The 71685-nt window shown below is 38.0% G+C and overlaps 4 protein-coding genes across 5 annotated transcripts; 3 read left to right on the forward strand and 1 right to left on the reverse strand.

Moving 5' to 3' along the window:
* The first annotated feature begins 9802 nt into the window (after positions 1–9802).
* On the forward strand, positions 9803–29048 carry parn (poly(A)-specific ribonuclease (deadenylation nuclease)). Of its 2 annotated transcripts, none has more exons than XM_041785719.1 (26): positions 9803–9911; positions 10161–10238; positions 10318–10397; positions 10533–10600; positions 12516–12597; positions 12775–12835; positions 14436–14604; positions 14918–14980; positions 15082–15120; positions 15213–15255; positions 15359–15439; positions 15577–15633; positions 17336–17413; positions 17535–17578; positions 17701–17743; positions 18042–18117; positions 18210–18320; positions 18415–18484; positions 18566–18621; positions 20866–20952; positions 21040–21114; positions 21199–21376; positions 21472–21599; positions 24017–24083; positions 24165–24319; positions 28107–29048. In XM_041785719.1, the coding sequence occupies exons 1-26, from the start codon at positions 9893–9895 to the stop codon at positions 28151–28153; spliced, it is 2055 nt and encodes a 684-aa protein (XP_041641653.1). In that variant the 5' UTR covers positions 9803–9892; the 3' UTR covers positions 28154–29048. The 2 variants fall into 2 exon arrangements, with proteins under 2 accessions (XP_041641653.1, XP_041641654.1); XM_041785720.1 differs by having other exon boundaries at positions 28110–29048.
* Positions 29049–30086: 1038 nt separating this feature from the next.
* On the reverse strand, positions 30087–48178 carry LOC121507896 (RNA exonuclease 5-like). Its single transcript, XM_041784277.1, has 20 exons — positions 48088–48178; positions 45743–46018; positions 45477–45603; positions 45261–45387; positions 44169–44276; positions 42718–42806; positions 42042–42157; positions 41813–41951; positions 39950–40044; positions 39762–39864; positions 39594–39682; positions 37609–37717; positions 35442–35558; positions 35218–35355; positions 35035–35127; positions 34642–34963; positions 34362–34555; positions 32679–32788; positions 32508–32604; positions 30087–32272 (listed from the first exon to the last, which is right to left on the reverse strand). The coding sequence occupies exons 1-19, from the start codon at positions 48108–48110 to the stop codon at positions 32550–32552; spliced, it is 2430 nt and encodes an 809-aa protein (XP_041640211.1). The 5' UTR covers positions 48111–48178; the 3' UTR covers positions 30087–32272; positions 32508–32549.
* A 327-nt stretch (positions 48179–48505) lies between these two features.
* Positions 48506–54732, forward strand: eri2 (ERI1 exoribonuclease family member 2). Its single transcript, XM_041785683.1, has 9 exons — positions 48506–48662; positions 48920–48984; positions 49100–49180; positions 49634–49761; positions 49929–50091; positions 50322–50422; positions 50740–50821; positions 50897–50985; positions 52910–54732. Exons 1-9 carry the CDS (start codon positions 48640–48642, stop codon positions 54365–54367), a joined length of 2190 nt encoding a protein of 729 aa, XP_041641617.1. The 5' UTR covers positions 48506–48639; the 3' UTR covers positions 54368–54732.
* Positions 54733–56867: 2135 nt separating this feature from the next.
* Positions 56868–60101, forward strand: thumpd1 (THUMP domain containing 1). The gene is made up of 5 exons (XM_041784345.1): positions 56868–57388; positions 58044–58221; positions 58315–58400; positions 59042–59204; positions 59313–60101. The coding sequence occupies exons 1-5, from the start codon at positions 57185–57187 to the stop codon at positions 59624–59626; spliced, it is 945 nt and encodes a 314-aa protein (XP_041640279.1). The 5' UTR covers positions 56868–57184; the 3' UTR covers positions 59627–60101.
* Positions 60102–71685: the final 11584 nt, after the last annotated feature.

The raw sequence follows: 71685 nt of genomic DNA on the forward strand, positions 1-71685 counted from the left end.
CATTATCCACAAATGGAGAAAACTGGGAACAGTGGTGAACCTTCCCAGGAGTGGTCAGCCAACCAAAATTATTCCAAGAGTGCAACAACGACTCATCCAGGAGGTCACAAAAGAACCCAGAACGGCTTTATTTTATGTAACTTTTTTTATTTAACCTCTGCTGTCCAAATGTGCATGAGTGCACCGCTGCTCTCTTAGTACCACTTCTGCTCTGCTTCCTACAGTTTCTCTTTGCAAGTGCCTGATCTGTTATCAGTATTATTTAGCCATCAATTCAGGCAGAACACAATTTACGATTCAAAATGTGTGGCTTAACATCAAGTGGTTTGACTACATCAGCTGACCCACACGAGGAGAGTTGTTGTGGACGAGTAAGGATCCCAAATTTATAGAGTGCAGAATAATATCCACAGCATTAACTGCATAAAAACAGTTAAAAATAATAATATTTAACATTAGGCGTCTCTCTTTCTCAAGCATTACATGTCATGTCACATCACTGACATATGTCAGTGATGTGACATGTAACTCACACCAGCTTCACTAAGGCAGGTCTTAACAGGGCTAATTTCAGCATGTACCCATCATATCTGTTTGCTAATTTTAATGTGCCATTGTATGTCACCATGTACTGAAAATAGACACTTGAAGTGCGTGCACAACGTAGCATTTTAATTACCAGGTACTTCTTGAGGAAAGCACTGACATTTTTTATGCATGACAGCTATCTGACATTATGCAGCAGGTCCTGTCAGCACATTGAGATTCCTTGACATGGACACATCAGTTGTGACGTGTGGTACATTAGCTATGTTTTTCTCTTGGTTAGATAGCAACAGTCTGGACAACTAAATTGATTGACAGATATATTTACAAACAGAGAAAGTGTTGCAGGCATGGCTCATTGTTTTGGTATTTAGATTGGCTAAAATTAGGACAGGGATCGTTAAAGACCCTGTAAAGTAAAATCTAAAATTTTTGTCTTAACACACTAGGTATGTTGGAATAAGTTTTCTGATTTAGACCATAAAAAAGTTTTCCACCTGTTTCCTGGCTGGGTTTAATTTAGGCGGGGTAACTAACCTCATCAGCCAACATTAGGGAATTACCGCACCCCCTCTAACAGTACAATATAAAATCACAGAGAGCAGTTCATATCAGTTCAGTCTGTTGTTAGCTGATGTCACTGCCTTTATTGAAAGTTAACAGTCAGTAACGTGCTGTTTTCTGTTCATGATATAAATTTTCAAAATCTATCAGCTACAGTGGCCTGTGGATCATTTCAGGTGGCTGTCACACTAGGGGCCCGGTCCCTGATCTGAGTGTGAATGCAAACAAACCATGCCCAGGCACTGGCCCCGGGCCAAATTAGGGAGGTGGTCTCAGGCGTGATTCAAGTGGACTCTGGCATGGTTTGGATGAGATGTGAATGCAACCGCGCCCAGATATGGGACAGAGCGTCGTATCAACTTTATGATGTCATCATAAAAACCAAACTTCTTTCCACAGAGCAGCAGTTTTTCCCCCCTTAATAAAGAGTGGAAATCATCAGAATCCAGTCAATAAACGGTCTGTTGTGACTCACCTTACGGATGAACACAAGTTGGAGTCAGAGTGAGATGAAATGCAAAGGCAATAAAAGTCTCCTGTCACCTCAAAAAACGCTGTATCCACGCAGCCCGAGCCCATTTAATCCTCTGAGCTGCACATAGAAGTGCAGATACGAAGATCGAAGTTGCTGGCAAATTGAAAAGTGATTCTAAATAATCCATGGCTGCCGGATGGACTTTTTTGCTGGGTTAAAACAAAAACAATCTTCGCTCAGGTCATGACCCGAGTGGTTGCCATGGTAGCTTCTTCTTCGTTCTCCTCCTTGGCAGGGTTGCAAACCAGTTACATGCATACCACCACCTGCTGTGGTTCAAAACAACTGGGCCTAATGTGAAAGCACCTTTAAGCGTCATAACAGAGATTTGAGCGAGAAAACAGACTTTGTCTCCTCTCTAGCACAGAGCTAGGCAGCTGCTCTCTGATCATGAGGTCAACATAAAGTCAGGGGGCCGGCTAATAGCAACAGTGCTCGTCAATTTTTCACTTGAACCAGATGCAGCAAGAACAAACATCTTTCCTGCTGTAGGGGTGTTTTAATCCATATTTCAACTGCCTGTAGTCCTGGATGATTAAAAGAAGCAGACTGTGGCTTTCTCTCTACAAGCTGCAACAGTTTAATCCCTAATGTCTGTCAGCGTTGCAATGCTAAAGTTTAGCACAAAGACTGTAGAAAGAATTGGAATACCTTGTGTGACATCAGCCGTCTGCTTACAATAGGTGGACTCAAACTGCTCTTGAAGCCAGTCCGCGGCAGCTTCCATATTGAAATCGCAGTCTCAGCCGAACATTGGATCAACCTAACAGCCCGCCCACTAAGCTGGACTTCCTGTCGGCTAGCTAGCATTCTGGTAGACAGAAATGTAGCTTCTGCCTGTTGAGCTATCTGTCAATCAGATGAGACGTGACAATCAGTCCACAATGAGGTTTTTCCTACATATTATCAAAACCATTGTGGTACAAAAAAAATCATCCCCGTACAGTGAGAGCACATGAAGACTTTAGCTGATGAGACAATCAGGCTGTAAACCAGTTTATTTCTAGTGTAAAAACCAGCTTTTCAACATGTGTTCAGATGGGACTTCCGATGTTCCTGCAGCCAGCCTCAAGTGGACACTCACTGTATAGCAATTTTTTGCACCTCCGCATTAGCTTCATTTTTCAGGACCAGAAGCTGCTCCATGGTTTTGAACAATGATAGACACATTCTGTTCCAGCCATGTCTGGCACAATAAAGGCCTCCAATGTTAATCATACTTGAAGACTTTTATTTTGAAGAGCAACTTTAGGATATGGAGTGTTTTTAGCAGCAACTTTACAACAAAGATCTTATAAACAGGAGAGAGGCTTGACTTCACATGACTCAGAAAATAATTTATAAGGAATACCTGAAGAACTAAATACAGGATGAGAAATGAGCTCTAAACTGTCATGACATCAGTGTGATTGTCTCTCTTGTGGCTTGCATTTAGGTACAGCAGAGCAAAAAGAAGTTTCCTCCATTCAGGTTGAAGAATTTTTCAAAATCTGGGAGGATTGTATTTCTCATGAGTGGGCGTGGCTTCAGCTCATTCAACAACACGCCCACACCATCCTGGCACATATTTTACTGCCTAATTTTTCATGATTTTGAAGCTTAATTTTACAAATATTTTATTTGACTGAAATTTTACCTGGTGGTCCACAGCACACTGGCCTGTCATAAAACAAAACCTAGAATACTCTTTTGTTTTTTCCCCCACTTTACAAGGACTTTAAAAAACAGGGTATCTTAGCGTTTTACAGATGTTTGTTAGGTCACAGCACAGGCCCGGTTAAATCAAGACGTACCGTCATTGTATGTCAATGCATTCTATACACAGGGTTTATATAATACAGATCCACCACAGTCCAACCTGCTCAAGGGCTTCAGGTTTCATATGGCCCTCAGCTGGAGGGAGTCAGGGTTTCATAAAGGAATGGAAAGGAGCAGACACAAATATCATGTAATTTCTTAAAGTAGCTTGTTGATGGTGAAGAGGTTATGGGCTTAGATCCACAGTAGCTTTGGCCTGGTTGAATCACACAAAGCTGTCAGACAATGAAGCAGAATCAACAGCAGTACTTTAGTTACAAGTCAATGCAGGGTATGCTGGCATTTTTCTGACTCAGAGAAGTGGTAAAACATGCTGCAGAGTTTATGGTTGGTATTACAACCATTTCGAGTGATATATAGTAAAATAATTGCTGGCCTTGGACCATCTAGCCCAGGAGCAACACAGTGCCTTACTTAGACAAAGATAGAGATGACAGTAAAAATATGACAGAGGATGTAGGGAAAACACATTAGAGGATGTTTTGTTGTAAGGATGATAAACGCCAGGCCTTGGTCCCTTCCCTGGTCACTATTTGACATTTCATCTTACTCAGTCTGGCCCTATGTGTCCCCGACTAAAGCAGAGGAACAGCAACACTATTACATTTGTATAAAAAATACCTTCGCTCTGTCCTGGAACATTATATGGGCTTCAGCTGAACTTTGAAAATAATTTTTGCACAGTCAGGTTGGTTTATTTATAAATGTAATTTCGCCTCAAGGGGGATACCGTCTGTACCACATACACCCTCTATCTGCAGACTCAATTCACAGTGGAAAATAACTCCACACTATGAACTTTTAACAGCAAGAATGTATTAGACACTTTATTATGGGAATGGAGGGATCCCTCTTCCCGGACAGACATGTTAAAATGAGTTTGTTGAACAGCAGCAACCACAGGATCACAGATATAACACATTGATCAAATACATAAGGTCACATTTTATATCGAGTTATTAAAAGGGCAGTTAGCAGCAGGGACATCTTTAAAACTGTCCAGAACTGGACCGCTTTGTTAAATGGTGCACTTGCATTGGTTTTTGTTCAGACTGACCGGTTGCTGCACCAACATTCAGGTGTCTGGGTTTGCCTTAGGATTTTTTAAGACTATACTCTATGACTTCAACTGCACAATAACTAAAGATACTCTTCTGTTTTACTGTGGCGGTGTGCATAGTTATGAATACATTGTGCCTCATGATTTCAACTTTATGTTAGGCGTGCTGTATGTGAAAAAATTGTAACACCTCTGGTCTAGAGCATTTAAAAACACACTGAGATTGCTTGTATTTGCACATACAGTGCCGTGAAAAAGTATTTGCCCCCTTTCTGATTCCTGAGATTTTTGCAAATTTATCACACTTAAATGTTTCGGATCATCAAACCTATTTTTATATCTCACAAAGACAACCCGAGTAAATAGAAAATGCAGTGTTTGAATGATTATTTAAGTTTTCAAAAAATCCAAACCTCTCTGGCCCTATGTGAAAAAGTAATTGCCCACCTTGTTAAATCATGCATTAACTGTGATTGACCACAGTTCTTGGAAAGCTGAGTCCAATTTCACTGGCCACACCCAGGCCTGATTACCACCAGATTTATTAAATCAAGAACTCCCTTGAATAAGAGCTGTCAGACAAAATGAAGTAGGCTACAAGATCTCAAGAAGGAACGCATCATGCCACAATCCAAAGAAATTCAAGAACAAGTGAAAAAACAAAGTGATTGAAACCTATCACTCTGGAATAGGTTACAAAGCCATTTCCAAGGCTTTGGGACTCCGGTGAACCATGGTCAGAGCCATTATCCACAAATGGAGAAAACTGGGAACAGTGATGAACCTTCCAGGGGTGGTCAGCCAACTAAAATAACACTAAGGGTGCAACGACGACTCATCCAGGAGGTCACATGAGAACCCAGAACAACATCCAAAGAACTGTAGGCCACACTGGCCAAAGTTAAGGTCAGAGTTCATGACTCAACCATAAGAAAGACACTGTGCAAAGAGAGAGAGGCCAAAACCACTGCTAACCAAAAAAGAACACAAAGGCTCATCTCGCATTTGCCAACAAACATCCTGATGATCACCAAGACTTTTGAAGAAATATCCTGTGGACTGACGAGACAAAAGTTGAACTTTTTGGAAGGTATGCGGCCCGTTACATCAGGAGTGAAAATAACACCTCATTTGATAAAAAGAACATCATGCCAAAAGTCAAACATGGTGGTGGCAGTGTGATGGTCTGAGGTTGCTTTCTGCTTCAGGACCTGGACCACCTCCTGTGATTGATGGAACAATGACTTCTGCTGTCTACCAGAAAATCCTGAAGGCGAACGTCCAGCCATCAGTTTGTGCCCTCAAGCTCAAGCACTCTTGGGTTATGCAGCAGGACAACGACATGAAATATACCAGCAAGTCCACCTCTGAATGGCTCAAAATATACAAAATTAAGGTTTTGAAGTGGCCCAGTCAGCGTCTCGTCTTAAATCCAACTGAGATGCTTTGGTGTAACCTTAAATGGCAGTTCATGCTAGAAAACCCTCCAATATGGCTGAGTCAAAACAATTCTGCAAAGAAGAGTGGATCAAAATTCTTCCACAGCGATGCAAAAGACTTATCACCAGTTATCGCAAACACTTGATTTCAGTTTTTGCTGCCAAGGGGGGCACAACCACTTATTAGGTTCAGGGGCAATTACTTTTTCAAACAGGGTCAGATAAGTTTTGATTTTTTTAACCCCCTTAAAAACTTAAATAATCATTCAAACACTGCATTTTCTATTTATTTGGGTTGTCTTTGTGAAATATAAAAATTGGTTTGATGATCCGAAACATTTAAGTGTGATAAAATGTGCAAAAATCTCTGGAACCAGAAAGGGGGCAAATGCTTTTTCACAGCACTGTACGCAAAAAAGGGAACAGCTCTTCAGAGATTATGGAACAAGGTCCATAATCAACCAAACAAAAGTAAGCAGTCTGGAGAAGGCACCCTTCAAACCTGAGACAGCTGCTCATGAGGAGTGGGCCAAAATACAGGAGTCTCATTGAGAGTTACAGAAATCACTTGACTGCAGTGATTGCCTCAAAAGATTGTGCAACAAAATATTATGTTGTGTTTTTTCTTTCTTTAATGGAAGGGTAACAATTTTGTCCACGTGTGCACATACAAAAACAAGGTCTTATGGACATGCAGTAACCGAGAGATGTCAGAGTGTTGGTCTACTGGCTGCAGTGGTTGGGTTTTTTGTCTTGCTTAAGGGGACCTTGGCAGAACTCAGTGTGTGAACTGGCACCTCTCCAGTCCACACCAAGACTAATTAATTTCAGAACCCTCAATTTCCCAAACAAGCCCCTATACTCACTGAGCTTCTGCCGCCCCAAACACTGACAATATTCAAAATTAAAAACCATATTTTACAGACAGGCCTATCTCCTCTGAAGGCATCACCCCCACTGAATAAAGCGTAAACACACTTCAGTCTTTATCAGTAAGGAAAAGTAATTTGGGGAGATTGATAGCAGATGTGTGGAGTGGAGTCAGAGTGAGTGTCTCATCTCTGACTCACTCCCTAGAAAAACAGGCTGATGATGAGAGGAGAAGGAAAACCTTTTAAGGGATATTTTTCTACAGAAATGATGAAGTCACTCAGGTTTAGCCCAGCTTTCACATCATTTCCCTACACCCGAGTATCAGACCTGAAAACTACATTATGATAATCATTTCTTTAAGCTGGGGAAAGTCGACCGAGTCTTGTTTTTTTGCAGGTTTCACCATCAGTGAGTGTGTGGGTGCATGGAGGGAACCTTAAAGGCTATATAACTGAAATGACACCTTAAAGGTCACTCAAAAACAAAAGTATCCCAAAGATCACTCATGATTCACCTTCCCACACACAAACACATAAAGTATACACTCCCATGCTCCATTCATCAGCCATTTTTAATTAAATCTTTCTAATTTAGCTTGTCATTCATAAGCATTAGTCTCTGTTATGTACTCTGCTGTAATTTTTATTCAGGCCATCCCAGTGGAGGTTTTGTTTTCTCCTTCTTTCTTACTTTACTGCTTTTTAGGATGATTTTTAATCCCAGTTCTACATACTTATAATTATTTTCTCCTCAGATTGTTGACATAAAAAATATAATAGTTTTGTCTAGAAGAGGGACTATCAAGCTTGTCTACAGCCGAGCCAGTAATAATTAAACTATGTAAACAAAGGCACAAAAAACAGCCTGTGTCATGCGTACTGGAATCATAAAGAGTTGTTATAGTATTATGTTGTTTATCTGAAGGCCTTTAATCCAAAAAGGAAGGCCTTAATGCACATTGCACTTGTCCAAAATAGTATAATCCTACTGCTTTACACCCCTGGAGAAATATTAGACGAAGCTAAAGCCTTTTTCTACACGACTTCAATTAAGAAATAAATAAAAAAAACTCCTGCTGTCCATACTTTTTGAAATGTCAGCTTTGCATTTCAATATGTCTCCCTTGCTTTTATGGTGCAGACATTTCCCTGTGATATGGACCTTTGATTGTAGAATGCATAATATAGGCAGGAATTACTTTCTTTCTAGACGACTCCTTGGCAGCCCATTCTGACCTCAGAGACCCCACCTGAAATCATGTCAGGAAATATACTCATTTATGAGGGTTTATCAAACTATGAGCCACAGAATGAGCAAGAGATCCGGTTCATCGAGGTCAAGCAAATTCTGTACATGCATAAAAAAAAATTTTTTTCTACTCTTCTTCTCAAGTTTGATGCCTCATACCCTGTAGGATATGAAAGGATAAGAAACTATTAATTGAATGAAAAGCCATGATAAAATGTGACATTTTGTACTGATGAAAAAAAGGACTGCAGTCAAAAGCAATATGTGGGACTGTGTGCAACATTTTAAAAGGTTAAAAGAAGGGCTGTCAGCACTAATGCATCAATTTCGATGTGAATAAGGTCCATAATTTGTTCATTATTTTTATTATTGCTTTCATGCTTTATTGATCCTTCCAGGTCACTTTAGTTTAGCCACTGCATCATCTCCTTGCAACCACAGTGATGTTATATAAGTAGTCCACATTGCTTCTTGATGTCTCATTTCACGCCAGAAGTCTTCTGCACCTTGTGATATCAAACATGTACCTTTTTACTGTTCTCTTATTTCCTTTTCAATCCATAACAAGCTCCTTTTTACATGGTTAATGGTGGTTTCCAATTGACCTGGGAAAATCAAGCCTATATCCAAACAATAGTAGGAAACCCTTAGTGTAGACAATACAAAATTTCAAAATGAAACATAAACAGTACTGAATGCAAAATAGTGGAATTCCAAAGTGCTATAAGCCCTAGTTAAAAATAGTTCGTGTAGCCTTTACCTGGAGTGAAAAGATGAAAAGATGCATTAACAGCAGCCTAGATAGATAGATAGATAGATAGATAGATAGATAGATAGATAGATAGATAGATAGAAAGTAGGGATCAAAGTGATGCCCACAGTGTGGCCCTAGGCCCCTAGGTGGAGCCCAAAGTTATGATAGAGGGGTTCAGCAAGACTAAATAAAGTCCATTGACTTTAAGCACTTCTACCAAAGCCCGATGCATTTTGTGTGAGGCCATTTCAAGTAAACGAAGAGATAATGAATGTTCACCAGACATCCTAATTACTAAAACAAAGACATGAAAATATATGATGAGTCATCTCTCTATGAGCTTAAGCTGTGTAATGCTGAGTAATGAAAAGAGCCAGCTCATCCCTTAGCAACATCCTACCAGTTTGAAATAGTTTTTTTCTGATGTTTCCTCAGTATATCAAAACAAATCAAAGTTGGACACTGAGCATGGGCAAAAAGTGGCAGGTACTTTTGCAGACAGCATTTGAAATTAATTCTAATAATCTAAAAATCTGGTTTAAATTTAAATGGTCTTTACTTATATGACCTCAGCAGCATGCTTTATTCTCTGACTTGCTCAAAAGCACCTAGAGTTCCAGTTGTGAGACCAGGGTCACTGGTGTCACTGTTTTGTGACAGAAAAGGTTAAACTAGTAGTGGACAGAAGATCATAAAAGCCTGCACATGTGCAGCAGGCTACGTTAAAGTCAATAAAAGGCCTACTCCAATGGTGAAACAAAAACTATTCCGTGTTGGGATTTAATCACCGAAAAACGCCAAGTATTTTAGGTATAAAAGTCTGCATGAACGAATGCATAACCTTAACAGTATTAACATGTAATCTCACCCTATACAAATTTATCTTAAATATATCTAAAATATTTATCTCTCAAAGCGTTTCGCCACATTTGAGCTTTTTCTGACACTGTGGAGCGCGTGCGGCAGCGGCCCCGGAAGTGTTTGTTAACGGTTAAAAGCCAGTTGACGCTGCTAGCAAACGTTAGCTGTCAGCCGGGTTCAGTCATTGTGCAGGGATGGAGGTGACACGCAGGAGTAAGTTGCCAGTCATGTTTTGCTCACTGAATTAATAGCTCATTATACACATTACGACAACTAACAAAAGAGCATTGACTCGAAATAACTGCAAAATGGACACGACTGCATTCTGGTGTTTGCGCTTCTCTGCTAGCTAGCCTGTTAGCTGTGTAGCTAGCTGTGCAGCTGCGGGATTCTGTGTGTAGCTGCTGGCTGCTAGCACGCTCTCGTCACGCTAACATACTGATGTTTGTGCACTTTTCTCAGATTTTAAAGACTGTCTGAATGCGGTGTACAGCGCTATAAATGAAGCTGACTTCCTTGCCATCGATGGGGAGTTTTCAGGTAACCCATGGTGTTAGACTTTTCACAGATATTAAGATCTAAGAGCAACATAATTTCTGACATGTTTTTCTGCCTATAGGGATAAGCGACGGCCCCAATGTCAGTGCACTTACAAATGGGCTGGACACACCGGAGGAGAGATACACAAAGCTCAAAAAGGTTTGCAGAATTAATGGATAAAAAATGCTCATCTCTTATACATTCTGTTTTTCAATTCACAGGCCTGCTTGCCCTAATATAAACGACTCCAATGTGTTTATTGTGCCATTTTAACTCTTACGGTCTGTCCACCAGCACTCCATGGACTTTCTGCTTTTCCAGTTTGGATTATGCACATTCAAGTACGACCAGGCAAAGTCAAAGTGAGTGAAATGTGTTTATCACATACAAAACTATACATATGTGTTGATATTGGGACAAATTAAATACAGTGGGCAAGGGATCATATTGTTCTTCTGCTTTTATTAAGATCCTTTTTTGTGCACTGTGACAATATAAATGTTTCAAACCAAATTGGTCTCTCACCCTCTAAGGAGATAAGATACAGTAATACGGTTCCCTCCACTAGGAGCTGGGGATGCACAATATTTGCATGATATCTGTATCATCAGATAGAAGCTTAATAAGTGAAATATTCGTATCGACAGAAAGGAAAATTAATACCTGTACTGGCCGTACATATCAGCAGTATTATTCATATATCAGGTCAGGTTTGGAAGCATATACTGGTTCAGTATTTTGCTGTGTAAACCTTGGTCCTGTACTCCTCTAGCCTCCTGATGGTCATCATCAAGGCCTGCACAAGGCCTATGCCCCATCTTTCCAGGTATCCTCCAGAACACACACGGCTACCTCTGTGGTCCTGTCTAACCCCCTTGGGTACCAGGCACCTAGTATGAGGTGAGCTGGATCAGGCCCTGGAAAGCGGGCCAGATGTCTGTAGAAGTGCAGCTCGTGCTCCCGTATCCAGTAGCTGACCCTGACCTAATCAGGTATAGGTGGTTTCCTAAGGGTGTCGCATACTCAAGGATTTCCACTGTCAGACCCTAGACATTTTGAATGAAGCCTCAAACTTAAATCATCTACCAGACTGCCTTTTTTTGATCAAATTTTCTACTGGCATCTTTGAAAGCTATTTTTCTGAATCATATTCAACACCAAGACAACTCTTTTCTACCACCAACTACTTTCAACACACTTTTTCTCTTAAAAGTATTGATTCATGCGCTGTTTTGCTCTGACACGGATTTAAAAAGTATTTTTTTAGCACTGTTATAAAAACCTGAATGATACCTTTTCCTGACTAGGAACAGATTGGCTTACACTCTTGATTTACTTGTTAATGCACAATTTTATTGATCTTTTGTGAATCAGTTTATGTTGTTTTAAGGGGTGAGCCAGCTCACAAATCTATGAGATGCACAAAGAACTAAAAATAGGTGCCTATATTTTCCCTCCTATCCATTCTGCCCTGACTCTTCCTTAAAACCACAAGACAGACCAACATAATAATCATTATGACTTCAACGTCCCTCAGCTTGCCTTCATTTAGCCTTTGCTCAGGGTGTAATATTGTATTAAGATGACCAGCTGCCAGCATCTAACACATGATGTCCACAGTAAGCTTTGCCCTCCTTTATGACTGCACTAGCAGCGTGCCAAGACACAATACTATGTGTTTTAATCCACCTACAGTAATTCTTTAGCTGCCAGGCCTGATGCTAACTTGTTGCAAGTCTTCTGGGAGATACTTTTTGGACTGGGCATCAACACAAAATAAGTGTGTATTATTATCTGATTCAAGTGAGCTTTGATGATGTGGCCAGCATCCCTGAAGCCTAGGAAGCTTAAAGGCCTACTGTGTGCTGTCTCATGTTTTTTTTTAATATCTGAGACTTCAAAAAAAGTATAAGCTGACATTCTAAAAGCCTTTAGGAGTCTTTCTTAATCTGCAGATCTTCCTGCTGTAGCTTGGCAAGAGTCCCTTATCACAAAACAAGGACCAGGTAGTATTGTAGCACATAAAACTAAGGTGTGGGGGATGATCTGTGACTTCTATTTTATCTTGCCAAAAAGCCGCAGAGCATAAAGATTTCCTCTGTAGTCTCTCCTACATCTTGTACACGAATATTTCCACCTAGATGCTCAAAATTAAAGGGAGACGTTCATCCAGCTTTTGTCTGATTTGCATGCAGCTCTTTGTTATACATTCCATGCTACTGAAATAATATTTCTTATCCTCGTTTCTCTTTTTTTTTTGCTGTCCTGTCTCTGCAGGTATATCACAAAGCCTTTTAATTTTTATATATTCCCGAAACCATTCAACAGGACGTCCCCAGACATAAAGTTCATCTGTCAAGTAAGTCAGCGTTGTTCCTCTGGGCTATTAATAGTTTCTGAGAGCAGTGAGATAAATGACTTTTAATATAAGAAGTTGTTGTTCCTGAAATTGCCTGGTCAGCTGCAGAGACATGATGTGTTGGTTGGCATTTTGTTTGAAAGTTGTGAAATGTCAGATCATCATTTGTCTTTTCAGAGTTCCAGTATTGACTTTCTGGCCAGTCAGGGATTTGACTTCAACAAGGTGTTCTGTGATGGTGAGTCTTTGTGACATTAAAATTGAGTCTAATGATGTGTAGTGATTGGCATCAAATAACATTATTGGACACCAGCTTGTTTGTGTTTATGGTCAACATTTCACACTTGTAGTAAAAAGAAAGTATGTAGGGGAACGCAGGTGGCCAAGTGGCCTAGGGCGCTACTCATGCACGCGGGCAGCCTGGGCGTTTAAATCTGGCCTGTGGCCCTTTGCCACATGTCTCTCCCCACTCTCTCTCGTTTCCGGTCAGGTCCACTGTCCTTCCCTATCGATTAAAGGCATGAAAAGCCCCCTCAAAAAATCTTAAAAGAAAGTATGTGTTTGGTGTTTGGCCAGTTTTGCTTCAGTCGAAAACCTTTCTTGCTCATTTCTCACTTTAACTGGAACATACTGATGGAGGAAAAGTCCTTAAATACTGTTTTTGTTGAAACAAAAAACATGTGGGAGTTCATTGTACATTTGTCAAAGGACAATGTAGGATGAAATCTGAATACTGGCAACAGTGCATAAATATTTTGAAAATTCGTCTGTGTTGGGTTAGGAAAGTCCATCATCACTCTGGCTCTTCACTCAGAATGGTGGCTGTTTTCTATTTTTATTGTGGTTTCTGACACTTTGTTTCCCTGCCCATGTCTTTTAATATAAAAGGTTTTTACTTAATGAATGGGAAATAAACAGTGCACCTGTTATGCTTGTCTTTTTGCAAACCTATTTGGCATATATAGTCCAGGGGAGGTTGATCTTCAAGTGTTTGTATGGCCGACATAGGTAGAGAGATACGCAGGATATTAAATGCTTTGGTAAGCTTACGAGGTTTTTATTGTTGTGACTGACTTGTTCCTTGTTTACAATACTAGTATGTTTTTGAGTATTTGTAAAGGAAAGAAAACATCTTTGTCACTATTTAATAGTCATTTTAGCCTCTCCTATGGCTGTCAGATTTTTCAATATTTTTTCAATAACTTGTGTTTTAAAATTTTCTTTTACCTTAATGATCAGGCTTTAAAAAAACATCAATCTTCAGTCACAGTTTTAACTAAAAAAGTTACATCCATACTTTAAAGCCCTGTCTATGGCAGTTTCTGTGTCACAGTTTGAAGGGTGAACATCTTAGCTGGTGACTTCAACCAAATGCATCTGTAGTTGTCATAGTTGAAATGGATGTGGAAGACTGAAAAATTCTCAACTAATGCCACTTTTTCCTTTTTCAGTAAATACATATTTGGATATTTTCATACAACAAAAAAAAAACACAGAGGGCTTTGTTAAAACATTTTCTGTCTATAACATTTATGCAGCTTTGGCCTCTAGAGCTAAATTTGGCTGTAAGTTTTCAGTGAATATGGTCACACTTTAAAACCATAACAATCACAGTTTGTTTCTTGAAAACACGAAAATAACAAACGTTTAATGCCTTAAACTTATATTCTTTTGCTGTGGTTTTGAAATTAGTAAAAAAATTATATTTTTATTAGAATCATGTCAGAGTTTAAAACTGGTATTAAGACTCCCTAGTCTTCATTTTTCTAGAGAATTTCTTGAGTCACCAAATTTGAAAGGCAATAAACAAGTAAATTTATCTGTTTTTTTTTTTTTAGGAATCCCCTACCTTAATCAAGAGGAGGAAGCCCAGCTGAGGGAGCAGACAGAAGAGAGGAGAAACCAACACGCTAATGGTGTTGGTACACCCTCCTACATCTCTCCATCATCCTCTAAATGCCCCGCAAACGTACCTGAAGAACAGAAAGACTTCATCAACAAAGTCATGTAAGTTTAAATACTTATTGATTCACTAAAGGCTGTAAAGAAGGTCATGTTTCTGGCCATGGTTGTACAAAAAGCTTTGGGTTATGAGACAAAGAGCTTTGGTTTATGAAAGAGCTGGGTATTAGCTCAACTCTTACGCAACAATATAAGCCAGCCAGTTACCTTAATTTTGGAAACATATGAGCATGAGTAAATGAAAAAAGTCTCAAAGTCCTATTTTGTCTTAGGAGTAGGAGCCGCACGTCTCTGTTGATCATAGGATAAAATGGTGACATCCACAGATTTAGATTATTTCTCCTTTTTTTCTCTATAGAGAGAAGGTTGAAGCCCTCTTCACAAACTCAGAAAAGACCTTGGATTTGGAGCCGTGCACAGGGTAATCTAGCCCCTCTACTTGAAATACGACCTCAAAATTGAATTTGTTTTATCAGGTATAGTTGTGTAATACATTTGAATATATTGATATTTCCTTATCAGGTTTCAGAGAAAGCTGATCTACCAGGCCCTGAACTGGAAGTAAGTTTTACTTAACCTTTGCTGTATTGTTATCAAATTATTTTTGTTGTTGTTGTGTTTGATTTGCAAGGATTTTTTTCTCCTTTTTTCAGATTTCCCAAGGGGCTTCATGTGGAAACGATGGAAACAGAAAAGGTAAAAATATGTTTTTCCCTTAACAGATTTTGCCCTTTGGTTTTGTTTTTGTGTGTTAGCTTAAGATTTAAAATATTGATGAGAGTTGTGAATGTGTGTGCAGAAGGAGCGATTCATTCAGGTCAGCAAAGTAGATGAAGAGGAGAGGAAGAGGAGGGAACAGCAGAAACTGGAGAGGGAGCAGGTGAGTTTGGGTTCAAGATGGTAGTTGAATTTAAGTGTTTTAGTCACAATCAAAGATGTGTTTTTTTTATTTCGAAGATCTAAGAAAGCGCTTTTTTGATTGTATATTTTTCTCTTGCTTCTCTGTAAACCCAACAGGAGGAGCTAAATGATGCTGTTGGCTTCTCCAAGGTCATCCATGCCATCTCCAAATCTGTAAGTACACTAAGTTGCTTCATTTCAACTCTAAATCAGGTCTGCAGTTTTATGCCCAGTTCAGACCAAAGACTTGGGTCACAATAAGAGTGTTTTACAACATTAAAGCTGACACTTGCAGCCGTGCAGGCTGATGGTGTTGTCTGTGATTTGGTTTGTCAAATTGCAAGTAGGATGGGTTTTAAAAATGTTGCAAGCACATGAAGTGGAACTGGAATTTTTCTCTTTTTTAGGCTATGAATGCTAACAAATATTTGCTGAAAGTGGAATATTTTGCTACATAACATAGTGATAAAATTTTTGGAAATTAATGCATCTCTTTTTTTTTCCTCCACATGGAAACTTAGGCCTGATAAGGCTATCAGCTGTGCATCTAAGCAAGATTTGTGGCACTACTAGCTACACGAGAAATTCAAGGCTGCTGTAGCTAAATTTGTTTGTGGAAAAAATATTGTCTTACAAAACTGAGCTAGCAAAGCATTTTGGGGCTTATATGTGCTGTAGACTTCTGCTGCCATGCTACATAGGTGATGGCAATAGAATCAAGGATGGATCACCCTTATGCACCCTCATACAGCCTCATAGTACACATTATCATGATAAAAAAAAACATTGTCTTGTTGTAGCAGTGTAAATTGGCAGACTTTCAGAATATTGCAGAAAAACCCTCTGCAAGCAGTTGAGTTTCAACTCATCTCATAAATCTTTAGTAAGCAGGGCTTTACACAGCATTTGAGTATTTATTTCATGAAGACTACATTACCCATGGGTCATTGCAACATTATAGAACTCTGAGACAGTGTCATGGTCAGATTTGGGACATCTACATGGGGGAAAACAATCCTTTTTCCCAGCCTGCTGTGCTGCTAAGGAGCAGATTTTAAACTCTGATGCTAACAAACTACAACCATTCATTTCTGTCACTGACACTTAGGAACTTCACTGAATAGGGCTAAGTTGTAAAGACTTAATGACTGATCCCATTCAGTGGTTAAAAGTTTGTTTTGCTACCTGCTTGATTTACCTGAGATCACATTTGGTGTAGATATGATGATAATAACATATCAATTAGTCCAAAATCCATGGCAAACAATCTAATGCTGTGTGGATTAGATGAAAGTAATATTGAAGTTGCATGTTATGAAGTACTGACTGCAGACATACACATTTGGATTGTGGATCCCATGGACAAAGCTCACCCTCCTCCCATTTCAGCAAGCCAAAGTGCTCTCCCATGTTGCTGTGCTTCATTTGGGTGAAACATAGAACTTGGCTCCGATACGTTTAGTTCTAATGTAGAAGGCGACACGTCTCTCTGGGATTGGTGGTTTTGTTTTCTTCCTCTGTGCAAAACAGAGTTGACATTTTGTGGACATTCACCTTAATGCCAACTGTGTCTGTGATTTCAGATAGATGACAGCTTTTGTCTGCCAAATTAGGTTTTCTCTGGACATCTCAATGTTTTTTCCTGGAATAGTTTGAGTTGTGGGGCACAGATGGCTCAGCAGTTCGGTCACACCCCATGTACGCAGATGGCCCAGGTTCAAGTCTGGCCTGTGGCTCCTATCCTGCATGTCACTCCCCACTCTTTCTTGTTACTGACTCTATCCACTTTCATTTTCTGTAAATAAATGCATTCATAGACCAAGAATAAACCTTTAAAAATGTAACTTATAGCCCAACCTTTACATCTGACTCACAGGCTAAACTTGTGGTTGGCCATAACATGCTGTTGGATGTGATGCACACCATCCACCAGTTCTACTGCCCTCTGCCTGAGGTAAAAAAAAACAAAACAAAAATACTCTGTGGATATTTCAAATTGTGAGCTTTTTTGACTGCATAAAATGGCAGTCTAATCTAAGTAGTTCTAATGAATAATTTATGCCTTTCTTCTTTAGGATCTTCAAGACTTTAAAGAGGTCACAATGTGTGTGTTTCCAAGGTATAAATTCTCTCCTTTTTTTTTCTTAATTTTGTTTTCTTCACAAAAGACCCTTATTTTTCTCTTTTAGCCTCTAGGTGCTTTTTAATGTTTAAGTCATGAATTTTTACCATTTCTTTCAGACTTCTGGACACAAAATTGATGGCCTCTACTCAGCCTTTCAAGGTAAAATATTGCATCAATCTATAGACTTTAAGAGGTCCACACTGGATGGTTAAGAAAACATAGTTAACCTGCAGTTTTGAAGCTCAAACTTGCCAGGGCTTTCCTTAGATTATCTCTAACACATTGACAATATCTTTGCTTTGTATGAAGAGCAAATATTGTGACACTAGAGCTCATATACTATATGTTGCTCTAATTCTCTTGGTCTTGCATCTTATTCTAAATTTTCTTCAAGATTAATTTATTTTACTAAATAGCAGGGTGATGTTGACAGTAGTATTTGAATTTTCTGTTTCAGGAGCTTATAAATAACACATCTCTGGCAGAGTTGGAGAAGCAGCTCAAGGAGAGCCCCTTCAAGTCACCACAAGTTGGTAAGATAATGAAACATCAGCTCAGAGAAGTTCAGGCAAAAGTTGTACAAAATGCTGCCAGCTTCACTCTTCTTTCTTATCGCTCTTGTCAGAAACGGCAGAGGGTTTCAAGAGTTATGACACAGCCCAGGAACAGCTTCACGAGGCCGGGTACGATGCCTACATCACTGGGCTCTGCTTCATCTCTATGGCCAACTACCTTGGTAACACAAAACTATCTCACTGATCTGTTTAAAAATTAAAAGCAAATGTCTTAGTAACTGTTGTGTAACAGTGATTTCAATGCTTTCTTTTAAGGCTCTTTCTTGACTCCACCCAAAGCTTACATCTCAGCTCGCTCAAAACTAATTGAGCCTTTCTTTAATAAGTAAGAGCTGCTCTTAAATCTTATTAGTCATTTTCTCTCTATCTACTACAAAATTATAATAATTCTCTTTTTCTCCCAAAGGCTTTTCCTGATGAGGATTATTGATATTCCTTACCTCAACATCACAGGACCAGATTGTAAGTAAAAAGATATGCATTATATGAATTTTGCCACACTTAAAGATAACCTAAATCTTTTATTCTAGCTGCCCAATGAAATATCCTTTATTTTTATGAGCTTATGCCTTTGTGTTTGTACCATGCAACGACACAGTTTTCATCTGTATGACAGCTGTTGGTAGTAATTTTCCAAGAAAAGTAACAGTGCACTCTGAAAAATAGTGAGGCAGATTAGAGTCCAGCAAACATTGATTTATGTGCACTTTGTAAGGGTTTTGCAGATTTTTTTAAGGAAATGCACTCTGTTACTTTTTCACTCTTGTCCAAACACACGAGTGAACAAAGTTTCTTATTCAAGAAAAATTAACAGGGAAGCTTTTAAAAGCTTCACTTAGTTTTGATTGGCCATTGCAGGGCAAATAAATACAAAAACAAAGTAATATATGTCATAATTAGCCATGCAACTGACTGGCAACCAGTCCACCTGCTTGTCACCCAATGTCAGCTGGGATTGGCTCAAAGCATTACACAGTGTTAATGGATGATACTAGAAAGAGCTGCACAGAAACTGCATGCAGTGGGGTTTGTTATGTTGGAAAACAATTTAAAGGAGGGCTTTGTGTTTGCCACAGAATGGCACTTTACCCTGTGATAGGGATGTTTAATTTTTTGTGCTTCTTTTTTGACTGTATTCGTCAATTATACATTGTAGAAAGATGCTCGCCACTTATCTTTTGTAATATTTGTTGATATTCTATTTTCATAGCATTTGAACTTAAGTTGCATGTGTTGAGGCTTTTTGTTGATGATGGCATATCCCAACTAGAAAAGCACTCGGAGAGCGCAGACCTCAGCAAAGTAGCCTTAAAAAATTCCTGGATCCAGACAGTGATCCGGATCACTCCCAAAATCTAATCACTTCTTCCTTATGCCGTTTCTGACATTTTCTGAAAATTTCATCAAAATCTGTCCATAACTTTTGAGTTATGTTGCTAACAAACTAACTAACTGACAAACCCTGCCGATCACATGACCTCTTTGGCGGAGGTAACTATCATTCACAGTCAGGAGTATGAAAAGGCCGCAAAAAGCTGCAGAAAAATGTCTAAATTATATCATACGAAACTTTATCTGTAACTTGAGACATCACCCCTCATTGGTGCGTTTATAGGTGGGGCATAGTAATGCATGTCTCATTTGTAAACATTTGTTGGCAAAAATAATGCAGGCTGATGCTACAGTTGAGGAAAAAATATTCTCAATCCACATTCACAGTCATGACAAAGTGAAAAACAAAACTAAAATGGCAATCAAGCTGTAGAAAAATCTCAGCAGAGATCCAGAGAATGGGAAACCACCTGAGCTAAACTTAAGCGTTTTGCAAAGGGTTTGGTTTCTTCTGTCAATGTGATATTTCAGCTTTTTTATTTTTCATAAATGTGCAAAAATGTCTAAAATTCTGTTTTCACTTTTTCATGATTGGCTGCTCAGTTTAGATTAACAAGAATATTTATTTTTAGACAGCAGCATCAGGCTACAGCTGAATGAACTGTATTTGGGTGGGCCACCCAGGTATACTTATGGCCACCCAAGTATCATCTACATGGGAAACACTGATGCTGCACAATAAATCACAGTTTTGTCAGTATCGAAGTATTCACATTTTACCTGCTAAATGGAGAACAACGGGGGCCATGCTTTCACACCATTTTTGGTGCTGTCAAATAAAGTTCATGCTAGCTGTCTACTACAGTCAGATAGGTTGGTGTAAGTTCAGTGTTTAAAAAAAGCATTTGGTACTTTCTGGAGGACTGATTGGCTACAAGAGAAATGTACACAGCTGTAGCTAAAATGGTTAGTATACTTTTCATGCTTCATATTCTAAATACATTGAACAATATTATTGCAAATCACATTTTGGCCTAAGATAAATTTGGGTATATGTAACTAAATAAATATTGTATGATTAGGTTGCCCATGTTGGGTATAGATAGACCCACTACATTTATCTGGGATAACCTCTATTTTCCATATCACAAAGTATATTGCAGGGAATAAAGCCATTGCAATGCTTGTTTCAGTATTATTCAGCCCTAGTTTAAACCTGTTTCTCCTCTGAGAATTCCAACAAAACAAGGCAGTATCTTGAGTAGTGATGCAGCTCTGTCTGGGTTTTACTATATTATAAAATGCAACTTGATGAATATTAATCAAACCCTCAGTAATCTCTTAACTCTGTTTTTTTCTAAATTGTTCCTGTAGTGCAACCTAAGAGAGATCATGTTCTTTATGTCACCTTCCCAAAAGAATGGAAGACAAGTGACCTCTACCAGCTCTTCAGTGCCTTTGGTAAGGCATAATTTTTGTGCTGATAATCCCACTTCCATTCAGGTATGAAACGTTTTCACTCACTTTGTAACACTGCTGTCCACTCAGGAAACATCCAGGTCTCATGGATTGACGACACATCAGCATTTGTGTCTCTAAGTCAGACCGACCAGGTACAGATAGGTGAGTTTGCCACCCACAGCTGATTATACACACCACTTGGGACTTGATGAAGCAGTCTTTTGATATCCACCTCTGTTCACACAGCTATGAACACCAGCCGCTATGCAGAGAGTTACAGGATCCAGACGTATGCAGAGTACATGCAGAGTAAACAGCAGGACAAAGAGAAGCTCAGTCAGACACCCAAAACATGGGGAGAGGACAGCTGGGTGAAGTCTCACTACACTCCCTCCTCTACTTCCTCAGGTTTTGGATATACCAGGTACACTGCTGATGGATGCTACAGTTTGGGAAAACTACAATTTTGCACTTTGTCCATTTATATTGATTTAAGTATGGCTTACTTTTCTGCTCCAGAGGTTTGAGGAAACGCAGCATCAGTCCTGTTCAGGGAGAGCAGGGAGCTGAAGACGCGCTAATTACAGACGGCTGGAGTCACTACTCATACCCGGATAACACAGGCAGCAAGAAGATGAAAACTGATGGTGTGTGAACTCATACGTGCTTAAGTACTTCCCTGTTGCTGTGAGGTAACAACCATCAGGTTTTCTTCAGAAGGGTTAATAGCAGAAATGCAGTTTGTCTTGAGGAAGAGGGCAGGTGACATTTTAAATAATCATCACAACCTAGGAGTTTAGCTAAGATAAGGACGGCCGGGTGATTGGTTTAACTTCTAATTGTATTTATTACTTATGGCAGGGAGCTGCTGAATGGACAGGTTGAATTAATTCCTGATAAATGCAATATCAGTGAGGAAGCTTGAAGCACATCATGCTGCCGCTTTGATTTGACTGTTTGTGTGATGCGAACAAAATATGACAATTTTTTTTTTTAATGATAAAAGTCCATCTGATATCATTATCAGTAGTTAGAGAACAGACCAGGGCACATGTAGAGTCAGTGGGTCATCTGTATTCAAAATGTGCAAGCTACAGGTGACACTGCTGCTACCATAGGTGCACCCGCATGATGCCTGAGGCAGACAATCAATTACAGATTTGAAATTAGTGAATTCTTTCAGCAGCACCATTTCCTGGTGCTCATTAGCAGTGTGGCCACATACTGACAGAAAATAATTACTTTTAGTGGCTGTAGGTGATGTAAGTCACATGATACATTTACATTCAGTTTGAAAAAATTGAATTGTAGTGTCAGTCTCACTAAAACTTGACTTCAAAATGCACGTCACCATGTTAGCTGACATACTGAATGCATTTTTCGAAGTTGGTCACACCTAGATGGTGCTGCTGGAGAATGATTTACCCTTGCATGCTTATACCTCAAATGTACCCAAACTGAGCTAGACATTCTGTGCATGTTCAGCTGCCTCTGGGCTAGGCTTTAGCCTGGAGGTCAAAAGGTATAAAATGCTGTGTATAACAGAAGTTGCCTTTCCATCTGCCTTCTGATTCCAACACAAGTTAGAGGAGTAACATGCATCATATTTGTAAACAAAACTAAAGCAAAGGGTTGGGAGAAATTTGAAGTGCATTCTATGACGTGTAACACGTTAACTGCTTTTTAAATTGTCAGCTTGGTCAACTAGAAGGCCCGGTAGATATAAGCCTAGAGGCAAAATGTCACCACCTAGCTTAGCGGAGTCAGACTTCCGAGCCAATAGATTGATTTTGCCTGTTCCTTTTATACCACAAGAAGAATAATCTGAGTAAAGATCTTCATTGAACTTAAACCATATTTCAACTTCATTGAGCGTTTAACTATGCTCACTCTTGCCCAGTGTTGGTGAAAAAAGTAGGACAGGGTTTAGATTTGAAATTAGAAAGTGGGGTAAAAATCCACTGAAAATTCTGTTTGGCTCTAGCAGAAAATATATATATATATATATTATAGACGTATGTTTTTATACACGTGAATAATTTAATTTTCTAGTTGTCTCAGTTCTTTTTGACATAATTATGAGAGTTGCAAAAAGATTGTAAATGCATTTAAGATGTTTGAATCAATGAAGTTCATTTAGTTGATCCATCTCTGGCTACTTTAAATGCAGGCTTTTTTTCTTCAAACTTCTTTCCTAATGGTGGTATAATATCTTAGATCTCTTCATTAGCGGTGTTCAAGACTGAGCAGTTAATCAAAATTTATATTAAATCACAATATGCAATTTTCAAATTGAAAAAGGGTCCGGTGTTTTCTTTATCCTGAAATAGGTCCATGCCAGTTTAAGAAATTTTTTGTAGCAGATATGTTATGTTCTACAAATTATGCAAACATTCAGTTTACTTTTTTTTAGAACAGATTGCATAAAAAACTACATTTCATATTTTTGTATGTCATTCTTAATCAAAATGAGAATGACTTATAAAATCATTCTCGTCTTCATATCAAATTTTCAATGAGTCACCGTAATTGCAGTTACAATTTTTTTTCTTCAAATCTTTCAGCCCTAGTGATGCTGCCAGTTTTTGTCCTCCCAAATGTCTTGTTTTTAATGCCTGCAATCACAGGCAAATAGTGGTGGGGATTGTAGGAATACCCTTGATATAATTCGTCATCAACACAGGGCCCATAACAATATCAGGATACAGTAATTCTGTGATGCTTAATAAACTTCAAGAAAATCACAAAAGCAGAACATCTGATTGACTAAAGAATATATAATGCCCCTTGAGAGGGAAAAGTGCAGGATTAATGCATCCGTTCACTCCATTCTGGCATCATTATCTCTCATCAGTGTTTCATTCTTAAACTTTTTTGCACCGCTGACATTATTATCATACTTACAGTATTGATATTCAAAACCAGTTGCATAAGTCAGGATAATTTTGTCCCTGATTGTGTTGCTTTTATGTCCCATCCCCTTTAGTGAAACCCAATGCATACACAGTTGCTGTATAATGAGGTCTTTTTTGGAGGTATTGTTCACTTGTCATGTTTTTTCCAGCCTTCAGTGAACAGGCGAATACTGAAGCTGTTGAAAGCAAAACCTCAGCAGGATGGCTGAAGACAGCGTGAGTATGAATACCATCATTTTAGTTCTCACAGTGATCATGTATGCTGCTAAGTCTTTAAATGGTTTCTGTGATCTGCAGAGATTCTTCAGATGCTGCAGGGTTAAGTCCGGTCCCTGATGAGGAGGGGGCTCCTCAGGTCACGGGTGATACTGATGGGACGATCACCTGGCAACAAACCCCATCAGCAGTCCACAAAAGGAAAGGTGATAAGAAGAAGGACAAACAGACTGAAGGTGTGTTTAAGCAGCTTTCACATTCGCAAATTTTAAAATGCTCTTGAATCACAAAAAATCTTAGATTTTCAGTTTTGATTGCATAATCATTGAATGTTTTCTTTTAATATTAAATGATTCAGTCTTTTTTTACCTGGAAAATCTTGTACACTGGACCTCCCTCAATAACTTAGAAAGTACTAGTGCATCTCAAAAAATTAGAATATCATGAAAAAGTTCAGTATTTTTTGTCACTCATTTCGGAAAGTGAAACCCATATATTATATAGATTCATTACACATAGAGTGAAGTATTTCAAGACTTTATTTCTTGAAATGTTGATGATTATGGATTACCGAAAAGAAAACCCAAAATTCAGTGTCTCAGAAAATTAGAATATTGTAAAAAAGTTCAATATTGGAAAGTCACAGTGTTACACCCTAATCAGCTAATGAACTCCAAACACCTGCAAAGGTTTCCTGAGCCTTTACACCGTGTTCCACATTATTATGCAAATGATATTTTTCTCTGATTTTCCTAAATATTAATGCAAATGACAGTCAGAATATTTTTCAAGTCATCAGCTGTTAAAGCATAATTCAAATGTTTTTGAACAAACTTCATAATGACAAAAATTATTTTTTAAAAAATAAAAACCTCAAAATGCACTGTTCCACACTATTAAGCACAACAGCTTTTTAAAACATTTTATAGGTTGTAAAGAACTGAAAATGGTCATTTGTAGAAATTGCAGCGTTAGGGGGTCATATTTGCTGAAATCAAAGCTATATCAATCAAAAACATCTTAACAGGACAAGATCCATGTTATAAAAAGCTGTTGTGCTTAATAGTGTGGAACAGTGCATTTTGAGGTTTTTATTTTTTTAAAAATAATTTTTGTCATTATAAAGTTTGTTCAAAAACATTTGAATTATGCTCTAACAGCTGATGACTTGAAAAATATTCTGACTGTCATTTGCATTAATATTTAGGAAAATCAGAGAAACGTCATTTGCATAATAATGTGGAACGCGGTGTAGATGGCCTCTCAGTCTGGCTCAGTAGGCTACACAATCATAGGGAACACAGTCATTGACACCCTCCGAATGGAGGGTAAGCCACAAAAGGTCATTTCTAAAGAAGCTGGTTGTTCACAGAGTGCTGTATCCAAGCATATTCATAGAAAGTTGAGTGGAGGGAAAAAGTGTGGTAGAAAAAGGTGCACCAGCATAAGGGATAACCGCAGCCTTAAGAGGATTGTCAAGCAAAATCCATTCAAGAATTTGGGGGAGCTTCACAAGGAGTGGACTGAGGCTGGACTGAGGCACACAACAATAGACATGGGCTGCAAATGTGGCATTCCTCATGTCAAGCCACTCCTGAACCAGAGACAACATCAGAAGCGTCTTACCTTGGCTGTGGAGAAAAAGAACTGGACTGTTGCTCAGTGGTCCAAAGTCCTAATTTCAGATGAAAGTACATTTTGCTGTCGTTTGGAAATCAAAGTCCCAGAGTCTGGAGGAAGAGTGGAGAGGCACAGAATCGGGGGGGCGTGACTCACTGACCCACTGACCAGAGTGATCTTGGTCGGACAAAAGCTTTTCGAGGTTTAAATCCATATTATTGTAGCAGATATGTTATTGAAAATGCAAAAGCATGCTATTCATTCTTGTGTGCCACCCTTTCATTAGTTATTGTGCTTGAGGATCCCTGTATGTCTGCTAGTCAAACTTGGGCAAATGCATAATATTACTTTGCTCAGCAGCTGATGGATCCATGCAGAATTCTTTTGATGGGAGAGGGGTAGCTGCATGTAAAGGACAAGTACCCTACTCTTCCTCAGGTTAAAGTTGGCAAACTTTTCCAAGGTTTATGCCCATCTTTTCTTTATTAATCACATCCACCGCGACGGACACTGCTTCTGCTCAGAGGGTCAAAGGCCCGATTTACATTCTGAATTAACAATGCATTTTGGGCACTCAGATAAAGAGTGACTGTACTTTAGTGAATAGGTCCACAATATGCATTAACAATACATCTTCAGTGATGACCTGACAGAGGAACTAATTTGCCTGACCCAGCCTCTTATAAAAACAGCTCATACATCATCTCCATGGCTCTCTTACTATGGCGTGGTATCCCTTCATGCTTCGTACAGTGAAGCCTCATTGCAAATGAATGGGGTGAATTAGCCACAAGCTAAGAGGCTAATGGTGCCTCTTAACATCTTTTCTCCCTCATGCTGTCACGGACATGATTATAATGGACACATGTGTAGACGACAGTTCAAAACAACAAGCTAGGAGGAAGTCGTGATGTGTTGTTCATGAATGAGCTGGCTCCTTCAGCGAGCCAGCTTCTGTTTGAGAGACTGATTTTTTTTTTTGCTGTTTCTGTTGTTTTAAAGATATATGAAGCCAACATTTTTCCAACTAAGAAACTGAAAGCTAAAAAGCTGGCTCTTAATGATAATAATAACTTTAATTTAGCAATTTTAAAAATAAGGGTTTACAAAGTGCATTGACATGTAGAAAAAACAAAGCAGAACCCAACAAGAGATAAAGATGGCAAAACAACAAGAGAAGCTAAACAAGATAAAAACCCAGACTACATGTTCAGCCCAAACAACATTATTACTGAGATATTATTATTAGAACTAAAAATCCAAGTCATAAGAGCTTAGATATCCCATGACATCACCAGAGCTGAGACAACCTGAGGCGTCATTAGAACAAAGAAATCCCAAGATAACACAAGAACAAGAAAAATCAGGAGACATAAGAACCCACGAGTACCTGACCAACACAGGAACCCAACCACAGAACCTGAGACTAAGGGGACTGAAGTTTTAAAAAGCAAGTAAAAAAGAAGCTTTAAGAACTTAAAACATTTAGAGAGGTAAAATTGTAAAGGAAAAAATAAAGTAAAAGAATAAGTCTGAGGAAGGAAACCGCTAAAATTATACAAGCATCAAGAGGGTGAAAGCAAAAACCAGTAAGAACTGCCTAAATAAAAACTCAAGATCATAGATATAGAAAATCAAAACAATAGGAGGAGTAAGATATGAAAACACAATTAAGAAGAGTAAAAGGTATTAAAACAAGTTAAAAATCAGAAGTGGTAAAGAAATAATAGTACCAATAACAGTAAAATAGCAAAAGTAGTAGAAATGTTATAATTAAAGTGGAGATAAAAAGGTAGAACAATGATTAATGGAATAAGAATAATATATAAATCTATACATCTTATTTACCAAGGGAGATTACCTCGGATCAGTAGTGCTAAGAAATAGTTTAAATATCAGTGACTATTTTTAGCTTTCCGTATTTATAAAAACAAGATAATCCTGATTAAATAATTACTATGCCACATATGGTCCATAGGATTTTTCATAAAGTAAAAGTTTCGGCTTTTTTTATACTTTGGCTGTAAAAATAACTCGTGTGTATTAGTTTTTACTATACATAAATTTGTTTTCAACTAATTTATTTTCATTTTTTGCTATTTAAAAGAGTCAAGAGTGTCTTAGTTCAACAAGTGGATGTGTTGCAGATGTAAAATCAATAAGATTGTATTTAATAATTGTGATCTCCAATCAAAATCTCGATTAGGATTTTTGCCATACTCTAGCAGCCCTACTATCTAGTCTGTTAATGTGACAGATAAAACTTGGAATCAAAACAAAAACTCAGACAAAGCGAAGGGTTCAAATGTTAAATGTACCCACTGATAATATTTCATTATGTGAAATTGTAAGGGACTTGGAGTACTTCTTCTCATTGTTGTGTTTCTGTCCTTTCTTGTGCAGCAGCAGAATCTACAACATCTCTGTTTGAAGTCCCAGAAGTTTGGTAGCAAAAGTCAAAGCATGGAGAGGCCGCTGTCCCTCACTCAGCTGCTGCTCTGAGTCTCTTCTGAAGCACTTCCGGCACTCTCCTGTAAGGTTGTTCATCACTGGGAGTGGTGCACACCCTGATTCATTCATGCACTCAGCAGCTGTGGACACATAAGCTACCAGCCAAGCTGTTTGACTGGACTGTTGAGAGAACACAAGCCATAATGACAGCTGCCATAGTTTCTTTTTGTTACAGAGGAGCAGGCAACTCCACTGGGTGAAAACACAGACATGCATACGCTCACCAATCTTAAAATCCAAATCCACAAATGGTCATTGATTCATGGATGTTTCCGACTGGCATCTGCCACCACAGCCATGCTGTCACGTAGAGTTTTAACAACAGTCACCTCCATCAGTCTTATATATTGTGTGTGTGGGTCGTGTGTGAGTTTGTGCATGTGAGAGAGATGTAATTTTTTCTCAAGGCTTTGTATCCCTGTAAATCCTTTTCATGAAAATTAAGATATAAAACACCACCGACAGGTCCTGTAGTTTACATTATCTGGGTAATTTAGTATTTTAATGCAGTCAAATATTTTTTTAAAAAAGTTTCTGTCAACTTCCCCAGTTTTATCCAACGTGTATAAGCTTCTCAACGACAATGTGACATTTATTATCAGTGGCATTTTGGTCCTTCATGAGAGGTGCTTGTTGTTTTTTGTACAGAATTGGTTTCTTTACCTTTTTGTGTTTAATGTTTTGTAACCGTGTCAACCTGCAACAAAGTCTAAGTATGCTCTAATGCAAAATGTGTACAACGTTAAAAAGACGAATACATTTTTGTATAAGATGACATTTAAAATCCTTAAATATTTCCTGGAAAGGGAAAAAATTAAAGAATGTTTCTTAGTATCTCTGGTTTTCGTCTTTAATACTTGCACTGCATTTTTACTCTGGTTATAATGCGCCATGGGGACCAGAATCTCAGTGATTTTTCTCCTCTGAAGACTAACACGTGCACAGACATATATACATGCCCCTATTCTCTTGGAGATCTCTGACATGTTTTTGTTAAAGGTAAAAAGCTAGGCACTGGTTATTAAGCCTTAGAATTTTTAACAGAGCAGATTTTTCTTTGTAACAGGATTCAGTCAGGATTCCAACAATGAGTTTGAGTGTGACTTTTTTATAAACCAACATCACTTGGTGACAAATTAAACAAGGAAACTGGACTGGTCTATCGTCATTCCAACCCTCACCTAGCTTTGGGTTGAGACCTAAAGAATGAGATCTCAGGGCAGATTCAGAACTTGCTGGGGGGGGGGGGGGTTGAATTGCAAGGAATAACCCTTAATTCACAGGAATTCATGATTAAAAGATCACTTTTAAGGGTTTTTCCCTTTCTATAAAAAGAACACCTAAAGGGAGACAGGAAACCTGAGGAGAGAGAACAGGGGAGTTAACAGGAAATCAATCAGCCATGTGGGACCTTTGCACACTGGTGCCCACTCTACCCACCGAGCCAAACTGACATCCCATACTAATTAAATTTGGCCAATTATAAATGTTTGAAACATATGATTCTGCCTGTTTGAGTGTTGATCAGTTTTGATCATAGTATTACAGTTCATACAGTCAGAAAAAGAATAATCACCATGTGTTGGAGGACTGAAAAATTGATGGCTTTACATATATTCTGTTTCACCTGTTTATCTCTCAGGTTGCTAGATCTTCTTGGAGCAAAAATTGGAGTGTTAAAAAAAATGTTGTCTATTCGGCAGTTGTCACGGGGAAAGTCAAAATATGAAAAATAAATACAAGTCTAATGTCCTCGCCGGTTTCGTCTTCCTCCAGGAACTAAAGTGAAACATTTGACACAAAGTTAACAAAGAGCCAAATTTCAATATTAAAGCAGTTTTATTGCACCGTATCAAGATGCATACAGTTGATCGTAAGAGATAAATACTGCTTAAATATTTAAACATTTCATCCCCTTATTTGCAGGCTGCATGGTGGTGTAGGGGTTAGCGTTGTTGCTTCACAGCACGAAGGTTCCTGGTTCACTTCCTTTCTGTGTGGAGTTTGCATGCTTTCCCTTCTTATGTGTTGGTTCTCCAGGTACTCTGGCTTCTTCCCACCCCCAAAGACTTTCTGGGTTAACTGGTAACTCTGTGTCAGCCCTGCGATCGACTGGCGACAAAAGGTGGGAATCTTTAGCCACCTCACGGTCCAATTCGATTACAATTGCTATGATTTGGTTCTTAATCGATTATTGATGCATTTGATGCACTTGTTTTTTTTTTTTTTTTTTACATTTCTGTAAATAAAAACATTAATTTGTGTTTTAAAAAAAGAGACCACTATCCTCTAACGGAAGATGTGAAGTGTGTAAACTGGAAATGCACAATTGCACTGAACCAAAGGTAGCAGTATCCTTTCCTTTTAACATATCTAAAATAACAAACATAAAAATGTCCTTTTTCACATATGAACAACTGGTAATCTAAATCTTGCTGCATGTCAGAGTCCAACCTTTCTGTTTCTCCACAGTATAAAATATTTAAATTATTATCAATTATTTGACATTTATAAATTGTTTCAGAATTTTCCACCGCCACATCACAATGCATCTAAGAATAGATTTTTTTCTCCCACCTCTACTGGCGACCAGTCCAGAGTGTACCCCGCCTCTCCCCCAGCTGCACAATCCCTAACGGGATAACAATGTTGAAAATGGATGGATGGATGGATGGATCCCCTTATTTCTAAAGACATCTTATTTTATGTTAAATAACATGATTGAATCACAATTATGATCAAACCATGGTTTGTCAGATCTTCTTTTAAGGTCACAGTCCTGTATCCAGAAGATCTTCAGGCTTCTCTCCAGCTGGTGTAATACAGATTTCTTTTTGCAAATAGAACAAATTCAATTTTATACAAATATACCAAACATTTAAGGCTGGTATAATATAAATACAGCATGTAAACAACTTTCTAACATGGCAGACATTTGTATTTTATTTCCAGATCATGGAAATAATCATGCACATTGTGAAGTCTCTGAGTTTAAAAATACAAGGTGTGGATTTTCTTTTTCTTTCTTTTTTTCTTTTTGGACCACACTGCAGAGAAGATAATAAAGATGCCAATCCCAAGGGCATTAGCCATCAAACGACATAACTGAAAACATCACATCTCCAGGTTCAGGATATGGCGCTACTGGATATTGCTCTTATTTTTCCCTTTCACTCCACAGCAATCTTTCAGATTGCAGATAATCTCAAGTTCCCAGTCACCAACATATGCAGCAGTTGGAGACAGTGGTATGCTGAGTTGTCACTTCAGCCTTGCTCCTGAGGACTTGGGAGCACTTGACATTGAATGGAAGGGCCAGTCATCATTTGGTTTACTGCAAATCGCATCTATGACCAATTTGAACAGTGTGGGCATAGAGTTCAATTTGAGTCACTTAACCCTGCCATTGGAAATGTGTCTATAAGGACAAGTAATTTAGAAGTGACAGAAACAAACACATACATGTGCCAAATAAGAAAACTCCCCTGAGATCAAGACCTGCATCATTCACCTGAATGTGATGAAGAGACCAACTAAATGTGTCATGTGCAGGGTGTGGTTGGGTTGAATAACAAGGTGGTATTAAGATGTCCTACAAAAAGCAGCCCTCCCATGTCCCCTTTGATTCCATTGTTGATCCCGCTAGCGGTGACTAAAAAATCCCCCAAGAAGTTGCCCAGGGAACTTGATCTGTACCAGCCAAAACCGTGTGGGTATCACCCAGTGCCTGGTAGTTCTCAGGTTTCAAGACCCCCAGGAAATTGTGATTCCTGCAACAGTCTCTGGGGTCACAGTCTTCATTGCCATCATAGCCATCATCATCGTCAGCTCTTGCTGTAAAAGAAGAAGACAGGTGGAGAATCCAGGGAATGAAGTCCAGGAAGATGAGCCTCCTCGCCACATATGGCTGCCAGGCTGTACCTTCAACAAAGGAAGTGAAGACCATGGTGCAGGTGATGCAGAGAGTGCCAGTCTATGAAAACCCAGATGAAATCTTGAGAGAGCAGGTGACAAAAACCCAACCCCCACGTGCGAGACCAAAAGTCAGGTTCAACTTGCTGTGGAAACAAGAAGAAAGGAAGTCGGAAGATGACAGTCATTATGTGTCTATGAACGATCTGTACATTGCTATGGGATCCACTGAGTAAATGTGTCAGAAATTAAAGTTCTTAGCATCAACAACAAATAGTAGTACAAGGTGTGTAAAGGAAGTCTATGATGATTCCCTTTTCAATAACTTTTTTAAAGATTTTACTTGATTCAAGTTATAAACAAGCTCAGACATCATCGGACCTATTGACTTAAAACCTCCATCGAGGGCGAGGCCACATCTCCTCAGGATGCTTTCTTGACCTCCATTAGGCACAAACCAGGAACGTGGCCATGAGCACTGGGACAGAAAGGAAACATTTAGAAATCTATAATTCTGTATCAGGATGTCTTTAGACTGTTAAGAGTCCTCACCTTGTGAGTCCGGGCAGCACAACCACTGATAAGGTGTCGTCTGACAGAGACCTGAAGAGCTTCCCCAGACGGCGGTCCAACTTCCGCATTAGAAGATCCATTTCCTGATCCTGCAGAGAGGAAATGCAGACGTTTTGGGTAACATTATACCTGAATTCATGAAAATGAAGTCAGGTATCGTGTTAAAGTCAAGTGCTTTAACACGACGGCATTCAGCAGATTTGTGGCTCTACTTGAAATATCTCATCTAAATGGACAGGCAGCTGGCACTTGAACACAGATATCTGTTTATAGCAGGGGTGTCAAACTCAAAGCTCGGGGGCCAGATCCGGCCTGTGGTGCAGTTCAACCCGGCCCACATGATCAAATCATAATTTTACTATAACTGACCCACCAGTATGAGGTCTGCAGATTTCCTCCAGTATAAAAATTTCAACATAACCTTGATGATCATAGTCATAAAGATTTTGAATCTCACAATTATGACTTCTGACTTCTTTTCATATTTTCAAGTTTTTAATTCATATGCTTAAAATTTAAGTCATATTTTCACCTCTAAAACTCAGAATTTCCAATTTGATCTCACATTTTGACCTTAATCTTATATTTTGAGCTTTTAGAGTCATGATTTTGTTATTAGTTTCATATTTCTAGCTTTTTGACTCATGCTTATGATTTAAATCCCATATTTGGAACTTTTTAAATCATGATTTTGTCTTAAATCTCTTATTTTGACCTTTTAAACTCATGATTTTGTTTTAAATCTCATATTTTGACCTTTGAAACTCATAATTTTGACTTAAATCTCATATTTTCAACTCTTTAACTCATGATTTTCATTTTAATCTCCTATTTTGAACTTTTTAACTCGTGATTTTGAATTTAATCTTATATTTTGAACTTTTAATTCATAATTCACAATTTTGTCTTAAATCTCATATTCTTAACTCTTTAACTCATGAGTTTGATCTTAAATTTAATATTTTGAGTTTTTGAAACTCATGATTTTGACTTTAATCTCATATTTTAAGCTTTCTAACTCATGATTTTGTCTTAAATCTCATATTTTGACCATTTTAAACTCATGATTTTTGTCTTAAATCTCATATTTTGAATATTTTATATGTTATATTTTAACCCAGGATTTCGACTTTATAATCCAAGATTTTGCCTTTTGAAAAACAATTTTGTCTCTTGAGCTCTTGTTTGACCTTTTTGCCAAATAATTTTCTTTTCGTCTCTGATTTTGAACGTTCAAACGTATCATTTTGACTTTTTTAAATCTCAAAATCATTCATCATCACTGCTAAGTCTTCCCCCTCACAATTCATTACTGATAAAAATGAGGTTGACAGTTTATGGTTAAGTGATGACCCTGTTAGACTCTCAGGTTAGACCTGATTTCAGAATCCGGCCCCTGCTGTGATTGAGTTTGACCCCCCTGGTTTATAGAGATTGTTCTTGGATTAATCCCGATGGTAGCTGGTGAGTTGTATTCACAAGTAAAGTTCTGTCTGTTCTTTTTTTTTTTTTTTTTTTTTTTGCTGTTCACATAAACTGTTTCTCCTGCACATGTCAAATTCTCCTGATACCTGATTGGTCAATACAGCCTGGCCTACAAATGTAATACAGACTGAAAAAAGGAGCTTTTTTCATGCTGAAAATCAAGACTCACAAGATTACCTGAGAGCTGTTATTGATGTGGGTCATCTCCTTGTCTTCTGCTGTCTCCTTGCCTGGATCCACGCTGTTTGTCGCCGTTGTAATCCATGATGATAAATGGAGAGGAGTGAGGCATGGACAGATGAGGTAGTTTCTCTTCAGAAGATCTTCAGAGGCACTGAGGGCTGCATGTTTGTCTTCTGAACTCTCAAACTCTGTTGACCAGAGATGGAAACGCTCTTTGAACTACTTCAAAAACACATTACAACACAAATGTCAGAGTATGTGTTTCTATACTCACGTATGTAAGCATGTCTTGAATATTTTCCAGGTTTTGCGGGAAGGTGTACTCTCTCCACTGAACCTAAGTTACTGAATGTCTCTCTGATCGTCTCCTCACACAGTTTGGACTTTGTAGACTGCAGATGTGTACCGTTTATTCTGACGCCTGAACACCTAACATCCAACATGTGTCCATTGATTTTTTCAGAAGCTGGTATACTCTCAGCTGTACTAGACTTTAATTTAACAGCATAGATGTGACCAGAGTTTGAGCTGTGATCCATCAGAGCATCAAGAGTCAGATCCAAATCCAGCATGGACTCATTGACAGGCCTCTGTACCTAGAAAAGAAGGGCTTTAGCTGTGATATAAGGGGAAAACAGAAGGAGAAAGAAAGGAAGGTTGGAGTTACCTTGATGGACTGTCCTTGTATATTAAATCCGTTGAGAGTTTTCAAAGCCAGCACAGCTCCCTCCAGCAGCACAAACTCTACCTCTGCATGAACCTGGAGACCGAACATTGTTAGACAAACAAGCAAACTTTCAGAAAACAGAGATCAATACGAAAAAAGTATCACAATGTAAATGAGATCTACCCTGAAAGTTGTGTTCAACATTTTGATTTTCCGAACAGGTCCGCAGCAACAAAACAGCCGCTTCACTTCCTCCTCAGAGAAGCCCGCGGGGAACGGGCCGGCAAACACTACACACATCTCCCGAAGGTTTGCACACACCTGCAGGATAAACACACACACATTTGGGAGGATTTCAGAAAACACTCAGATGCTTCACAGTCACAATGCTCTGAAAAATCTCCCACCTTCTGGTGCTGGAGCTCTGGTGAAGGGAGACATCTCTTCAGATGGTCTGAGATGGAAGAAAACTGGAGCACGGAGAGAAAGGGACACTGAGTTTTTGTCCTGAAGGAGATCAGCACCTGAAAGACACAGAATAATATAACAGATGTTGGACAAAGAAAGACACAGGACAAATAATGAGGGGACTAAAAGAGGGGACAGAGCACCAGTCTGCCACCTCGGGTATGAATTTTAACAAAATTAATGATTAAGAACGGCCTCTATGGAACAAGAAGAGCATTTCTAGTTATTTTTATAGTCTTTGTCACATTTTATTGGGGTCAAGTTTGGTACAAAACCCTCAAAAGATTTTCCCTTTAACCAGATTCATGACACATTAGCTGAAATGAGTGGAGACAGAAGAAAATGCAAACCACTGTCACAAATGTTTGATATATTATGCCTTAACTGTACTTTAATTCAGATATGTGTGTTAAGGACACATTTAGTATAGACAACATATGATTACAGTATAAATCAATTAATATAAACTGGTTGATAATGCTTTGAAGAATATGAGTTATGTTTTTACAAATGTTTTACAAATGCTAAATGTGTGTACTTACAACCCAAATCCAAAAAAGTCAGTACAGTCAATAAACGCAATAACTTACAAATCTCATAAACCCGTATTTTATTCACAGTAGAACTTATCAGATATTGAAACTGAGACATTTTACAATTTCATGAAAAATATTAGCTCAATCTAAATTTGATGGCAGCAACACATCTCAGAAAGTGTGGACAGGGCAACAGGTCAGTAACATGAGTGGGTTTAAAAGGAACATTTTAGAGCGGTAGAGTTCAAGAAACTGCAAAAAAAACTGCATCTTAAAATTGTGGAACAATTTCAAAAAAAATGTTCCTTTGCATAAAATGGCAAAGACTTTGAATATCCCACCATCTACAGTCCATAATACCATGAAAAGATTCAGAGAATCTGGAGAAATCTCCGTGCACAATGGATGAGGCTGAAGGTCAATATTGGATGCTCATGATCTTTGAGCCCTCAGGCTGCACTGCATTAAAAACATGCATGGTTCTGAAATCACTGCCTGGGCTCAGAACGCTTACAGACATCATCATCTGTCTGTGCCATCCACAAATGCAAGTCGAAGCTGTATCATCAAAGAAGAAGCCATATGTGAACAAGATCAAGAAATGCCGCTGTCTTTTCTGGGCTGAAACTCATTTAAAACGGACTGAGGCCAAATTGAAAACTGTTCTGTGGCCAGAGGAATCAATATTTGAATTTCATTTTGGAAAAAATGGACACCATGTCCTGCAGACTTGAAGACAAGAGGGACCATCCAGCTTGTTTTCAGTGCACAGTTCTAAAGCCTGCATCTCTGATGGTATGTGGTTGCATTAGTGCCTGTGGTGTGGGCAGCTTACTCATCTGGAAAGGCACTATCAATCCTGAGAAGTAGATAGAGGGTTTTAGAGAAACATGTGCTCCCATCCAGACAACGTCTCTTTCTGGGACGGCCTTGACTATTTCAGCAAGATAATCCTAAACCACATACTGCATCCATCACAACAGCATGGCTTCACAGTGCTGAACTAGCCTACCTGCACTCCAGAACTTTCACCAACAGAAAACATTTGGATTATCATAAAATGGAAAATCCAGCAAAAAAGAACCAGGTCTGTTGAGAAGTTACAATCCTATATCAGACAAGAATCCTCTCCCAAAATCCAGCAGCTGGTCTCCTCACTTCCCAGACGTTTCAAGTTCAAAGAAGAGGGGATGCTACAAAATGGTAAACATTGCCCCAAGTGTTACTGACGTTTGTTGAAAGGGATGAATGAATCTTTATGAGAATACTTTAAAGTGAGTTTGTCAGTCTGTGTGTTGCTGTTAGCATGGAACATTTTATTTGTATACACCAAACCTGCTGATACCTGATTGGTCAACACAGCCTGGACTACAAATGTTCTCCAAGCAGAAACCAGAGCACTTAACACTTAAAAAACACAACTCCTGTGTACAAATTTTACATCTCTAGGTCTCTCCCTGTAAATAGAGATTATGTGTTCTTCATGTCTTTATGCATCAGGTACCTCGAAAATTCCCCAAAGAGGGATGAATAAAACTGTTGAATTAAAATGAACTGAATCCTGTCCCACCTCTTTGTCCGAGTTGTGCCACTGCTGATTGGACAGATCCAGCGTGATGTCAGAGCGCTTTCCTAAATAAGCGACTGGTCGGCCAAGTGTCTGCAGTATATCAGCAAACCTAAACAAGAAATATTTTCATTCATTTATTCCAATTCTTTTCAATCTTATTTCTTCTTTTTGCTTTTCACATTAATAAATAAAGACAAAGTCTGTGAAATATAGCTGCAGGAGACTATGACATGAGAGGTTTATCATGTGAACAAGGAGCAAAATACTGTTTATAATAACAAGATGTGCAAAAAAAATTAATACCTTACATATTAAAAAAACAAAAAACAAAGATAAAATTCTAACAAATAACAAAAATAAATAATAATAAAAAAATAATAATAATAAATAAAATTAATAAATAAATATAACATAATATAATATCCTCCTGGGATGCTGCGTGCACATAGGAGGACAATGTGACATTTTGACCTCCAGGATTTCCTTACAAATTTAAATAATTTCCTTGGAATGTCTGGAGAATTTGCCTTCAAATAGTCTGGATTCTTCTTGACAAATTTCTGGGAATATGTTATTGTTAATTATAGAAATTATATTATTGTATAGTATATATATTCTCAAAATTTTGGGTCGCGAATTTCCTTCAAATTTTAAGGAAATCTGTTTGGATTTTGGGGGAATTTATTTGGAAATTTTACAACAATTGTAATAATGTCCATGGACTTTTGGGGAGATTTATTTGTAATTTTTGTGAATTTAATAATACATTTTGGAGTAATTTCTTTTAACATTTTCTGGAATTTGCATGTTTTTTTGTGTGTTTTTTGTTGTTGTTGCGTTTTTTTTTCCTGTTTTTTTTTTTTTTTTTTTTTTTATTACAGGGTTTATTCATTGTCACAGAAAATGTTTGGTAATGTTTTGGAATTTTTAGGAAATTCTACATTTTTATGCTTTGGGAATCTCTCATTATTTTGGAGTGAATTTTCCAGGATCTCCAGAATGTCTAGAGGAAATGTAGTTAATAACTGCCCTTTACAAGTTCTTGTGGACTACACCGTACCATATGCCTTTGAATGACTGACTGAATGACTGAATTTCTTACTAATGAAACTGCCCCCTACTGGACAAACCACTTTCAAAATGTCTAACAATTAAAAAATATTATGTTTGTTTGTTGTACAGTAAGATAAGCTTAATGTCGTCATATGCCAACATAGTTTTTGGGTGAAAACTACTTCCTGTTCAAAGACAAGGCTAAGGTTTTATACCTCCCCAAATAAGTGGGAGAAATTAAAAATGCTTTCCAAAATTCCAAACTAAAGCTCAGGTCTCAGTAGGGTATGAATAAATAAAAAATAATAAAATATATAATAAGATTGCGTCCATCTGCAATACCCTTCACTATGACATCTTGAAACTAAAAATCTAACATCAATGTTACCTGATGCACAGTAGAAGCTTTCTGTCATAGAATTAACCTGGTCTAATTATTCTCACAGGATTGCAGAAAATAGGAAATATCTTGCAATGTGCTATTGCATTGTTTAATACAGAAATAATCAGAAAAATTCTGATAAATAAATGAATATAAGAGTGAATAGTAGCTATAACTAACAGTTTTTAGTCTATCTAAATAATATAAATAATCAAAATAGCTTAAAGATAAACTGGGGTTTGTTGTGCACTTCCACACTTGCTCACTGCTTTCTTCATTTAGTCCTAAGCTTACCTGACCAACAAGCTTAGGACATATCACACAATATTTATTTTGAAGAACTCCTAATAGGGAAACTGGTCCTAATGTGAGTGTGTCCTTTTAGACTGCAGTGCTGCGGCATCAGTCACAGCTTAGACTCCAGCTCTCGCCCCTTTAATGCCACTTTCTTTTCCTCTTATGTTTTAGCTATCCAATCAATAAAGACAAAAAAGGCCCTGTTATGTCTAGCTGTGAATTTTAGGTCTAAATTGGTCTTCGTGCATTGTACCTGAGACTTGGCGTAGGTGCAGGAGCAGACTCCGATGACTCCTCCTCGATCGTGTATCCCCACAGCTCCTCCAGATGAACTTCTACAACCTGACAGTGAGAAAACAGACTTTTTTCTATATCAGCTCCATGTTTGAGTGTGTGTTTTTGTTTCAGAGCTGTGTGTTACCTGGCGAGGTCCTGTTTTAATAAAGTACTGGGCCAGCTCCAGGGCTGCCACAGCATCCTCGACAGGATTATGACCCGTCTTCTCTTCAGTTTGTATTTGCCTCCTGGGACACGAGCGGAAAATCTCATTATTAGCCGTGTTGGCAGAGAAAGACACTGAGACACAGCGGAGACAGGCACACAACTCACTTCAGCACCGCCTCAGCCAGGACCTTGAGCTTAAACTTCTGTCCAAACTCTCTCCTGTAGAGCAGCGAGGTGTCGATAACGTGTGGGTGGATGAGCTGTGGGCGGACATAAACATAGCACAGTTCAGAGAGACAAGTTAGGATAGTAATACTTACATTTCTTCTAAAGAGATTCTCCAAAATAGAAAAACTCTCAAAATGTCCTCAGAGTATTTCTACTATGGAGAGAGAAGTGACTTCCTCTAAGCATTAGTGGTTTTTTACAGTGCAAAAAAACAAAAAACTAGTAAAAAAAATCAACTTACAATTAGTTTAAGCCCCATCCACCTGACAAATCTGAATTAACATCTAATTTCAAGATATAAAAAGTCAAAAATAATGCCTACATTTTGTGTAATATGTTTGCCAAAATGTCAACAAACTTTAAATTTGTAGTGTCTTGAAATAAGATGTACTTACTAATAAAGTTAATAAGTGTAATGAGATTTTTTGACCAGTAATTATACCATAATTATGTCAATTTTGGCCTTATTTTCCTCTGCTTTGTTGTGTTGTTTGAATGCACTTTAAGGAAATAAACGTGTATACCAAAAACATTTGTAATTGTAACAATTTCTGGGAGAAATGATGTATTTTCTGGAAAAATTCCAGGGGTGCCAATACTTTCGTCCATAAATGTAGAACAGTGCAGTGTTGTGGGGCTGCATAACCTACGGAGTGAGCGCTCATGATCAGTGTTGTAGGGGAATAAGATGCTATCCTCTGGGTGCAGATGGCCTAGCAGGTTGGAACCCATGTGCTCTGGTGGCCCGGGTTCAAGTCCAGTCTGTGGCTCTTAAATCCCATGTCATTCCACATTCTCTCATCCCTGTTTCCAACCCAACCACTGTCCTAGCTCAACAATAAAGGCAAAGATGCCCCAAAATATATCTCAAAAAAGACAATGCATTGGTTAAGCATCAATCAGTCTGTATTGACTCTGTCAGCAAATAATGTGGCATGAACAGATGTCAGCCAGTGTTTATTTGTTGTGTCCAATCAATTGAATGATGGTACCTGGTAACAGACACACCAGATAGACTGCTGTATGTCTATTGCATGCTATATTTCACATTGATCTGTGAAAGCTCCCATACAAAGCTTTTGGGAAGGACAAAAAATTCTCAGTATATGATTGGACAAACGTTCTTTATGTCACATTCATTACAGGGCAATCAGAATGTCAGGACGAAATGAGGTATATGAAATGTGAAACATGATGTGGTAAAAATCATGCTGAGACTAGCAAAACATTTTCTCTCTGTGACAGAGAGCAGAGGACAGAGAAAGCCATGTCTCATGGACTTACTTTCCTGCAGACTCGTTCACAGGTCACTTGGTAAATATACATAGCATGCTGTCTAAATAGAATTTGCGTTTCGTTCAACAGACTGGAATAAGTAAGTTCCCTTAACTGTTATTATAAAAACAGACAAAAATGAGGTTGTTGTTTCAGTCCAAAAGAATAAGATTAGTTTATTAAGTTCAATTATACAACCAGCCAGAGTGCAGTGACTATATCGTCAATGATTAGATTTATATCAGGATAATGTGCTGTAACAAATATTCTTTAATTCATTCAAATGACCAATCCATGAGTTGGTGAGGTTGCCATTTTACTTGAACAAGATTTTTTTGACTACAGTCAAAGAGGAGTTTGAACATTTCTATCTCAGGTATCCACAATGGTTAAAAACAAACCTTTCATTAAAGACTACATAGTAGAGGCATGCTATGAAAGAACATAAAACTTACCTGCCTTTATCATACTTCATACATGAAGACTACCATACACAGAACTTTCACCAACATTTTAGTAACTCACTTTCAGAGCCATGAGGTCGTTGTTCAACGAGTGGCCCACCAGAACTGCGTCGCTCGGGAGCAATGACTTGATTTTTGCCTGTACATCCCTCAGAGTGGTTTTGATTGGTCGCAGCATTGCTCGTGTGATACCAGAGAACCTACAAGAAGACCCAGAGCAGTATGGGATCAGGGGGTGAACTTTAACATAGATGAAGCACATTAATGTGTGAGAATGTATGAGTGCGTACTCTGTGAGGTAGTTGAGGACTATTCTCTGAGGTTTTACCAGCTCGTCCAGAACACAGTTCCCATCATTGTCCACCAAAGAAACACGAGCTAGCTCATAGCCCTTTACTGTGAGACACTGAAGAATGACACCGAGATTAGAAGGTGGATTATGAGTTATGAGTAATTAACAGCTCTAGTGCACAGTGGTCGGCGATCGACACAGAAATTAAGCAGAGAGAGCAACTATAGTTATAAACAAATTGATGATACAGAGAAATAAGTTGTTATTTTCTGATTAGCAGTGGTTACAGTCTAGAGAGCTGCTGATGTGCTCCTCTCTGCTCTGCTGTATGTGTCTTTGCTCTGCCATCTGTCAGACAGTGCAGGCAGGCAAAGAGCAGAGGAGCAGGACAGCGAGGTCTCCTGTTCCCAGAAAGGATTTACTTACATACCATGTGGACTTATTTCCAGTTCACCTCAGTACAACCCACATTGCATACACTCTCAAATGTATTCACCATGTTAAACTGCAGTAATTGGAAAAAGTTTTGATGATAAGCAAAATTCAGACTATATTACAAACTGTGGAGGAATTTTACCAAGGCTATCATTACCCTGTTGCCCATAACTCCACAAGAGAACAAATACCAAGTATGTACTATTTAAAACATTATTCCATAATCAGGATAATCTTACCATTTCACAGTCTAGTCCATACAGAGGACTGCTGTCGGTCACACAGTCGACACTTTCTGTGCACACAAACTCTTCAAAGCCTGGCATTCCTGAGTTAAAGGAAACAATAAAAGAGGTTTAAGGGAGAGATGGAGAGTGAATCTCCCAATCTCCCACTCTCCATTATTAAATGCTTCATTCTAAACCAGGAGTGTTCAACCTTTTCAGCCTGCGACATCCGAAAATGAAGGTGACAGAGACCAGGGACCCCCACTGTACCTGAAGGTGGTTGAACACAGCCATGCACAATTAAGAGTAGTCATGTGCAGACAAGGCTGTCCACAAGGGGGGATAAAGGAAGGAGCTTTCTAGGGCCCAGCCAAACTGGGGGCCATAGAGGCCAGCAAAATCATGGTTCATTGTAAAGTTAAGCTGTGGTATCCATATTTTATTTTTAACCCCAAAAAGTAACCACTCTTATCAAATAAATAAATAATATGTGTTTATCATTTGTGTAGTAAATGGCCTTCTTAAAATTGTAAATCCCTTTTGTTAAAAAAAATGAAATGGGTTAAAAATTGCTGAAATGGGTTAATAATGCAAAAAAAATGGTGGAAAGGGTGGTGACATTGGATTTTAAAAGTGGCAGAAATGGGTTAAAAGTGGCAAAAATTTGATAAAAATGGCAAAAAATACCCCGACCCCCCCAAGAAAAGGCAAAAATGGATTAAAGTGTCAAAAAATTGGCATACATAATGACAAAAGGGAGTTAAAAGTGGCTGAGTTGGCTTTAAATGGGCTAAAATGGGTGAAAATTTGGTGAAATGGGATGAAAATTTGGTATAAACAGGCAAAAAAGTGTTAACTGAGACAGAAAAAACAGGCAGAAATTGGCAGAAATTGATTTAACTAGCAAAAATGGACATGTCAAATAGTGAAATGTGGTTAAAATTGGTAAATTGGGAGTAAAAAGTGGTACAAAGGTGTTAATGGCGGCAATAATGGGTCAACAGAGGTAACATTAAGCTTAAGTGGCAAGAATTGGTTTAGAAGTGGCAAAAACAGGCAGGAAAAGAGGGGTGTAAAGGGATTAAAATTGCAAGTAGGTGTTAAAATGGCAAAAATGTGTTAAAATTGGTAGGGGAAAAGAGGGTTTAAAATTTAGAAAATTCAGTGTAATGTGGCAACAGTGTAATTTTAAAAATATTCTTAGTTTTTTTTTTTAGGGGATTTGGAGACCCCCTCTCAGTGTCTCGCAACCCCCAAGGGGGTCCCAATCCCAAGGTTGAGAACCACTGTTCTAAACCACACTGTCATCTACATAAGATATAAACTCTATGAGCAGCTTCAAACTCTACTGAAACCGTGTTAATTTGTATCATCTCTCTTACATGGAAGCAATTTTTACATTAAGCCCCAAATGAAGCAAAAGAGCTAAAAAAAAAAGCCTGAGCATGTTCTCAGAGATTCACCTTTGACAGGAAAATGTCGCTTGATCATCTCATCTTGGGGGAGAACATACGCTGTCAGTCCTCTTGTCTGTGTCCCAAACTTGGTGATTACTGGGTGACTCATCAGCCCTGCAAAAGTGCAAAATAATACAGAACCAGTACCCGTGAAATAACCTAGTTTATTAATTCAATTTCATTAAAAAAAAACAGAAACACAATTTGGATAAAGAGCAGAAACGCAGAGAGAAAGCACAACTATGGATGAGATTGAAGCATTTTTGAAGCATACTTGAAGTTCAAGTAGAAAAGGAATTTTCAATTTGAGAGAGTCGATATAATTTGAGGTGTTTGTAAATTTACTGAACAGAAAATTTAAAAAGGTATGAAAGGAAGATGTGCTTCTACTGTTGGAGTTAAACTCTGGAATGATGCCAACATAAATTTAAAAACATGTAATTTGATTTTAGGTTTAAAGAAAATGGTTTGTAAAGCTATTTTGGAGTTTACTAGTGTAACTTATATGCCTGTTTCTTTTTCTGCAATTTTGGAAGTTGGTAGCTTAATTTGATAAGAATGTCAGACAGGCCTTTATAAACAGTCTGCCTATGCCTTTTAAGTCACCGCTAAACATGATGACTTTGTTAAAAATTTCTATACTGTGTAAAATGTTTGTAATTTGTGTTATGACTGAATAAAAACTACAACTACTACTAAATTATCTCATGATGCTCTTACTGAGGATAAAAGCACTTGAAGCACTTTGTGACCTTGTTCTGTGAAAGGTGCTATATAAATAAAATTTACTTACTTACTTACTTAAAAATTGCTTGATTAAAATAATAATGACAAAGTGGAGGAGCGTTTTGACTAAGTATGAATGGATGTGGGTCAAAAGATTATCAGGTCAAGAAAATATGCCATATGAAACGTGTAGTTAAACACTTGGGGAAACCAGACTTGGAGACCAAAGTTAATCCATCATACTTTGTGTGGATGCACCTCAGAGTGCACTGTATGTGGACAGATTGGTTGTGCACACACACAATAAAGACCACCCCGTCAAGTGACATAATCCGTAGTATTCTAATAAAGAACATATGAGACGTTTCTCACCTCTGTGCAGTCCATTGTTCTTATTTTCTCTTTGTGAGAGGGTTCGTGTTAGACCGTCTGATTCAGGAAGTTTATTGCTGAAGATTCCTGATGGCAGGTTGGTAGATGTTGGGGTAAATGTGACTCTCTAGTTCAGGCAGAAAACATGAAAAAAAGACTGTTAACCCAAAACACTGCCAATGTCGATATTAAATTTCCCATTTCTTTTTTAGTTACCGTGGTGTAGTTACTCCGGAGGTGTTTGAGAGCAAGGTAGTGTCTGTAAAAGTGGCCCTGGGTTAGACCCTCCAGTACCACCACATTTATTGCTTTAATCCTCTTCTGATGGGACAGACGGCACCAACTATATGAGACAAATAGGGATAACACCTAAGACTTTAAATAGATCATTTAGATGATTGTTAGAGCACAGGGACAGCGATAACTTACATTACAGAGTTATTTAATGAGAGCTGATGAGATCTTACTACCAAAGTCATTACCTGGGCCGTTTAATGCCACCTGTTTTCCCCAGAGCGGCGTAATGCAGCAGCTCCGTCAGCTCGCTCACTGTAATTGGTTGCCCAAGGCGTTCAGGCGGCACAGAGATCCTCGAAGAGTAAGAGGAACTTTGACACTCCAGTGATTTCTCACTATCTGGCACAGTTTTTAATCTCTTGGCCTTCTCATGTGCTCCGGAGTCGACATTCCTTTTTTTCTGTCTGTTGCATGTCACTGCTGCTGGTGGCAAAAGCTCGATGTTCAGGGTGATGGTCTCACTACAAAAGATTAAAGAGAGATACGTATCTAAAATTGCAAATGGTCATGAAATGTCAACTCTTCAAAGGCAAGTGTTGTGATCAGCAAACTAAGGATGTCTACTGAAGCTGAAAAGTTTGGGAAAATGTCAAAAATCAGAGGCTTATACAGAATCATGACATGGTGTTCTTATAACTTTGTCTTTGATCAGATATTTCCTTTCTTTTAAAACAAATCTTTAGAGTATTTTAAGTGCACAAATGCTTTTCTACTTAGCCACAGTGAACACAAAGAAAATATAAATAAGGCAGGGGTTTCTTACTTTCTAAAATTAAAAACTACTAGATAAAATGCTCGACTTTGGCAGCATATAACTTGAAGTTGGCCTCACTGTGCTTTAATAAAGCTGCATTTGTAGATGTAATGATAAACTACTCATGACATGATCCACATCACACAAGAGTTTAAAATACAGTGTAATCACGGTCTACTATTCTCGTATTTTAACAAAAATTTTGATTGAAACCAGTTAGTGGAAGTAACATCCTTTTATTTTGATTCTATGATCACAAAAATGCAAAATATCCTTTTCTTATCTTTTTTTAATAAGTTAATACTTAGACTGTGGAACAGTTTATATATTTTCTTGATGAAAAAGATATCAAACTAAAAGAACAGTTGGAAACTTGTGTTTAAAAACTACAGAAAGTCAGAATGTTTTTTATCTAATTGATCTGAATTTTATTTCTAACCTGTCATTACATCTCAATAGTTAAAGAAGAACTATCAACTTTTATTTTTAATTGCAGTTTTTGCTTTCCACGATCATGACGACAAGATAATCAAGATTAAATAATTAATGTGTCGCATGCCATGTTGTGCACGTTTACTGTATATGTTTTGTCATTTATGGGTTTCCTCCCTTCTCTGACAACACTAGTTCAAAGAAAATCAAGGAACTTAGGGGTTTCGAGGCTCTGTCTTTCCTGATGTTGTCAAAATTATATCTACACATGTATATTAAAATAACAATTAAACACATAATTGATCATTTATATATTCATCTTTTGGAGAGAACAAGTATCTGTAGACCTTTTCTGTTGGGGTTTTACCAATGAGAAAAATTAAAATTGGTGCTTAATTTTTTTTGATGTAGGTCCTTAAGCTTTACAAGACGGGGAGCCCTGAGGAAAAAAGGTTGGGAACCACTGCCTTACAGCATACTGACCGCTCTGTCCCTCCAACTAAGTCAGCTCTCACTAGAATTTAAGTAAGGAGCAGAGGGAGCCACAGAACATATCCAAATTAGTTGAAAAAAGAGAGAGCGCTAAGAAGAAGAAGCTGTTGGTTAACAGAAAAGGCAAGGCAACCTCAGGCATGACGAACACTTCTGGTTTTGAGGAGTCAGACCTGGAATAATGCTAAAAAGCTTGAGACTTTTTTATATGGTTGTAACTGTTCATCAAGACTGCAAAACACATTCATTTATTTAACCATTCAGACACAGATAAAGATTTTAATAATCACGATCTCAGTATCAGTCGAAGCAATTGTGAGTATGACTTTTGCCATTACCATTTTTTCACAGGTATCATGACTAAAGGGTTATTCATAAAAAAAATTAAACCATTCAGCCAAACTGATACAATTTTGACAGCTTAAATTCTTCACAAATATAAGAGCTCTCAACATGTCGACATCCCTTCAATATTTAAGAGAAACGTGCTGGCTATTTTAAGTTAACAGTGTTAAATGCATGTAACACACATCTTTAAATGGTATACCAATCTTAGTAATGTTGTTAAGGTATTTCAGCACATTAAGAGAGGATGTCCGCAGTATAACTTTTTACAGTAACTTTGTTATTTAGTGTTAGTTACATCAAGTTAGCTGAGCTGGTTCAGGACAAAAACCTCTTTTATGAGAGATTCGTGGGTCGGTTTGATTGAGGTGATGAAACTGAAACACTAGCTAGCTTGAACTTTTGAAAAGGTTTAGAGATTTGACATCCATGCTTCAGAAAGCCTGACGCGTTAAAACAGGCGTGGGAATGACAACGAGAATAAAACAGATAAATATCAAACCCTACCTGTCCTCTAGGTTCAAATTCATGTTTTAATTTCATTGACAGAAGCTAAAAACACATGGCTAGCGTACAGGCACTGTTGCACGTTACGTTGTATAAAACAAACTCTAAACCACCAGCACCACTTCCGGTCGTGTCTTAAAAAACAAGATAAAGTACTGAAAATATGTCCGTACATGTGGTTATAACAGAATCAATAAGAGGAAGAAATCGATTGAATAAAACTGTTGTTTTGTTACAATATTTTACTTATTCATAATTTCAGCTTAAGATGGGATACGTTGATCAAAACGAACATTTACAGCTTTTGTTTTGAAGAAAATTGGCCTAACCGGAAACAGGTCATTTCACTTCATCCGTTTTACTGTGATCGACTATTTATTTCTGCAGTCGAATTCCTTGCCTTGCAGTCCAAAACAATCAATCCCAGACAGACTGATGGAGGAAAATTTTAAAATTAGCGCGGTGTTTGCTCATTTTGCTTGTATTAAAACTCTTTAAGGGTTTCATATTTGTATGTAGTTGTATGTCTGCAGTAACGTAACTGATAACGTGATGTCTACAAAGAAACTGGCCAAGTAAGTAGCTACTTTAGTGCTAGCACAGAAAACCCTGCAAAACAAAACAACAAGCTAATGAGAAGACAGTAAAATATGGTTCAAAGTAGTAGCCTAAAATGATTAAATCCCTTAGCTATACATCTTTGTTAAGAAACAAAGTGCCTGACTAAAATTCCTCCTGGTGTAACGTAAATAGGGACGCTAATGTTTGTGGTATCGCAGTGAATTTCTTCTGTGTTTGACTAATTTGTATTTTGATGTCCTTGTCTCAACAGAGAGCTTGGATTACTGAGGCAGCGCAGTCAGTCCTCACATGGATCAAAGAAATCACCTTTATCAAGTAAGTATAATTATTGAAGTTGATGATGTGCATGTAGACAGTTCATGTTTAATGCCTTTTTGTTTGATTTTAAAGCTGCTGTTGCCCTAAAAATACTGTTTTGTTTGTGTTTCAGATCAAACATTTTCCTACCTGATTGTAATCGATTTTGAGTCAACCTGCTGGAAAGAGAAAAACAACTATGGGCAGGAAATAAGTAAGTAACCCTGAGCATACAGTGTCTAGATGAATGCTGTCAAAATGTTAGACACAGTACTCATGTATTTTTCCATACCCCAAGTATAAAGATAGTACAGTCTCCAATATTTACATGATTTGTAGCAGGTTTCAAAAAGGTGCATCTCAAAACCTTCATCTTGTCATCAAAATTTTAAGCATACTCTTGAACAGAATATGGTATTTAGACATTATGCAGGATTTTGCCTGCAAACTTCATTAAGAAACTATGTGGTAAAGGTGCCTAAGCCTTCTATTTTTGTTGCTGTTGTATCATATTAGGTATTGATTTCATTTGATCTATCCTGCCTGAAGTTAAAAGTACCAGCATCATGCTAACCCTAGTCTAGATTGTTGATTTTTTTTTTTTTTTTTGTATGCTCATTATTGAGTGTTAATGTTTTCTCCATCTTTCCTCTTTTCCTCTGTATAGTTGAGTTTCCTGCTGTTCTACTGAACACATCCACAGGGGAGGTCGAGTCTGAGTTTCACACATATGTTCAACCCCAAGAACACCCGATTCTGTCCGATTTCTGCACTGAGCTGACTGGGATCACACAGGTACCTGTATATTCGTTCATTTGTTGGGGACAATGCATGAGCATTGCTGCCCCCAACTGGAGAGCAACCAAACACAATGTACACAAATCTACTAACATATCCTCTGGTGCTTTGTACTCCATATACCTTTCCATTGTGACTGACAGCTTAGTTTCTGTGTCTCACAGATGCAAGTTGAGGCAGGGGTGCCCCTTCAGATCTGCCTATCACGGTTCAGTCGCTGGCTGCAAAATCTTCAGGCTGAGAAGGGTGTTGTTTTTCCCAAAAAACAACAGAAATCCTCTGCAACTTCACCTTCTCAAAAACTGTGTGCTTTTGTCACATGGTCAGGTAAAGTCTTGTGCAAAATTCAGAATAATCCTTCATTTATCATGATCGTGAGCTGACAGGTCCTAATCTCAGAGGATCAAAACACAAACTAGAATGGCATTTTTACTGCCAAGATGCCTTGCTATTGCAACAAGGCACCTTTACCCAGTTGGAATTCTGAAATATCAAGCAGAGAAAATGAGCTGAACCAATTTTAATTCTATTGTGCCTCATTTTTCTTTGCTTGTCAGACTGGGATCTTGGAGTTTGTTTGCAGTATGAGAGTAAAAGGAAACAGCTGTATAAACCTGATGTGCTCAACAGCTGGATCGACCTGAGAAGCACCTACAGGGTAAACAGAGGCTCATGAGCTGCCACAGTTTCTACTATTATATTTTAGATGTTTTCTCACTTATGCTTATGGCTGTACCGATGTTTATTAATGCTTAGGAAACTGAAACATCCTTCTTTTGATCCAACAAATTCTTGGATGTCAGTAAAGTTCATATAGCTTCTTTAAAAAGTCAAAGATATTTAATTTGATTGCAAATGACCGGGGCAAGAAGGACGTCTTCACATCTGAGATATTGTCAGACAGAAGTAATAAAGTATGTGCTGTTCATTTCAGCACTTTTCATATTCTTTCTGACCCCTTTTTCTATTTTTCAGCTGTTTTACGACAGGAAACCTAAAGGCTTGAACGGGGCTCTACAGGATCTTGGAATACAGTTTTCAGGAAGAGAACATTCTGGTATGAAAACCGTGTTCTTGCCTCAAAACTAGACTTAAATTTTAAAATGAAGAATAACCTTAAAATGTTCCTCAGGTTTGGATGATGCCAGAAATACGGCTCATTTGGCTGCGAGGATGATGAGAGATGGATGTGTGATGAAGATCACCAGGAGTCTGGTGAAGGTGAGTGCCCGTCCGACTCTGAATCCCAACTCCTAACTCCCCAGCCTCCCGTCTGTTTGCCAGAGGATGAGGACTACATGGATGCCTTTTATGATTGAAGCTTTTTTGGTCCAGATCTTTAAGTTAATTGTGAATATTTTATAAATAAAGATATAACGTAAAACTTCACCTATAAGCCCAGGCTTTTATTTATTTCACAGTCGAAGAGATTACCCTGCCTTTATTTGAGACAGGTGTCTATGTGAGACTGTGGTGTAATCATTATGAAACAAAACTCATACAGAGCAAAGATGGGGAAGCGTAAAAATAGTCATACATCAGACAGGATTCTTACTGTGTAGAAAACTGGAATATCAATACACTAATTAGATTACAAAACAATAATTTTATCCTGCATTGTTGGAAGCCCATCTCTTCCAACTTGCTGCACTGTGGGGGAGAGAGAGAGAGAGTCCTGTTGATATAATCACTAACCGGCGCTGTGCTAGCCTCGTAGGCTGTGTAAACAGATCAGAAAGTCTTAAGCTGTGTAAAGCAGTGGTTCTCAAACTGGGGTCCGGGGACCCCTGGGGGTCCGCAAGCCACAGCTTAGGAGTCTGCGAAATAAAGAAAAAAAAAATTAAAGTAGGTCCATGTCATTACAAAGTAAATAATTTAAATTCACATAGGGACCACAGTAGCATAAAACAACCAAACTAAACAAATCACTCCCAAATAAGTCAGCTTTGGACCAATAAAAATTAGATACAATTGTGTGATTGTTTATTGTTAAACATAATTGTCACATTTTTGCCACATTTATCCCATTTTTGCCCCTTTTTATTATCTTGTGACTTTCTTCCCTACTTTTTTGCCCATTTTGCCACTTCATTTTGATACTTTCTCCCCAGTTTTGCTGCTTTTGTCCCATTTTTGCCCCCTTTTTTTTCCTTACCACTTTTCACCAATTTAAGCTACCTTTTCCCATTAAATACCACCTTTACATTTTTTTACCCTACTTTGCCACTTGACTGATTTTTGCCCATTTTAGTCAGTTTCCTCTAATTTTTCTGCCAGTTTTTTTGCCCCTTTTGGACTATTTTTGTCCCTTTTCTCAATTTTTTCACCACTTTTCACCCATTTAAGCTACCTTTTGCCATTAAATACCACTTGTGTCCTCATTTTTGCCCATTGTTGTACTTCCTTTAGCCTTTTTTTATCCCATTTTTGCCCTTTTACAACATTTTTCTGCCCATTTAAGCTACCCTTTTCCATGAAATACCACTTGATTCCTATTTTTTGCCCTATTTTGCCACTCTTGACTGATTTCTGTACATTTTAGTAACTTTCTCTAATTTTTTTGCCATGTTTTTGCCACTTTTGAACCCTTTTTTCCCCCTTTAACTTATTTTTATGCTACTTCAGCACGTTTTGCCACTTTTTGCCACTTAGATTGTGGCTCTTGCAAAGGTATTTTTCAACAACTTGGCTCCTTGGTTGAGCAGGGGATGAGTAACACTGTTTTAAAAGCTTAAGGGTTATTTGGGGGGCCTTGGAAAATTTTCTACGCTGTAAGGGGTCCCTTGCCCTGAAAAGTTTGAGAAACCCTGGTGTAAAGCAGATGTCATAGTGTTAAAATTTTACATTGAAAAAATGTTATTTTCCTAATATCAGCATTATTTCAAAATTTAAAGCTAGCAAAAGCATGTTCTTGTTTTACAGTTTTCAACCAGTCACTATTTCAGCACCTACTCTAACTCAGACTGACCTTTATTTGTCAAAACATGCAGCAACACAAGACTAGTAATAAAAGACTAGGCCTTTAACTGGCCTGGGCTTTTATTTTAAGTTATATGGTGTATCACCCTTGACTTCAGCCCTTTATAAAACAGGGGATGCATGATATTTTGAGTTACTGATTAAATCTCTCATCTTCTCCTTATAGAACCCAGTAGTGGAGAAACCTGTGTATGGGAGTACAACTGCAGACAGCAAGAAAGAGAAAAACAACAGCAATAGAGGGGGAAACATTCATCCCTCATCATGCAAGATGCCATCAAAATTGTCTCATATGAAACCATGTGTAGAAAAAGCTACAAAAGATTTAGATACAAAGGAGGATTCAACTTCAGTCTGTCAAAGCCTCATCTCACCAAAAACTTTGCTACATGGAATGACAAAGCCTGCGCGGGGACACAGCAGGAGGTCTGTGGCAGCTGAGGCTGTCACTAATATTTCCTCTTCAGTTTTGATCAATCCACCGAACAATAACATCAACAACAGCAGCCTTGTTCTGTGCTCGACTACTGTGGCCTGCCTTTCAAATCTGCCTCAGATAAACCAGCACTCGAACACAGCAGCAGTCAGTGGTTTGGAGGAAGAGGAGGGTGCAGAACTTTTTGTGGAAGGAGAAGACAGATATGGCTCTTATGATGATGTGGTTTTGGAGGGTGACGAGTCTATTTGTGAAACAGAGGGAGTGCTGGATGCTGAGTATGTGGCAGGTTTTGACAGTGAATATCATCCCTGGGAGGAGCCTGGTAACAGCCATTCAGCACAAAGCCAGGATGATAAAGGAGAGACAGTGAGTGTTGACAACAACTTTAAAATGCCACGGATGCCAAATGAATCATCGAAAACTTTCTTTTGTGCAAATAATATGAGCTCCAGAGTTGTTGTTGGCAAAGGAGGCAGGCAGGATTCAACAATCTCAAAATCCAGTTTTGAGTTTCTGGTGCCAAAACCTCCAGACTCCAAATCAAGCCAGCTCAAAACAGGATTTAAAACCTCTTTACAAGTTCAAGAAAAGTCAAACAAAAACAATACAAACTCAAAACTAAACACACCATTTCCATTCAGGCGCCAATTCTTCATCCCAGAGAAGACCTCCACTCCTCACACTTCATTCGCCAAACCCAAACCAGTCTCCACCAAACCCACAAAGCACACAGAGACTCCAAAGTCTTCTTTTGCGATCTACACTGACCCAGAAAAACCATCGTGTTCCTCCATGTGTGGCTCCTTCTCTGCCCCCAAAAGTGTCCTTTCCTCTTTGTCGACAAACACCCCCTCCTCACGTATGAATCAGTCCATAATTTCTGGGACATTTAAAGGACAGAAGATCACATCCCCTCTGTGTGCATGCGGGCGCCGAGCAAAACGTCAAGTTGTATCAAATGGTGGTCCCAACCACGGGAGAGGGTTTTATTGCTGTCCAGTCCGCCGGTCAGGCAGTGGAGGGAGCTTCAAGAAGGGATGTGAGTTTTTTAAGTGGGAGTCGGCTGTGATGAAGAGCAGCTCAGTGTCTTCTCCTGCTGTCAGGTCTTCAGTCTCACTCTGTCGGATGAACTCCACCTTGAACTGTGGTCCAAGTCACAGGTCAATGATACGAAAGAGCTACTGACCTTTGAGAGAGAACCAGGGTATATGGTGAATGGAACAATTGATTTTTAAAATTACTGCCACAAAGACTAGATTTGTTACATGTGTCATCTCTTAAGATAATGTTAAAAAAAAAAGTTAAAATTGTAGAGGGGTATGAACTGAAAGCAATACTAATAATCAAAGATGCCATTTTTATGGACATAGAGAATGCTTCATTTAATCTATGTATTCGATATTTAGAAACAATATTGGATTTAATGAAGCCAAACTGCTCCTAATGAATTAATTTCATGTATTTTCATCATCACAAATGGAATACATCTGAGTGTAGGTCTATTTAATACAGCTAGTCAAACATGGCCTGAAGGAATGTAGACAATGAAATGATGGAATATGTTACAATTATGACATTTCTTGTAAAAGTACAACAATAACAAGTGAATTTCACTTCACTTGTACTGCACATTTAAAGTGCAATTATGGGTATGTGCATTGTATGTCAATTAAATGTGCCAAATTCACTGAATTACTGATTAAATGTGTCTTGTTGTGGTTATTTATTTTTTTAAAAAGTTGTGGCTCTCTATTATTTCAGCTTGAAGTATAAAGATTCAACCAAAAGTAAATGTATGACATTTACAGTTGCCTCTGAAAAACTTTGAATATCATGAAAAAGTTCATTTTTCCTGTGATTTAATTCAAGAAGTGAAACTACTCTATATACATCTCATACAAAGTTAAGTATTACAGCTATTATAAAAATTTACTAACTTAATCTTGATGATTTTGGCTTACAGCTCACCGAATCAAGTTTCTACTATCCTTAAAACTTAAGAATATCATAAAAACAAGTTAAAGAGAATGATTTATAATACAGAAATGCTGATCTGGAAATGATGCTCATACATGCATTCAGTAGTTGATTGGAGTTACTTTTAAATCAATTACTGCATCTATACAGTGTGGTGCTGATAGCTTTTAGCTCATCTGTATTGTTGAGTCTGGTGTCTCATCTTCCTCTTCACATTTCCTCAGAGATCCTCTATGTGGTTCAGATCAGACCAGTTGGCAGCCAATAAACAAAATAATACCATGGTCAGCAAACCAGTGTCTGGTAGTTTTGGCTTCACTATGGACAGGTACTGCTGTAAAATAAAATCAGTATCTCCATGAAGCTTGTCAGCAGATTGAAGCATGAAGTGCTCTAAAATCTCCTGGCAGATGGTGGACAGTGTTAACTCTGGAGTTGATAAAGCATAGTGGATTAACATCCACAGATGACATGGCACCTCAAACCATCCCTGACTGCTGAGACCAAAAATACTAGATTTCAAGCACCTTGAATTCTGTGCATCTCAGATCTTTCCCCTGACATCAAATTTACTTAAAGCTGAAAACAGGACTTTGGACCACCAAGCAGCTGTCCAGTTCTTTTTCTCTTTTGTCCAGGTTAGAAGTTAACAATATCTGTGGTTTGGGATTGGTTCAACACAGAGAACACAACACTTGTATCCCATTTCCTGGACCTGTCTTTGAGTTTCTTCTTCCACTGGCTCCAGCCTCAGTCCACTCCTTCATAAGGAGTTCTGACTGAGTTCTTGCATCTGCTTAGTTTGACAATCTTCTGAAGTCTGAGCTCATCTCTGTTGCTTGTGCATCTTTTCTTACCACACTTTTCCTTTTCAGTAAACTTTACATAAACATGCTTTTATACATCACTCTGGGAACAGCGTGCCCTTTAAGCAAAGACCCTCTGTGGCTTATCCTCCTTGTGGAGGGTGTCATTGATTGCCCTCTGGACAACTATCATGTCAGGAGACTTCCCTATGATTGTGCTTGTGTGTACTGAACCAGAGAGAGAATGAAGGCCCAGGAAAAACGTTTGCAAATTGGACTTTTCCACAATATTTTCAGATAGTGAATCTTAAATTTTCATGAGCTGCAAGCTGTAATCCTCAACATTAAACCAAAAAAAGGCTTTAAATGTTTAACTTTGCCAAAGATTAATCTTGAAATATGGAAATTTAACTCTCTGAAGTAAATCACAGGACAAATGAACTTTTACTTGATACGGTAATTTTCAGTACATTTTGAGTTAACTGGTAGATGATGTAACAATATAGAAAGAAATACTGGCAATAGTATTTATCTTTGAGCACTTTTAGACTAAACAGTCAATAAAATATCCTGCTTTGAGTAGAGAGTGAAATAATAATGAATCTCCTCGATAAAAACAAAAGCAACACGACTAGCCTGTTAACGTTTTTGTGAACATAGAAATTTAAAAACAGATGCAAAAACTAAGACGTTTGTCTTGCAGTAAACTCTTTCTAATTCCTTCGTTTGCACAAAATTGATGTATCAACTTTGAATACTTTTAAAGACCCAACAGACAGCCAGACCTAAACAGCAAACCGTAACACAGCTAATGCGAATACAACGTTACAATACGGACAATACGTTACAATGGTGCACGTTAGCCAACTATCCTGAACTGCGCAGCCTTTCGCGAGACACCCGAAGACTTTTGTCCCTCTTCCCGTTCCGTACATGTCGACTGAAAACGTGCTATATGTTGTGTCTGAATGAGATTCCGGATTCCCCCCGTTGAATCAACTGTGGTGCTGACCTAAACTCGTGTAAATAAGGAAAGGTTGTATCATTTCGTAAAGTACATGTTCGTTACAGTCTAGTTGTTGCGGCTTTAGCGCTCTTGAACGTTCGTTAGCCTCAACCGTTAAGCTAGCGGCTACGAAACAACCAAAACAAGAAGGCGGTGCGCAGCTGTGGAGCTCAAGTACAACGTTTTGGCTGTTCCGAAACCTCTCCTGCTAACATGTCGGCAGTGCCAAATGAGTCGAGAAAGCGGAGCAAGAAGCGGTATGGAGGTGGTCAACCCAACAAGCGGTTTAAGGGCTTCTCTCTGGATGTGGGCATGGAGGGGATCCTCATCACATGCAACATGAACGAGAGGAAGTGCACAGCAGAGGCCTTTAATCTGCTCAATGAATACGCAGACAAGCTCTATGGGCCAGAGAAGGTGAGCTCACTGGCACCTTAATACCCGCTGTTGTGAAGAAAAGATCTGCATGGCTGATGGTTAATGTAAGAGCTTTATAATTGTCCAGTTTCTGAGTTAACTGTGAAAGTCAAGCTTATGAACTGTTACAGTAGTGGGGAAGAGCACTTAAGGTAATATTTCCAAAATCTAAATATCATGTTTTAAATTATTTGTGAACAAAATGTTTCATTCTGCATGACATCCCCACAAATGAAAGCTGATTTCATTGTAATACCTACTACTGGTCCTAGTGTGTAGAAAGTTACTACTAGTTGTTAACCAACTTCAGTGCTCTGACTGCTTAGAAATTAGTGATAAAAGAGCAACTAAGACCTATAGAAAGAGGAAATTCCCCCATTTTAATTTTTTTTTTTTATTTTATTTAGTTTACATTTTTAGCAGTACAGATTCTTAGTGACTGTTATTGATTGTTAAAATGAAAACAGGTTAGGGTTTTTTGTCAGAAAACAATACTTACACATATACTGAAGATGACCACAGACATATGAAGTACCACTCTCTCCCCCTAGAGGAAGACAGAGTAGCCACACACAGTTACTTACAGTATCTTTAAATGGCATTTCATGAAGCAAACTAGCAAAATACCAATACTGTGTCATCCTTATGATCACAGTTTCAAGAGGATGATGAGAGCAGCAGCAAAGAAGAGGACACGGAGGAGGAAGATGTCAGTGAAGCACTGAAGAAGGAGGTGGCACAGCTGCAAGCATCTGGAACCAAAAAGGAGAGGCGCTTCCAGGCTTTTGAAAGTGGAGCGAACAATGTGATCTTCATCAGGACACTAAATCTGGGTAAGTCCTTTTGTTAAAACAAAAAAATATAAGTTTATTTTGAATATATGTGAGCATATTGGTCAAAATATGTTCTTTTTAATTTAATTTCAGAATCTGACAAGCTGGTTCATCACATCCTGTCTGACCTCCACACCACCAAGAAGAAAAAGTCAAGAGTGATACTGCGAATGCTACCTGTGAGAATACAACATCACAACCCTTTGCCACGTATCTAAAAAAAAACAGTATTTACAACCTTGGAGAAAAGAACTACACTATTACCAATCCATGAGCGTCACAGCAGTGTTTCTGATTTGTAAATCCCACTTATCTGCATATTTTGGCTGTCAGTTGCTATGACTGAATTTAGCAGTCATAATTTTTAATTACAGAGGGCCTGAATGGTGAAATTTTCTTCTAAACCCCAGCCACCAAAAGGGGTCAGCAACTGTTGAGCTTTATGATGACAAAAGCCGGCACTACATGCACCACCTACTACCAGAATAACCAGTAGAAGAATTCCTTTTCAGTAACCAAATTTCAGCCTGTGCAAGCCAGGTGCTTTGCATATTCCAAACACAAAATGTAGAACTATAATACGTTGTACTTAAATGTTGAAATATGGACCTGAACTTATCAAATTGGTAGATTTTTTATTTTACAAAATCATATAATTCATGGACATCACTTTGAATAGTTAATGTAGCTGAATCACCACATATAGGCCAAGTTTTCATGCTCCAAAAGTGACGAATACTTCTTATGTTAAATGTGGTGACATTTTAATGTTTCTGTAAAACATGAATAAGTTTTATGTCTTGTTTTCTTACTCTCCCAGGTAACTGGAACATGCAAGGCCTTCCAGGAAGACATGGTGAAATACCTGACCAGTTACCTGGAGCCGTGGTTTAAAACCCCAAACTGTGCTACCTACCAGATCGCCTTCAAGGCCCGCAACAGCAGCCACAACAAAAGAGACGATATCATCAAATCTATTGCAGGTAGTGTTTCACCAAATGAGTTAGATCCAGTTTATTTGAGCTACTGAAAATAGAATATTCAACCTTTTAATCATAATAAAACTGACTCATCCTTTTCTATTTTTCAAGGTCTAGTGGGGAAGCTCAATCCGAAGAACAAGGTTGATTTAACCAACCCAGAACTGACAATCATTGTGGAGGTCATCAGGGCCGTGTGCTGCATCAGTGTGGTAAAAGACTATATGCTGTATAGAAAGTACAACGTTCAGGAAGTGGTGAAAGAGGACACACCAAAGCCTGATGTGACCAAAACAGGAACAAATACAACTGAGGCGAAGGAGAAAAAGGAGACAAATGAAGAGGAGAAGAAAGGCGAAGAGGAAAATGGTAAAAATGTGCCACAGGACAACAAAGAGGATAAGGGGGAAGGTGAGGGCGAGTAACGGCACACATTTTGAAACAAGTTTCATTTTGTTAAATTTAGATTTCCTTTTTAAAAACATCATCTCAAGTTGCTTTTTAATGTAGTGCTCTTGTTTTCATGGAAAGATTCAAGGACAAGTGTATTTGTTTTTCAGATCACAACACCATTCAACAAACAAATATAAACTGCAATTATCTATTTTAATGCCATTTTCATATTATGATAGATATTTATGATGCATTGGTTCCAGTTTTATTAATATATGAATTTTAAATAGCATTGATTTTCAGTTCAGGAATTTGGCAGCCTTTATTTTTATCAGCTGACATCTCAGCTTATTTCCTTAATGCTGAGTTTAATATTTAATGTTTTGTATTTTTTGGGGGGGATCATAATTCCAAGATGGAAAGAGTTTTGTTCAGGTTAACTGGTGTCTCATTTTTGTAACCTTCTTCCTAAAGCAGCCCATGAATTAAAGCTTCCTGTGTGTTTGACTTCTTCTCACTTTGTTTTATAATATTCAACACATCTTGAATTTCCCTGGGGATTAATAAAGTAACTATTTACATTACCCTACATCCATTTAATTTGAGGTATACATAAAAAATTATTATATGATTAAGATGAGTATTCAGAATGTACATTAGCTAAAGACATACAAGACTTTAAAAATCAGCACTTGTGGCAATAGAACTGATATTTATGCATGTAAAGCTTTATTTATGTTAGACCTTGCATTGAGAAGTCTAAAACTAATGTGATATGGAGAGTTGGTGATATATTGTTACATTAGCAAAATGGTGAAGGGCCTCAAAACCGCCCCTGATTACTACAACATAATGAGGAACAGAAATGCAAACAGGGGTTAGAAATACATTAACAACTTAGGAAAAACTGCCATGCAAAAAAATACAAGAAACCCTGCCATTTTACATATTTTTAAAAAAACGTTCTCTTTTAATATTTGTGCCACCATTAATGAACAAGCAGTTTTAACATAAACCACAAGATGGAGTTAAATCCCTTTATTTGAGACGTAGGCATGTGTTGGAATATTATTGCCCACAAGTGTTAATCAAAATCAAACAATTTAAACAATTTTCCGCGTATTTTTGCTTCATTGCCTTCAAACATCATCAGTAAAGGCTCTAATTTCCAGAATACAATTTAATGAAATGAAAAAAAAAAATAGGCTTATGTATTTATAAAAAACACTTTTCCTAATTCTCAATATTGCCTTGTGGACTGCATGAAAGTGATAAACGCACAAATTCCAAAAAGCTAGCGATGCTATAATGCGACACTGATCTGGGGTGACTTTGCTAAGTATTGTGAGTGACATATTTTGTAGTAATCGTGCACCTGTTACTGTAAATCAGATTTTTGTTTTTACAAGTCATTCATAATTCAGTCGTTCTCAGGGAAAAGTTCTGTAACAATTCGGAAACTATCAATTTGCATAATAGCAGAATTTTAAGCTTATGCTAACTGTACGCTAACAGAATAACTGGTACCTGAGAGTGAAAAATATATATATATTTTATCATACTCCAACTATTTGAGCAATAAAAGTTAATTGAAATTGCATTTTTTTTTTCCAAATGTTGTCCTGACAGTTGTACAGAAATGTTACTGGGAAATTCCCAGGCCTACATGATACATTGAGTTAATCATATCAAGTAAAATGTCAAATATTTGTCAAGATTGACCAGAATCAGACATATTTAAGTCAAAACATCTTGTAACTTTATCTTAGTTTAAGTTTTGCTGATTGGTTAGGGGAAGTACTATATCAATAGTACAATACATCATGGCAGGTAGTAGCTTTTAAACAGTTCCATTGTCTAGACATGTAAATCCCTGCATCATCACCTCACTGATATATCTACCATTAATATGTGTCAGATTACAAGGTTGAGTGTCATTTTTTGTCTATTTTTTGGATTGTCTCATGAACCCAACAAAGCTGTTTTTAAAATGAGAAGATTTACTTTAGTTTACAAAAGTATACGTTTCATAAAAGGGTCACAGTTTTATATAACGCCCTGCAGAGATCACTGTCTCCAGGTTATTACAGTGCTGTTGCAAAGGCAGATATTTCCCCCCAGCATTTCCTGACTCGAGATCAGCCATTCTAAACGCCTTCTGGCATTGTCAGGGGTGCCTTTAAAATGCTTTAAAATAAACGAAGAGTAACCATGAATGTCCATAGTTTTAAGCATCCGTAACGTATCTGAAAATTATTTTTTAATTGCCCTTTACCTGGAAAAGGCAATCCCATCAGCATTGAGGTCAAGAAATTAATAAGCTTACTCCAGTGCAGCAGGTGTGCAAAAATACCTTGAAGTATGTTTCTCGGGTCGATACAACCATTCTGGGAAGATATAGGCATTTCAGTTGTTTTAAGAGATTGTTTAAGAAATTTATTTTTCTTTAATTCTATTTCAGCAGTCATAGGAATGTTAAATGTTAGCTTTTTCTCATCAATACATTTAGTATGGGATTTTTTTAAAGGATGCCTTGAGGTTAAGATACGCTGATCTAGAGGATGCAAATGAACAGTCTTATTGAATCACAGGGCAGCTGCCTTTAAAACAGTTATTTAAACCTTATTATTGAAAATATCAATGTGACTTTAGGTTCATGTTACTATGAGTATTGCTGAAAATATCCACTTCCCCCACCTTCTGTGTTTTTTATTTATGTCTGGACATTCAGATGGCTTAATCACATACAGCCCTGCTCTCTTTAAAATGCTAACATGGGCAGTCATAATAGCAGGGGGTGCATACATGGTGTAAAAGTTTGAAGATTTACATGTGGAACAGTTACCTGGTGGCATCCTCTGCTCCGGTACAACACAGTACGATGCAGTAACAGGTGCAGAATAAAGGTCATATTGGTCTATGGTTAGTCTTAGTCTTTGGATATGTCACTTTTACTTTGAAAGGAAATAAGGAAAATCAGTAGATCACAGTTTAGTCATGAACTGAACCTTGGAAAAGGGAATTTGTTCTAGATTGAAAAGGCAACAAAAAAATTGGTAAATTGCTGTTAACACAAGGTGCAGATGACTTGTCCACAGACCTGTCTGAGATTTTTAAAGTGAAATAAGACTAATAATAGTCGTAATAATTAAGAGGAAGTGGTGGACTTATTTTACGTCACTGTGGCTGCAGAGTGCCTGTAGTGCCTGTACAGGAATGTTCTGAAAGGGACAATAATACATGCAATTAATTGTGATTTTCAAACACTATTATTAGTACTACGCTATTATGGAGGATTATTAACCATGCTGACAGTCCTTATATAAATATAAAACTAATATAAAAATATATCATAGGCTTGTCAGCATACATGATATCTACACCAATGTAATATCATACATCCATGATTTAGTAAAAAGTAAAATAAAATTGAAGAATTAAAATTATGGTGAAATGCTGTTGCTGTGAAAAACCAGTGAATTACTAATGTTATGATGAATCATATTAAGGAACTTGACAAGTTCAAATCAGTGTCTTCAAATATGTATTTAAATTTCCTTTTGTTATGTGACAGTTCCCCCAAAATAAAACCTCAAACTTTTAGTGGTGTTCGAGCCATAATAGTGACACAAAAATCATTGTAATTCATCCCAATGTGACCTGAAGTCTGGACAAAATATCATTGTAGTAATTAGAGCAGTATTTCAATGTATCTCCACAATAATAAACCCATATATAATGGCTGCTTTCTTGTTTCCTCTAATTGCAAAAGCTGATTGCAAGCTTGAATGCTTCTTGCATTTATTTTTTTATTTATTCCATTTGTGGTTTTCCCTCTGTGCTCATATTTTTGTAGAATTATCCTGGGTCCATCCTCCATGTCCATTGAGCCCTACTGCAAAGGTCATGGAGAGTTTTTGGATTTGTCTTTTGAAGATATTACCAGGAGAACTTTTCTTTGTTTCAATATTTGTGCTTGAGCAAATTAAAACTAGATATATGAAATTAAAAAGCAGTATAGAATATTCTCTCCTGCAAAAATGAACTAATATAATCAGGTGTGGCATCCAGTAAAGGCATTAATAATACTGACATACACATTTCCTTTTCCCTGCTACGTAAACACATTAACACAAATGTGAATTTGCTTTCTGCTCATTACACTTGAGCTGAACTGTTGTTGTGACCCCCAGTCGTTATCTCCTCCACATTCAGCTAAAAACTCACAAATTGCAATTCTACAGGCTCTCAGGTGCCCCAATCAGAGTGACCTGCTGACAGGCTTACAGCTGCAACACAAGGGGAAAGGATTGGATGTTTTCAGCCTGCCAGCGTGTTTATTAGTACAATACCAATTAGACTGTGTGACTAGCCTACATAATGGCTCACATACAGCAGTGCCTCATAATGATATCACAGCAGTTGCAGCTTAATGATATTCCTGCTGTGGGATGAAATCCTTACGTCTCAATAAAGATGACAATTGTTTCCTACGAATGCAAATTTTGTGATGGCTGAAATTAAAGGTGTTTTATTCAATAGTTTTAATTGTTTACTAAGAACTGCACACTCAAAATCAATTGAATATTTGCAGTACTAACCACTTGGTGTTGTCCACACAAGTAAATAGCCTCTGATGTCTTAATTGCCCCCAAGGCCATGTCTAATTAAACCTCAGTGGGAACTAAAGCCCACTGCTTTCCAGCCAAATAGGCATACAGGCACATACGCATTGTTCTGCCACCCAGGATTGTACGCTTATTCAGGTTTAAATGTCACCGGCCTGTGAAACAATGGCATCCAAAAGGCGCATGTGCACACAGTCCCCGGGGTCAGGATTAGCATCCATTGGTGTGGCTCCATATCTGACCTTTATGAGTGGCTAAGTAGTGCTCTCCAGGGTCTCATTTGTCTCACTTTACCCAAACATCGACTTCAACCCCCTCACCACTGTAGCCGTCTCTCTCACAGTGAAAATTTGGAGGCTGAAATTGTTGAGTTTTTCAAGTACGCCAAATAAAAAACAGATAAAATAAGCAGTTAAGCCTGTGTTAGATTCTAAACATACAGAGCAAAAACTCAAATTTGAGCTGTTAAATCAAATTTATTGGATTTCTTGTCAAAACTGTTTCATCACACTCTAGATAAACCACATTCACTCTTCTGCTTTTGTTAGGTGAATTACACCAGAGGTTCTAAACTAGTCTAGCCTCAGGACTGTCTACCTCCTCTTCAATGAGAAACTGTCACCCAAATTTCCAAAATATTCCACCACTCACATTTATTTTACAAAAATGTTGCAGTTTGGATCTCAGATAGAGCAAAAATGTAATTGAACAGAGGGATAAACTCATGTAAATGTTATTTATATAGGACTTTTCATACATAAAAGTGTGCAGCCTGGAGGTACCAGTGGTTAGGCCGTGCCCCAAAGATGTAAAAAGGCCAAAAATATATCTCACAAAAAAAGCATGCAAGCCACAGTGCTACACAAAGAACTGATATACAGGAAATAATGCATAAACAACAACAATAAAAAATATTAAAAGACTAAGATAGGGAGTGAGTAAATGAAAAAAAAACTGAGAATTAAAGAGCAAATAGGAGCTCATTAAGAATCTTTGCTGCGGACATTTTAAAAATGTTATTTCTGCAGCGTGATATTAATCACCTATCCTAATACTGACTCTATGGCAGAGGTTTCAGACATTACAAATAACAATTTAGAAAGTGTCATCCTGTCACTAATGGTCTGGTTTGCATTTGTAGGTCACATAGACCTCAATAACAATGTCAATCTGTTTCATAACCAGAGAAACTAGAGCTACCACCTGGTAGTAAGAATTCAGTATTCACACAGAATGATGCTGCACTGGGCCAGTAGGGACAGCTACCCCGCCCTGCCTCTTTCTGTATGTTTAAATCTTTGTGTTTCTGCTTTTTTTGACGATATTCATCAGCAGAATGTTTTATCAAGACATGCAGTTATCACCACTCATGAAATGTTTCACTCTATATTCTGTAATCATAGCAGCTGAGCTGAAGGTTTATTGTTGATGAGTAGCAGATTACAGCTGTTGCAGCAATACAGGATCATATCAGCAGCAAGATGCTGCAGAAAAATGTGGAAATAACAGTGTAAGAAGCAGTGCATTTACAGGAGGCACAAACAAGTAGATGTCTCTGACATGCAGAAGTGGTGTTTCTGTGTGATTTTTATAAAAGAAGAGAGAAAAGTGCTTTGTAAATGTACTTGGATGCCTGTATGTGGATGGCTCAGACAAGTATTATTTATGTGTGGCGCTTTAGTTGCTGAACTGTGAGGTGACAGTGGTGTGTCAAGTAGAAGGGCTGTGGTGGTTTCTGTGGTTGTAGAGTTATAGAGTTACTGTATGGGGGTCAAACTGATGCATAAACAATGACCTTTGAACTCCACATTCTAATCAGTTTCCCCTTAAGCCCAAGTGAGAGGGTTGCAGCGATCGAACTGAAACGACAGACTGTGAAGGAAACAGAACAGATTTAAAACTATGACAGCCGCAGGATGATTGGCCCAGAGCTTATGTGAGTAGATGCCCATTGATGATTACTAGAGCAGGAACAGGTGCGAGGAAAGGGGGGACAGGTGAGTGAGTGGTAGCTTATGGATGAACGGGTGAAATGAAACAGTCTTGAATATATTCTAAACTTCATTTAGATGTGAAAGAGAGTGTGTGATGTGTCATTTGGTACAGCTGTTACTGTGGGTTTACAATCAACTATATGAAATTTTTATATTTTTGCAGTTTGCCATATGCTTTTAACAGCATTTGTTCAGAGGATAGACCACTTTTTTTACAGTTCCTTGTTTTATATCCTCAGACTGAGATCACAGTTGAAACAAACTTTAGATTAATGATGTGCAGTTGTTAATTTCTGACTCTTCGTGTGATTTAGATTGTCTTGAAGTCCACCAGATCCTTAAATTGAAGTGTATTCAGTTTGATTCTTGATTTATCCCCTGTAGATTTATGGTTTTGATTCTGATTCACATAGAGTTGTGCTGAAAATGCTAACTTTAAGGCAACTTTTTGCTGAGAAAGAAACTAAGAATCTCTTAGGATTTTCATCAGAATTGATGCCTTTTGGTGCGTCAGTCCTGTGCAGCAAAGACAAGCATTTCTGCAGTTGTCAAGGTCTTAAAAACCAGAAAAGCTTCAACTTATGGCAACTTGCAAAGTTGGCTTCACATTGTGAATGACGGACGGTAAATGTGGCGTTTCATTAATAACAATTATGGCCGCAGAAATGACCACAGAGTTGAACCTAAACATCTGTTTGCTAAAACGGGAGGAGATTATGAGCTTTGTTAAATGAGTATTTACTGCAGAGCTATTGTATGGTGAAGCTTTTCTGTTATTTTGTGCTTCCCAAGGTGTCAGTTTGCTTTCCAGATGCCTCTTCTTTTGTCACACACATGTATTGTCAATAGATGCACATACCAATGATTTCTTTATTTATTTATATCTATTGTTACACTGATGGGAATATGGTTTGGAGGACATCTATTACTCTGAGAGATTCTGTGTATGTGTGACTGTGTTGTGCGTGTGTGTGGCAGCCAGCTATGTGAATGGGGTTCAGTAATGAGAAATGCTTATCAACCCTCTCCAGCCTGTCAGCCTGGTGCTATTAGCCGTTACCCCAACAATCCTACAGGTAGGCCAAGAGTGCTCGTGTTGATTCCAAACATACATATTTGTCCCTGAAAATGGGAGCAACCAGCAGACGGATTTAGTTGATTGGGATTATGGGAGCAGTAATTTGTGGAGGAAATAAGTGGTTCTTTTTTAAGGGGCCCATTAATGTGGGGAAATTAGTTTTCTTAATACCTGGGATGAAGTTGCTGTTTGAATGTAAATCAGTGTTTATACGATCGGTACACGGCTTGGTTTTAGAAACATTTTGTCGTGTTGTAGTGAAGGAAGGAAAGAGAGGAAAAGACAAGAAAGTGCAACAAAATTCAGAAGCAGTTCTTCCCTCCACACTCACTCACATTTACTCTCTCATTCTCCTGAGCTGTGTAAGCCTTGCGAGGGTGCTTTCCATCCCACCCGGTGGCTTTTGCCGCAGTGAGGCACATTTAGCATAATGCTAACAAGAACCTTGACAATTAGTTAGACAGGAGAGGTGACGCGGGGGCAGAGAGGCAGCAGGGCAGCAAGCGGAGTAAAGACGTGAATAAAGGAGGCGGGACTGTGACATTTCAGCTGCTTTAATTACTTTTCCTTTTTAATGATCACTGCTGAAAAGAAGTGGATGAATGACCTATTACTAATGAGACTTATGCTGACTTTTTACCCTTGCACAAAGAGAGCCCAATGCTTAACTGAATGGTATAAAATCTTATCTGGAGTTGAAGAATTTCTGCCTGAAACAGATGTGCTTCCTGTAAAATATCCATTTCCAGCCATTTTCTACATTTCTTATTCAGTTTAGAGTCAAAGGGGAGTGTTAAGGGATGTTTAGAACAAAATAATCTTGATGACTTTAACAGAAATTAATTGTTTTATTTTATTTTACAGGGACAGTGCACATAAATCAACTTTTCTATAAATATGCCCGAGTTAGCCAAAAGGCTAGTTTCCACCTGCAGTCCCTGACCAGATGTTAAACTTCCACCCATCCATTTTTTATCCTGTTCAGGGTCACCAGGGGCTTGAGCCTGCCCCAGCTGTCATTGGGCGAGATGCGGGGTACACCCCGGACTGGTCGCCAGTCAATCACGGGCCGACATATAGAGACAGACAATCAGGTACTCTCTCACTCACACTTAATTAAGGGTGACCATTTAAGCTAATTAGCATGCTGTAAACAGAGTGCAAGCAATGCCTGGCAATTAACAACAACTAAAAACTATGTATAGATACAACGTGTCATTTAAGAGGGCAGAGAAGGAGCCATGGTCACAGGACGGCCTGATCCAGGCAGATTCACACACATGTTCCTTCCATTTTTTGACGATGATTTAACTATACTTTGGGGGATTTTCAGTGCCTTTAATTTTTTTGTACCCATCCCCTGACTTATTCTTTTCAACAGCCTTTTCCCTGAGCTGCAAGTTGTTCTTTTGTTGTCATGGTGTAATGGTAGCCATGAATAGTATGTAGCATGTAGTCTAAATTTCCCAAACTCCAGTATGCTGTGGCCCATTTTGATTCCTGAGAATTTTCTGTGACCCACTGAATGCTTCGCTTTCACATGCATAAACATTACCTGCAAAGTCTTTGTGAAGTCACAAAGTACGATTAATGAGCCACTGCCTTTAATTTCTTTTAATTAGGCGTCTGCAAAGTCACTGAAATTTTCTTTTCTGATATGTATTTCTTTAAAGGTACCAGTGTTAATTTCGTCGACTAAAACTATGACTAAAAATGTTTGTCAACAGCCTTTTTTTCCATGACAAAAACTGGACTGACAAAAATACATCTGTGATGACTAAAACTGACAAAACTAAGTTTAGCTTTCATCAAGATGACTAAAACTAGACTAAAATGTGATTTAGTTTTTGTCTGACGTTCAAAACCCGTGGAAGGTGGATATAACACACTACCATGACTTGGTACCAGATTTAGGCAAGAAAATAAATGCTTGGACTAAAAGTAAAGACTAAAATGTGAGGACTTTTTATGGATTAAAACTAAAATGTTTTGAGTTTTCGTCAACTAAAAAGACATTTCGTTTAAAGATCAAAACTAAGACTAAAATTAAAAATAGCTGCCAAAATTAACACTGAAAAGTACCATGAAGCCCAGTAAACTCCTCCAAAGTAGCATTGAAGTTTCTGAAGACACTGATAAATTCTTAAATTTGGGAAGTGAGTGGCAAAGTAGAATGTTTAACAAAGTATCTCTAGATTATCCAACACCAGTTAAACCAAGACACCGGCTGTATGCAACAGACAAAGTAATTGATAAAATCCTGACATGAGTTAAAACGTCTGCCTGTGTTTTGTTACTTCTTAGACTTAAAATAATAGCATATAATAAAGTACTTCATGATCATTTAAAAAGTGATTTATCTTTTTAATTCACTTGAGACAAATTCACTGCACTCAGGTGATCCCCATTTCATTAACTGTGAGACTACTAGCACCTATAGCCAGGACCCTGTTGAATTAGGTCAGTCACTTTAAAGGGGGTGAATATTTATGCAATCACTTGTTTTACATTACATATTCCTATTTAATTGACTTTACTTTGTAGAAATCTGTTTTCAGTTTGACGTTAAAGAGATTTTCTGTATGTTTTGTCAAAAAAGTCTAATTTTATTGGCCATAATTGAAAAAAGTCAGTAAAAAGAGTAAAACGTCCAAGGGGGTGAATACTTTTTAAAAGCACTGTAAAAGCTACTATGACCTGAAACTTCACTCCTGAAACTGCACTTCAAAGTTTAAGGAATAAGGATGAAAAAAAGAGTACAGGTGACATTGGACTGTTGGTCCTGCCTAAAATGTCACAAACTTATTAGTACATATGACTGATAGTTAAAGCTGAGATTTACAGCCGATATTAATCGGCTGTAGAAATGAGAGAAATGTCCATAGCTGTCAATACTGATAATTATGGTTTTAAGCTAATATTTGCTGATAATGATATGCCAGTAATTTCATGCATCCATCTAAGACTGGCTGTTCCACTGTGGCATAGTTGTCACATCGTATGAGGTTGGTTTCCCCGATAGGTACCATTTGGATTTAAATGGTAATTTTGTATTCACAACATGTGCCTTCTAATTTAAGACACAAATTAACTTAAAAATTTTAAGGTATCTTTATAGTAATCATCAGTGCATTTTAGATTTGGCTGGGTATTATTCTCTTTAATCCAGTAAATAAAGCCTTTAGTGTTATTACACTGATCATTTTATGTTTATATTCATGAGTGGATGGATGAGTGATGAGGCAAGTGTGCATCATCAAATACATTTAAGACAAAGAAACCCTTAAAAGCAGAATACCCACAACTCTTCTGTGGATGAGTTAGAGCTTTATGCAGCTGAACTGCATGTGTGACTACAGGCCCCCAGAGCAGTGAGACAACCATCCCCACAAACCCCTCGACAAAAGGGTTAATGCTAGCTTCAGCATTGCTGTAGATAGATATCTGAAATGTAGCTCAAAGTGAAGCCAGTACCCTCTACTTTTTTGATAAATGTTTGATGTTGAAATGACTACATCTGGAAATGTTAAATACAAAAACATTCACTGTATTTGCCCCAGAAAAAAATGTAGAAATAAATGGCATCAGACCAAATATTTGATGTTAACATGATTAAACAGTGGCCTGTCATTTGGCTATTATAAGCAATTTCACAACTGACCTGTGAGACCATCAACCCCATTCTCTTAATGTTGAACTATCCCAGCACTATGAGACCAGAGGTTGTCATGAACATATTGAAGGGGAAATGAGTAAACCCAGAATTTATTTCATTGCAGTGTTGATTTTGGCTGCTATTTAAAATCCAGTCTCTTTCTTTAGATTAAAATGCCTTTAACCATTTATGGGGAACCAAATATGGTTACTTCAGTAAACTTCTATCGTGGCCTTCCCCAAACTCGCTGTGATGCAGTAGAACTGGGAGGATTTTTCTCAGCCTATCAGTGGAGATCACTCAACATTGTCATCTCATATTTCCAATTTAGTGTCTCATAATTGAGCTTACACCTAGGATTTTGACTTTTTATTTCATATTTTGACCTTTGACCTCAAATCATGATTTTTTTTTTCTTCAATTTTTTTATTTTGACCTTTTAAAAACATTATTTTGACTTTTAATTTCAAATTTGACCTTTTGAACTAATAAGTTTGACTTTCTATCTCAGATTTAGAACCTTTAAACTTAGCAATTTTACATTTTTTTTTTAGCTCAGATCTTTTTTCCCCCTTAATTTCTTACTAGTGAAAATGAAGTTGGCAGGTTATGGTTAAATGTTGACCCTGTTAGGCTATCAGCTTAGACCAACATTCAGAGTCTGACCCCTGCTGTGACTGAGTTTCCCCCTTTTCCAGGGTTTATATTTTGAATTTCAAAGCATTTCAATGAGTTC

This window comes from Cheilinus undulatus, linkage group 4, assembly GCF_018320785.1.
Source record: "Cheilinus undulatus linkage group 4, ASM1832078v1, whole genome shotgun sequence".
Lineage (NCBI taxonomy): Eukaryota > Metazoa > Chordata > Actinopteri > Labriformes > Labridae > Cheilinus > Cheilinus undulatus.

Coding starts and splice junctions, on each gene's coding strand:
- eri2 (XM_041785683.1), top strand. CDS start 48,640: ATGTCTACAAAGAAACTGGCCAA. Junction 48,985..49,099: donor AAAGAAATCACCTTTATCAA/GTAAGTATAATT, acceptor TTTGTGTTTCAG/ATCAAACATTTTCCTACCTG. Junction 50,822..50,896: donor TTCAGGAAGAGAACATTCTG/GTATGAAAACCG, acceptor AATGTTCCTCAG/GTTTGGATGATGCCAGAAAT.
- LOC121507896 (XM_041784277.1), bottom strand. CDS start 48,110: ATGAATTTGAACCTAGAGGACAG. Junction 45,388..45,476: donor TCCGGAGTAACTACACCACG/GTAACTAAAAAA, acceptor TGCCTGAACTAG/AGAGTCACATTTACCCCAAC. Junction 41,952..42,041: donor GTCCTCAACTACCTCACAGA/GTACGCACTCAT, acceptor GTCTTCTTGTAG/GTTCTCTGGTATCACACGAG.
- parn (XM_041785719.1), top strand. Junction 18,321..18,414: donor CTCTATGGCCAACTACCTTG/GTAACACAAAAC, acceptor CTTTCTTTTAAG/GCTCTTTCTTGACTCCACCC. Junction 21,115..21,198: donor GACCGACCAGGTACAGATAG/GTGAGTTTGCCA, acceptor CTGTTCACACAG/CTATGAACACCAGCCGCTAT.
- thumpd1 (XM_041784345.1), top strand. CDS start 57,185: ATGTCGGCAGTGCCAAATGAGTCGAGAAAGCGGAGCAAGAAGCGGTAT. Junction 57,389..58,043: donor AGCTCTATGGGCCAGAGAAG/GTGAGCTCACTG, acceptor TTATGATCACAG/TTTCAAGAGGATGATGAGAG. Junction 59,205..59,312: donor TATCATCAAATCTATTGCAG/GTAGTGTTTCAC, acceptor CTATTTTTCAAG/GTCTAGTGGGGAAGCTCAAT.